We start from the raw sequence: 72089 nt of genomic DNA, 5'->3' as shown, positions 1-72089 counted from the left end.
TGATAAGAGCCCAAAATTGTAGTTTTCACCCCTTAATAATATTACATTTAGACTAATTATGTGTATAATAAATAAGAGTTAGTATTGTTTACGTGTTTTTGTGTATTTCAGGTATTGGAGTCAAATATGTGAAGAAATATGTCACTTTTGCAAGAGAAAGGAGCAAAGGTTGGTTGCTAAGAAGTTCAATGATTAAAGGTCAAGATTCAAGGAGAAAAAACATATTTAAAGCCCAGTCAAAGCTGAAAAGTCAAAGTCAACGCGGGCAGAAATAGAGCATAAAAGTCAACATAACTTCCGCAGGCCGTATCTTTGGACTCAGACCTCGGAATTGGGCCTATTATATGTCAAAACGATTGACTCGGAAAGAGATTTCTAACGGTCCAGGCCTTGATCCAATCAGAGGAGTAAAAGTGGATGAAAGGGTTGTTACAGTAATTTTTAGCAGAGAAACCCTTTTTGGACTTAAGTAATTAGGTTTTGGGCTTGATTTAATGGCCCAAAACATAGCTCCAAATCCCATGCATGAAATTGTAAACCTAGCCCTCTCCTATATAAAGAGGACTAAGGAATAACTCTCTATTACTTAGTTAATAAATTAGATAATAATTAGTTTTTCTTCTTAAGTCAAAACCCTAGTTATTGTTTTATTAGTCTAATCACCATTAATAAAGCCAAGTTATTTATATTATTTCAATTATGTCTTATTCTTATTCTCATTCTTCTATTGATGATAGTCTAATGAATCTTAACTAAACCTCCATTAGAGGGGTTTGATGAAGCTTTGATGAAGACTTGATGTGTTAGTGTAGAATAAGTTGTAGTAATCTATTTCACTCTAGAAGGTAGTTAATTCGCCATGAGAATGGGTTTAAATTGCCTCACATGCTAATTATTAGTTGGTAGAGATTGCCATGAATAATTATGGATTAAAAAGACCCAACCTTCATGTGAAAATATAAATATTAGGATTACAACAAATCTATGCTGGCTTATTAAGGTGGAATCAAATCCCCCTAATACCTTTCTTCTCATTCACATCTTATAATAAAATTGCCATAGTATAAATTAGTATATCGTAATTAGCTATTTTCACCATATTAGTTTAATTCAATTATTGCTCTCGTTGATATTATAGAATTGTTTAAATTAGTGAAATTGTTACGTCTAAGAAACTAGGAGTGGAACGAATTCTTTACTCCACCATATCACAAGATAATCGAGAGTAAAAAATTTGATCTAGAGTAAATCCACAAGCTTTTACTTATTCCTAGCATAATTAGTTAAGAGTAGGTAAAACGTTTGTTTTTACATTTATCAGCGAGCTTCATTGGTCGTTGTTGAACTGGTTTGGTTGGATTTACATTCAATTTGTGGCAAACAACTTTGGGATCAATCCCTGGCATATCGATGTAAGACCAAGCAAAGACATTTTTATTCAATGACAAAAAGTTTACAAGTTATTCCTTCAAGTTGGGGTCTAAATCAACCCCAACATACACAAATTTAGGATTTTTCTCAATTCCTAAATTAACTTTTTCCCCGGTCTGGCTCTGTCTTTGAGGTCGTTGTTGTAGTCAGGTCGTTTACTGCAAAGACATCTTTATTCAATGACAAAAAGTTTATAAGTTGTTCCTTCAAGTTGCCGTCTAAATCAGCCCCAACATACACAAATTTAGGATTTTCCTCAGTTCTTAAATTAACTTTTTCCCCTGGCTTCATCTTTGGGGTCATTGTTTTAGTCAGGTCGTTGACTGCAGACTGAGGAACATTATGCACTTCTGGTTTGGAAGAGCTTGCAATAGCTGGCACTGGCACGTCTTTGGTGGGTATCTTTGAAGAGTTGGTCTCCTTTTGATTGGATTCATCCTTCAGCATGTTACATTTGTGGGACTCCAACTGATTGCTCCTGAGCTCCATAATTCCTCTTGGTCCTGGGAAGTGGATGAGTTGGTGTAGCGTTGATAGTACTGCACACATCTTGTGTATCCAACGACGACCTAAGATTGATGTGTAAAAGGATTTGACATTTACCATGTTGAACCTAGTTAAAACCTTGACTTTGACATCCTTTTCTCCAATGGATACAAGTAATATCACATCTCCAGTGGCATCAAAATGTTGTCCATTGAAACCAAACACGTGGTGCTCGGGCATCAATTAGGACAATGTCAAGTAGGTACATATCTTTATATGTCTGGTAAAAGAATACGTCGCAAGAGCTTCCAGGGTCTATTAGTACACGCTTGACAGTTCAACCGTTGATTTTGATATGTATGACTAATGCATCATTATTAGGCAAGCAAACTTTCTTTAGGTCTTCCTCTGAAAATACAATGTCTCCAACAGATCGGGTGGTGTCAGATGATACAAATCTAGCTCGATGAGATCGGTTGTATATTTGTTGCAAAGACCCTACGATGCTTTTCTCTATTTGATGTTTCATCATTTGAATTATTATTAGTTATCATGTTGATGACTCTGTTTTCTTCTAGATCAGAAGAGTGATGACGTCTTTGGTGTCGAGATCTATTGGGAAATTTGGAACGCTGGTGGGAGCGACCTCGAGTGTGAGTATTACGAGTTCGTTCGTGACTTCGACTTCAACTGCGATCTCACCTAGCCTTGAGATTATGGCGTAGGTCGCCATGTTGTAGGTCGAGGAAGTGTTTGAGGTGTCCCTCTTTAACTAAATCCTACAAATAATGCTTAGGCACCAACATGCGTCGGTGTCATGGCATCGTACGTCATGAAATGCACAATATGGCTTCCCAAGTGTGTCTAGGAGTTTGTTGACATATGGTTTGAAGTATGAAGCCTTTCTAATTTTATCCAAGATGTAGCTTTGAGGCTTATCGAAGTGAGCAAATGTCCTTTTGGTGTATGGCTTTGACTTTAACTTTGATGCAATGAATTAAACAAATATGAATTTTCGAAAAAAATTTGTGAAAAGTAAGAGAAAATATGCGAATACATCAATAAATAAACAAATATGGCGTAGTAAGTAGTAACTACACCAAAAATGACCAAAATAAGCAACTCACTTTCCCAAAATTAACAATCCTCTCAAATAGACATATATGATATATCTCAATAATCAAATGAGCTCCTATAAAAATATAAAAACTAAAAATTAAAAGGGAAAAGCAACAAGGATGGCAAGGTGAGAAAGATTGTTTGAGAAAGATTAGGTCTTTAATGTTTAGTAACATTTTTTTTTTTCGATAACCCTTTAATGTTTAGTAACTAGTAAATACTAAATCCTAAATGTTAAATTGACAAAAATAATTTAACCACTATTTAAATTATTTATTACATTTGTCCCATTTGAAATTTTTGGTAAATTTTGTGAAAAACTGCATATTTTACAAAATGAACGAAATCGAAAAAATGGTCGAAAATTTCGTGAAATTACTTTGAAAACTTGCAAACAGAAAATGTAGGGTTCGAAATGTTTCTATGCCCACTGAAAAGGAAAACTTTCGTGATAATTTTGCAAAAATTTCCTAAATTTAGTTCCTTGCTTTGACGACAAAGAGTCGTTATATGAATTTCCTGGGAGCTTCTTGGATTAAGATGGTTCGGAAACTGCATCAATGACCTCTTTCTGGTTTCGGTGCTCTAGAGCTTCTTCAAGTTTGATGTTTTAGAATAGTTGTATGTAAACAACAACTATAGTAGAACAGAAGGAACATTAGACAAGGACAGCAGTAACAGGGAACCACTAAGGCTCGTATTAGACTGTCCTTAAGGAAAGATTTCACCCCTTCCAGTGGTGCAGAAAGGTAGCAGTGGCGTCTTCCTCGCAGGATTCAATGGTGTACAGCATTTTGACTTTGCACTAGAACAAACTACTCTCTAGAACATCAATATAACTCTCTCTGGCAGCTACAGGAAGAAGAGAAGAAAAATAGGGCAGGTTGCGAGTTCTATTTCTCTGGATGGATTTTGTTCTGTTGAAGTCCATTCCCTCTATGGACTCACAGTCCTATTTATAGAGGTTAGGTTGGTCTCCTAAATGGATAAGGAAGAGAGACCAACTCCTAATAGAACACCAAAAGTTGTTGCTAAAAAAAAAACAAAACAAGTTTAGGCAATTGGTCAAACCACTGTTGGAGTTTATACCAATACCAATCAATTCCCTCACTACACAGATAACTTGTATTTAAACTCAATTCAACTCTAGACAAATTCTAAATATCAACTACAACCTATACTAACATGCCCAACTCGCTAAACAACTATTAACAACAGATAATAATGTAAAGCAGAATTAGAGACGTACCACAACACAAAGATATACCGTGGTTCGGCCAATGGTACCTACTTCCACAAGAGCTAGTTCTTTATAAAGTGGAAAGGAAGATTACAATCACTCCTTGCAGTCTCTCACCTTACTAGATCACTCTTATCTCTTTACAGGGTTGTCTCTCTGTAAAGGTTATCTCTCAATCTTGATAGCTCTCAAGATTGGGTTTTCTCTGACTTTTGTGTTGCCTCTCGTGTGTTTTATGGGTGTTAGGTTTTGCCAAAAACTCTAACTCTTATTGCAAACTCGTAGTCCACAATTTCTTCTGAAAATAGACTTGGGCACGGGTCGCGCCTCAGGCAAGACCAAGTCGAGCGCAGGTCGGGCTGAAGGTACTTGGAGGTCGAATCGAGGCATGGCATGGTCGCGGCGGGGCAAGGCCTATTCTGAGTGCAGGTCACGCTCAGACTTCTCCAAGCAGAAATCAACTCCTTTTCTCTCCTCATGTGAGGGATAACGCCAACAATCTCCCCCTCCCGAACAGTGAGGGGGGATTCCTCCATGCAATTTCCAAATCAACAGGAAGAGTGTGCTGCCATTCCGGCAATAGCACAACAAACATCAAACTTACTTTTCGGTAAGACTTTGGTCATCATATCCGACCCGTTCTTATCAGTATGGATCTTCTCAATACACAAATGCTTGTCTTCGAGTACTTCTCTAATCCAATGATAACGCACATGTATGTGCTTGGATCTAGAATGAAAACTCGGATTCTTGCTCAAATGGATGGCGCTCTGACTGTCACATAGAACTACAAACTGTTTCTGCTTTAGCCCTAGTTCGTCGAAGAACCTCTTTATCCATAGCATCTCTTTGCAACACTCAATGGCTGCAATATACTCGGCTTCTGTAGTGGAGAGGGCAACACACTTTCGCAACTTTGATTGCCAAGAAACTGCTCCCCCTGCAAAAGTAACCAGATAACCGGAGGTGGACTTCATCGAGTCAACATCACTTGCCATGTCTGCATCAGTGTAACATTCAAGTAAGGGCTTACTTCCACCAAAGCACAAACACGATTTGGAAGTGCCCTTGAGATATCTCAATATCCACTTAACACCTTCCCAATGTGCCTTCCCCGGATTTGATAGAAATCGGCTTACAACACCAACGGCGAAAGTAATATTCAGTCTTGTACACACCATTGTGTACATCAAATTGCCCACTGTAGATGCACAAGGAATCTTTTCTATCTAACTCTGCTCATGCTCACCCTTTGGACACATCTCTTTGGTCATGCAGAACTGGCCACCAAGCAGACAACTGACTGGCTTTGCTTGATTCATGTTGAATCTCTTCAACACCTTCTCAATATAGCTTTCTTGAGAAAGCCACAACTTCCCACTCCTTCTGTCATGAGTGATCCGTATCCCAAGTATCTGCTTTGCTTGACCCAAATCCTTCATCTTAAAGGACTTACTCTAGTCTTTCTTCAGCTTGGATATCTTGTTGATGTTTGGGCCAACTATCAACATATCATCCACATACAGTAATAGCACTATGAAATCCCCATCTGGAAATCTCTGAACAAACACACAATGATCGGAAGCAGACTTCTTGTATCCTTGCTTCGCCATAAAGGAATCAAACTTTATGTACCACTGTCTTGATGCTTGCTTCAACCCATACAAGCTTTTTATCAGCTTGCATACTAGGTGTTCCTTGCCTTTGACCTCAAACCCCCTCTGGCTGGTCCTTGTAGACATCTTCTTCAAGGTCTCCATGAAAAAATGTTATCTTAACATCTAGCAGCTCAACCTCTAGGTTCATACTTGCGGTCATATCCAATACCACCCGGATAGAAGTCATCTTCACTACAGGAGAGAAAATCTCATCAAAGTCAATCCCTTTTCTTTGACCAAATCCCTTCACAACAAGGCGAGCTTTGTGCCTTGGGTGAGGATTGTTCTCCTCATACTTGACTTTGTATATCCACTTATTCTTGAAAAAATTTTGTCCTTGCGGTTTCTCAACTAACTCATAAGTGTGATTCTTATGCAAAGAATCCATCTCGTCATGCATGGCGTTCAACCACTTTTCTTTGTCTGTACCTTCAAGTGCCTCTTGATAGTATATAGGTTCTCCACCATCTGATATTAGCACGTACGTATGTGGTGGATACCTGGTTGAAGCTAGTCTCTCTCTGTTTGACCTCCTTGCCCCATCTGCTGGTGCCTCGGGAGGATGCACTTCTGCTTGCTCTGGTGGTGGTTCATGCATCTCATCTGCATCTTCTATACCAATAGGTTATATCCCATCATGAGCAATAGGATCCTCATCATGAGCTTCAAGCCCATGGTTCTCTGCATTCTCAATGCCTTTTGAACGTTCCACAGTAGGAACTTCTGGTTCTGAATCAACAAGATCATTGGTGAAAGCCTGTAGCTTCTCACCCTCCTCAAAGTCTGCTATGGTTTGGTCTTCCAGGAACACAACATCTTGACTTCGGATTACCTTCTTGTTAATCGGATCATAGAGTTTGTAACCAAACTTTTCATCTCCATAACCCAGAAAAATGCACTGCTTGGCTTTGTCATCAAGCTTGGATCTCTCATCCTTCGGAATATGTACAAATGCCCTGTACCCAAATACCCTCAAGTATCCATAATCAACATCTCTGCCTAACAAAGCTTGAATGCAATCATTCCTTAGTTACGCAATCATTCCTCAATGGGGACCTTATGTGAGCGAACGGGAGTAACTTAAGCTTAAACAACCTCCTAATCCTGTGCACTTTTTCTTACTCTTTTTAGCTAATATTAGTTGGTGAGACCATCTTATCACTTCATTTCCCTCCACTTTTTACCTTTTATGGTATAGAATTCAAAACAAACCATAGGAAGTTGACGAAGAAAGGTCTGTGAGAATGGCAAATCATCCAGGAACCTCAACCAATACTCGAGGTGAGGCACCTATGAGCTGGAGCTCCCTTTTTACAAATCAAGGTAATAATGTTGTAGATGATACTTTAGAATGGATAGAGACCGCTGAAGAAGAAGGAGTTGTTGAAGTTCCAAACTCAATAATTCAAGAGGGTTGTAATATCTGGTACGATTATGTGGTGTGGTTTTTCATTGATAAAATATTACCTTTTCCTCTAGTGAAAAGGATTTTGGAGAAAACCTGGAAAACAACAACATCATATGAGATCTCAACAGATGATGACCTTTTTTAATTCAAGTTCTCAAATGATGAAGACAGGAAGAGAGTGCTTGAAAGGGGACCAGTCTTTGTGGCGGGCAGAATTTTCATGATCAAACAATGGTCTGAAGAATTGGAATATCAAAGAAGCCTCATTAATACTATCCCTATATGGGTTAAATTCTTTGCAGTACCTAAGCAATTGTGGACACGTCGAGGAATTAGTATGATTACGAGCAAAATTGGGAAACCTTTGAGCTGGGATGCAACAACTACGAATAGGCAAAGACTCAACTTTGAGAGAGTATGCGTTGAGGTAAGTGTTCAATGTAAGTACCCCAAATCCTTACGATTTAAGCTTGGTGGAGATAGAATTGCTACTGTAGGAGTTGAGTATCCTTGGACACCTCCCACATGTACAGTATGCAAGAGATTTGGGCATAACACCAACAAATGCCCAAATAGAGTAAACTCTGTGTGGATTCCATGAAATACAACCACCCAAACAGATGTGGCAGGAACTAGTTGTATGAGAAATGTGGATGGAGCAGCAGTACTACAAGAGAAGGAAAATAATGTTGAGCAATCAGTGGCTGAGCTAGATGGGGAAAACAGTAATGGGGTCATAAACTTGGACTACTACCCTGAGAGTAATGTAGTGGTGAACAATCCATTCTCGGTGTTAGATGAGTAGGAAAATCAGGAAACTGAAAACAACCTTTCGGATAATGTTTCAGAAGATGATATAAGGGAGGAGCAGGACATTCGTGCAATGAGTACAAGTACAGAACTGGTTCCCTATGTAGAACCAAATTCGTGCTTCTTTGATGCTCTTGAAAATCCATCGAAACAAGTGAATTCTTTTGTCGAGGAATGTGCAGTTTACAAGGACATGGAACCAGTTCCAGCAGAAGAACTCAACAATGCTTCTAAGCAAGTATTCAATGATCACATTGCGAAAAAGCATACAGAACCACCTATAGCTATAACATCAGCCCCTGTTACTAGAAACTAATAGAAACAGCAAGCATAAAAGGCATCAGTTTCAGGACAAAAGGGTAAGCAGAGTGAGCAGCAACTCCTTCAAAGTTTAACAAGGGGTAGGGGGAGAGGGAAATCAAAAGGCCCTGGAAGGAAGTAACCTCTCTTTTACAAGGGGTTGAGGGGAAATAAATATGTTTTTATTAACAATGTCAAAATTAGGAATATGGAATATTAGAGGCATCAATGATATAGCAAAAGCAAGGGAAATTAATAAAGTTAGGCTTGAGAATAAGTTGTGTATGATGGGGTTACTGGAGACAAAAGTCAGAGCTGACAAATATGACAGTATTAGAGGTACTTGCTACCCCTTTCGGTCTTCTCTGAACAACTATAATAAGGATCCTGCTGGAAGGATTTGGTTTTGCTGGGATCCAGGATTCATACAAGTGACTCCCATTAAAGAATCATCCCAGATGATCCATTGTGAGGTTACAATTCTCCCTACAAATCATAGTTTTCTTTTGACTATGGTATATGCCAGCAATTCTTCTAGGGAAAGACAGACTCTCTGGTATGATTTAATCTCTCTGAGTAACAGTATTAGTACTCCATGGAGTGTGAGTGGAGATTTCAATAGCATCTTATTTTCACATGAAAGAATTGGAAGTGAACTAGCGCATCCTAGAGAACTGAGGGACTTCTCTGAGTGTGTAAACTCCATTGGGCTAGTGGACATGACTTTTACAGGGAGCTTTTTCACTTGGACAAATAATTCGGAGGGAACAGGAAGGAAATGCCCAAAGATCGATAGATGCTTAGTAAATGTGCATTGGGGATCATTGTTTCCTGCATCTGAATATGAGTTCTTGCCTCAAGGAGTGTCAGACCACACTCCCATGATAGTGACATGGTACACTCCAGTTAGGTATGCCCATCCATTTAGATTTTGCAATGCTTGGGTTCTACATCCAACTTTTACTGATACAGTGAAAGCAGCTTGGGATATTCTGATAGCGGGCAACCCTCTTTACATCTTATCCCAGAAGATAAAGAACTTAAAAGGGACTTTGAAGAGTTGGTCTAAGCAGAACTTCTCCGATATTGGTCAAAGAACAGAGATGGCAAGAATCAAACTCTTTGCAATACAAAGAGATTTGAATGCAAATCAAGGGGACTCAAATCTGTTTACACAAGAAAAACAAGCAAGAAAGGAATATTCAGATCTGTTAAGGATGGAGTATGAGGACATAAAGTAAAGAGCAAGTTGCCAATGGGCTTTACAAGCAGACAGATGCACAGCGTTCTTTCATAACATCATAAAGGAAAGAAGAATGAAGAATAAGATATGGTCCATTAATGATAGCAATGGAGATAAAATCACTGGTGCAAAAGTGGTGGAGTTCATCGTTACTCATTACAAAAAGCAGCTGGGACAGAGGGCTGATGTAAACATACACATCTTTGAGGAGGTGCAAGTCAGAGAAACACTAGAAACAGACAATGCAACTCTTTTGGATGTTGATGTCACCACAGAAGAAATCAAAGAAGCCTTGTTCGCCATGGACAACTTGAAAGCCCCGGGACCAGATGGGTTTAACCCATTCTTCTATAAGTCATGCTGGTCGATAGTTGGGGAAGATTTTGTAAAGGCGATAAGTCATGTGTTCTCCACAAACACTTTACCACCCGGATTCAACTCCACCTTTATCTGTTTGATCCCCAAAATCCAAAATCCGTCAAAGATTTCAGACTTCCGCCCTATAGCTTTGTGTAACACCACTTACAAGTGTGTTGCTAAGATCATCTCGAATAGACTACAGCCTATCATGCCATCTCTAGTGGACATAAACCAATCTGCTTTCATTAAAGGAAGGTCTATTCAAGATAATCTCCTCTTGTCACATGAACTTCTCAGATGCTATAATAGGAAGTATATTTCTCCTAGGTGTACCCTAAAGGTGGATATAAGTAAAGCTTATGATACCGTCAGTTGGATGGCATTGGAAGCTATGCTGAGCAAACTGAATTTTCCTCCGAAGATACACAGATGGATTAAGCTATGTTACTCAAATACTCTCTTCTCTATTCTGATAAATGGAAAGCCTGAAAGTTACTTTCATGCTCAAAGGGGCCTTAGGCAAGGGGACCCCCTATCGCCATACTTGTTTGTCCTGGTCATGGAAGCCTTGAGTTGTCTGTTCAGAAAGGAATTGAATAACAACACCATCAAAGCTCATCCAAAGTGCAAGAAATCTGAAGTTATCAATCTATGTTTTGCTGATGACCTTATGCTCTTCTTCAGAGGTGAAATTCAATCAACCATAGAGATCATGAAGGTCCTAGACAAGTTCACTGAAGGTACTGGGCTGAAGATCAATACTCAAAACTCTACCCTCATTACAGGAGGACTGAGTGAAGATGAAAGTACTCTTATAGCAAATACATTAGAGGTTCAACTGGCTACACTTCCTATAATCTATTTGGGACTGCCACTTACGTCCACAAGACTTGGGATTAGAGATTGCCAACCTCTAATAGAAAAAATCACTGCAAGGATTCAGAATTGGAAAAATATATGCTTGTCACATGCAGGAAGGCTACAGCTCATCCATTCAGTCTATCTTCTTTTCATGTATACTGGGCTAGAACTTTTGTGCTTCCACTCACTGTGTTGGAACAAGTTACAAAAATATGTAACAAATTCCTTTGGAATGGTTCAGACATGGGAAATAAAATGCATCATGCTAGTAGGGGTCGCACTGCACTTCTCAAGCAAGAGGGAGGACTGGGAATCTTGAATCTAAAGCTTTGGAACCAAGCATCATATTATGGCCTAGTGTACAAGATTGTTTCAAGAGAAAACAGCCTGTGGGTAAAGTGGGTTTGGAATCATCACATCAAGGACAAGTATTTATGGGTTATGACTACTCCAAAAGACTACTCGTGGGTGTGGAGAAATTTATTGGATGCAAGGAAAACAGCAAGGAGGTTTATCCGATACATTATTGCTACAGGAGCTGACACCTTTTTATGGTATGATCTGTGGTGTGGCGAGATGCCTCTAATAGAAGACAGGTTTGCGAAAGCTACTCTCCAGCTACCTCTCACCGCAAAGGTTAGTGCCTTGATCACTAATGGTGAATGGAACCACACGTGCGTGATCTACCCACATCTCCACTGAAAAGTGTTATCCTTCAAACTGAGATCAATTGTACGTTACTTACCAAAAGATGATGTGGTCTGGACACCTGATCCCTCTGGCGCATTTACTTCCAAGACAGCTTATGATGTCCTCAGAGTTCCACGAGAAAGGGTCAGATGGTATAGCCTGGTTTGGGGGAAGTATGTGTTACCCAAACACTCTTTCACAACTTGGCAATTATTGTCCAACAATCTACCAACGCAAGATAGGTTGGTTCAGAAGAAGGTGCTTCAACACTCCTCATGCTGCCTCTGCAACAGCTCTAGAGAATATTCATTGTATTTGTTCTTTGAATGCTCGTACAGTCAAGCAATCTGAAAAAACGTGAAACAGGTTTTGGGACTACACACAAGCTCATCGGATTCGAATAGTGAATGGTTGGAACTCATGAGGATGTGTAGAAACAAATCATTGACAGCAGAGATCATTAAAGTTTTCCTTTGTGCATCAGTGAGTTATATATGGCAGGAAAGGAACAATCGAAGATTTAAAAACACCACACAGCCTTGGGAAAATGTGAAGAACAGATTGATCAATGAAGTAAAAGTATTTCTACAGGGGCAAATCAGCGAAGTACATGCAGAGATTCAAGATAGAGTCTAGCTTGGTGGACAGACTTGGTTTGGAAGTCAAATACAAGAGGAAGAAGAGAATTCAGTGCATTTGGGCAAAACCTGAAAGAGGAGTTTTTATATTGAATACTGATGGAGCAGTATCAGAGTTAAGATGGGGAACTGGAGGAGTGGCTCGAGATGCATATGGAGAAGTGATTTTTGGATTCTCAGGATCTGGAGGTTTGAAATTAGTCCTTTTCCAGGAAATGACGGCGATCTTATAAGGTTTAGAAAGCTGCCGAGATGCACAGATTGACAGGGTCATAGTAGCTTGCAGACTCTCTGAGTGCTATACAGATTTTACAAGGAAAAGATAGAGCACCTTGGTACTGTAGGAACGTGGCAAATTCTATCCTTCACCTATCTACTAGTTTTACTAGTGTCGACTTCTCTCATGTGTTTCGGGAAACTAATAGTGTAGCATACCATCTAGCAGGTTTGGAATCTTGTAATGGATGTTATTATTTTGTACCTCCTTTGAGTTAAGTACTATCATGTTATGTTGAGGAGGACAAAATAGGAAAAGTGTATTTTCGATCTTAATATAGGTTAAGGTCAGCCAAAACCCAAAAAAAACTTTATTCAAAAAAAAAAAAAAAAACATCTCTACCTGACCATACTCTCTCTGTATAGTCACTATTCAGAGGATTCAACGGCAATAGGTTGATCACATGCACGGCTGTACGCATTGCTTCTATCTAGTAGGTTCTAGGTAGCTTAGAGTGAGACAACATACATCTCATCATCTCTACAATGGTATGGTTCATTCTCTCTGCTATTCCATTTTGTTGCGATGTCTTGGGAACGGTACGTCTGCTCATGACAAATCCCATGATTCTGGCAATACTCTTCAAACGGCCCAATGTACTCACCCCTATTATCTAAGCGAATACACTTCAACAACTTCCCAGTCTCTCTTTCCACCATGTTGTGGAATTTCTCAAACACGCCAAGTACTTCATCCTTGGTCTTCAAACTATAGACCCATATCTTTCTTGACGCATCATCAATGAAGGTCACGAAATATGAAGCTCCCCCATGGGACTTTACTTTTATAGGACCACATAAGTCTGTGTGCACTAGTTCAAGGACATTGTCCTTTCTGTGAGACGGTAATCTTTGGAAAGACACCCTGTGTTGCTTTCTACCAAACAGTGAGTATATATATTTAAATGTGTACCTTTAATGTCTGGCAAAGCCTTTTGCTTAGCAAGAACTTCCATCCCTTTTCTACCTATATGACACAGTCTCTTGTGCCACAGTTCGGAGGAAGCTTCTTCTTCTGCTTTACACAAACTAGCCTGTGTTTTGTAAAGAGAGCAAGTTTTCTTCCCTCTAGCTGCTACAATGGAACCTCTGCTCAGTTTCCATACCCCATTACCAAACGAGTTTACAAACCCATCGTCATCTAACTTCCCAGCCGAAATTGGGCTTAGCCGAATGTTAGGGACATGCCTTACATCCTTGAGTGTCAAGGTGTAGCCGACATTGGTTTCTACATGAACATCTCCAATGCCTATAATCTTCGAGACTCCACTATTGCCCATCTTCACCTCACCAAAATCACCAGATTTGTAGGTAGTGAAGAAACTCTTATGGGATGTGACGTGGTAAGAAGCACCTGTATCTACCACCCACTCTGTACCCTGGCCTGAAGTGCTCAAGCATAACTCGTCATCGTCTGACACAATTCCTACTTCACCTTCTGAAGTGATATATGTGGCGTCTCTACCGGTGGTGCTTTCTTTTACCTCTAACTTATCTTCATGTATGGTACTAGTCTTCTCATCCCTCTTCAATTCTATGCATTCATACTTGAAGTGGCCATGGATACCGCAATGATTGCATGGCAAGTCTTTCTTAGGAGGTCTGCTTGCGCTCCTAGATTTTCTTTTGTTATCACCTCTAGAATGAGGTGGTTTTCTGCTTTTGCCTCTCTCTTGCTTTTCTGTAACAAGGATCTCTGAGTAACAGGAGCTATTATGTGCGTCCTTTCTTGTCTTCTCATAGAGGTCTTCTAAAGTCTTCCACAGGCTGAAATCTGTGGTCTCTTGGGATACAAAGTGGATTACATTGTTGTCAATCCATTGTCTAATGCACCCAATCGCTTTTTCATCAAGCGTATCCCAATCGGCATCGGATACTGTATCTGGTTTTACTCCCCCATTCTCAATGGGTTGTGTCAGGTCCTCGCAATAGAGCAAGTCTTCCATCCTGGCTTTCCACATGGTGTAGTTACCTCTATTCAGATTTGTCATTCGAGTGTTCACGGAATGGTCCATTTCTACAAGTTATTTAAACTCAAATCTTCTCTCAGGAATTTTGTCAAACACCTTCCGACCAAGATTTGGATAACACCCTAGGCTAATCTAACCTGGGCTCTGATACTACTTGTTGGGGTTTATACCAATACCAATCGATTCCCCCACTACACAGATAACTTGTATTTGAACTCAATTCAACTCCAGACAAATTCTAAATTTCAACTACAACCTATACTAACATGCCCAACTCGCTAAACAACTATTAACAACAGATAATAATGTAAAGCAGAATTAAACGCATACCACAACACAAAGATATACCGTGGTTCGGCCAATAGTGCCTACTTCCACAAGAACTAGTTCTTTATAAAGTGGAAAGGAAGATTACAAAGGCGGTAGATAATTCTTATCTTCTCTAACCCTCATGTTCTATTCCATTTCTGGTAAAATTCTCCACTGCTAATAGTGTTGAGTTTAGAAATGGAATTACTCCTTCTCTTCTCCTATCTTCATGTTATGTTCTCTTTCCGGTTAAATCCTCCACTGATAACAGTGTTGAGTTCGGAAAAGAAACTAATACTTATTTTTTATCCTCCTCCTTCATTTTTTTGTTTCCACTATTGGTAAAATCCTTCACTGTCTACAGTGAGAGTTCTTTAGTGTAATCAAATCCTCCGACAATGGTGGTGGTACTTGAAAAAGAAGTTGGAAACAAAGCTTTTTGCTCATGGGCATTCTTAGGTGGGTAACCGTCAACCTCCCAAGTGATTGTTGTGGATAGAGGAACATCCACCATTATTGATGCTCGAGCTCAGACGCAGGCCCCTAGTGCTGCTCGAGGTATGTCTTATGCTTCGGTAACAAAACCTCAATATGGTCGTAATGTTGATGTAGCTTCTCTATCAATTCCTAGCAATCAAGGTGGGTTTCCCTCTTTGATTGAGGAAGAAGTCAACAAAGGCATCGCTATTTGTTTTAGGTCTCTGGTAGGAAGACTGGACTTAACAAAGATTGAACTAAACAAGGTTCAAACTTTAGTGATCGAGAAATGGTGCCCGAAAGGGAACTGGCAAATTACGCTTCTAGGAAGGGGCTATCTAATGTTTAGGTTCGATTATAAGGATGAATATGACCAAATTTGGAATCAAGGATCATGGGTTTTTTATTCTCAAGTGCTTAGATTACAAAAATGGACCCCCAATTTTTCAACAGAAAAGGAAGTTTAATCTCATGCAGCTATTTGGGTACGATTCCCAAGCCCTAACTTGGAGTACTGGGAAGTCAGAAATCTATTGGCAATGGGTCGTGCAATGGGTAGACCAATTCATGTTGATGAAACCACTGCTAAGAGGGAATTGGGTTACTTTGCTAGTGTTTTTGTGGATATTGATCTGTCTAAATCTATTCCTGGTAAGCTTTGGATTAAATCAAAGAAACATGGGATTGGTTTTTGGTAGAAGGTAGTGCTAGGAAAGATTCCTAATTTTTGCAATCATTGCAAGTCAGTTGGTCATCTGGTAGGGAGCTGCAGATCTTTGAAGAAGGATTTGGCTAAAAACAAAGATACTAAAGTTGTTGTTGTTGTCCCTGACAAGGAAGTTATGGTTCGAACTGTTACTGGTTCAACTGCAGCTGAGAAACCTATGTCTAAGAGCCAAAAAAAGAAGTGGAGAAAGAAGTATAATAAGAGTAACGAGGGCTTCTGGCGCCAAAGATTCTCAAGGATGTGAGACGCTTCAAGTAACACCCCCTGGCCCTACAATATCACCGCTAGTCCCTGATGGTAGTACAGTAGTTGAACTACAAGCTCTTCCTACTGCGGTAAATGAAGAAGTTTTAAATCCAGTGATTGTTGTTAGTGGGGAAGGCTGTATTTCAACGGCTGACGAGGTAGTAACAACTCAGAGCTCACCAACAGTGGCAAACAACTCAAGGATGATCAAGTGTTCGATTGATAGGAATGCAAGCATTGTTAATCATCATAGTTCTCCTGGTGATGACAATAATGCTACTCATTATTCACCTCAAATAATGATTGATGGGGGTGATTTCTTCATTGATCTCCATGGTGCTAACGCAGATGCCCCGGTTCTTCAATCTGAGCATGTCTTAGGGGTGAATGGAAATGGTGAGGAGTCAGCCACTCTGGAAGAACTACTCAGTGTGGTAGTGTCGGATAGCTTTGAAACCCAAGAAGTGGTGCTAGTTGTTCAAACTCTTACTACTTCAATTTCTATGGAAGTTGCCGCACCCCAAGGTTAAGTTGTCTCTGAAGCAGGGTAGGTCTTCACAAGGTGGGCTGACATGGCTGAAGGTCAAGATGATGGCTTCATCCCAATTTCACATAAAAATCCTAAGAAAGGTGTTAAGAACAAAGTCATTGCTCCACCACCGACAACTAGGTCAAGGCAACAAGTTACTCCTCTTCCAACTAGTCTTTAATGAAGATTGTTTATTGAAATATTAGAGGTACTATTAAAAATAATGTCGTAGCTAGATTGAAAGACATTTTAAGTCACTTCAATGCTGATTTTGTGTGTCTTGCTAAGCTTATGGTTAAAGTTAGCAGTATATCATTATTCTTCTTGGGTTTAACTGATTATGATTGTCAGTTTCTTCATAACGAGGATAATGAGAATAAAGGAAATCTCTAGCTCCTTTGGAGGAGAGGTATGAATGTGACTTTTGCTGCTAAATCCTCTCAACATATTTATGTTTGGTATGAAGGTAGCTTCCTCTCTTTTGTCCATGCTAGAAGTAATTTAGTGTTGAGAAGGGACCTGTGGACTTACCTTCAGGCCTTGTACACGGATAACCCATGGCTTTTGATTGGAGATTTTAATGCTATATTGAAGTCTTCTGAGAAAAGAGGTAGACCACCACCTAGTAACGCTGCCATGAATGAATTTATTTCAACAGTAAATTCTTGTCATCTATCGGAATGTGGCTATAGTGGAGTTAAATTCACTTGGTGTAATAACCAACATGGTACAAATAGAGTTTTATGCAAGCTGGATAGAGCTCTATGCAATGAAGGTTGGTTGGATAAATTCCCTGGATGGCGGTATAAAGTCCTCTGTAGGTTGGGATCAGATCATTCTCCATTGCTTGGTAGTAATGTGGTGGTACCTAAACCAAGTAATATACCTTTCAGATTTGTGAAAGCATGGACCCACCATGAAGCGTTCCTCGGGTTTGTTAAGAGTAACTGGGAGAAACAATTGGTGGCAACCCCAATTCTGACACTTGTCAAGAAGCTCAAAAGCTTAAAGATTGCTCTTAAAGAATGGAACTGGGACGTTTTTAGAAACTTGGATAGTAACATAGCGAAGGCCCAGGTGGATTTCACTGAAGCTCAAGTTATCTTTGACGAGGATCTTGAGAACATGAGTTTGAGTCTTGAAGTCCAAGGAAAAGAGCTCCATCTAGGGCAAGCTTACCTGAATAAAGAATCTTTCTTGCGCCAAAAAAGCACTGTTCAATGGGTAAATGAGGGGGCAAGAAACTCGGCCTTTTTCCATGCTACATGTAAAATGAGAACTGCAAGATCTCTTATTGCCGAGCTTACTATAGAAGATGGCACCAATCTCATCACCCAAACAGACATCCAGAATCATATGGTTGACTATTTCCATAATAAGTTTGCATATGAAGAAGTGGAGATTGATCATTCTCTTCTTAATCTCATTCCCTTTCTGGTAACAGTTGAAGATAATCTGATGCTTAAGGTGATACCCTCCTTTGCTGAAGTACAAGATGTGGTTTTTAGAATGAAAGTTGATAGCTCACCTAGGCTGGACGGTTTTCAAGGGCACTTTTATCACAAATGTTGGCCGATAATCAAAAATGAAGTGTATTGGGCAGTTAAGTCTTTCTTCTTGGAGGGGCACATGCCCAATGGAGTGAATACCAATTTCTTAGTTCTTGTGCCGAAAGATAAGAACGCTACCAAAGCCTTGCAGTTTAGGCCTATATGCATGTCTAATTTCTTTGTAAAGATCCTTTCCAAAGTCTTACAATTAAGGTTAGAAGTGATTATTGGGAAACTTATCTCAAAAGAACAGTATGGGTTCATAAGAAGCAAGTGTATACAGTCAAGCATCGGGTTAGCATCCGAAATGGTGAATGAAATGTGCAAGAAAAGATACGGTGGATCAGTGGGCCTCAAAATCGATATCACTCAGGCATACGACACTATTAGTTGGGACTTTCTTCATCAAGTTATGCTCAAGTTTGGGTTTTGTGACTGGTGGTGCAGTAGAATCTTTGCGATTATTAAAAGTGCAAAGATATCCATTTTAATAAATGGTGGTCCTTGTGGCTTCTTGAATGTTGGAAGGGATTTGAGACAAGGAGACCCAATCTCTCCCCTTCTCTTTGCTTTGGCTGAGGATACTTTGAGCAGAGGGCTAAACTCATTGAGAACTCTAGGCATTTCTAAGCCTCTTGTCACTGTTAAAGGGTTTCCTGCTCCAATGCATATCCTTTTCGCAGATGATATCTTTGTTTTCCTCAAAGGGGAGCTGAAGGGCATTAAAGCAATTGCCTAAACTGTTGGAGTCGTATCAGAAGTCTTCGGATCAATACATGAACAGAAACAAAAGCAAGATGTTATCGGGGCATAGTAGTGCTACAAGGCTACAAAGAATCAAAGATGTTATGGGGATTCAAGTGGGAGTATTACCTGATAGATACCTGGGTGTTCCATTAATTCAAGGTCGGGCAACCAAAGCACACCTTTCTTGCATCATCGATAAGATTAAACACAGGCTTGCCAGCTGGAGGGGTAGATTGTTGTCCTTTCAAGGTAGAACAGTGTTGATCAAATCGGTTCTTGGCAGTATTCCGGTCTACAATATGAGTGTTTTCAAATGGCCTATGGGAATAATAAAAGAATGTGAAACTTTAATGAGAAACTTTCTCTGGTCGGGAAATCCTATGGAGAGTAAGAAAATCACAATTGCTTGGGAAAAAGTCTGCAAACCTTATGATGAGGGAGGGCTAGGAATTAGAAGGCTGAGAGAGGTGAATTTGTCACTCTTAATGAAGCTTGCTTGGCAAGTCCTCACAGGCAAAAGTACTTCAGTCGTGCTGGTGACTTTATAAGGTATCATACCAACACTACTATTGGAGGTGGAATTAAATGGGCCTTGGGTGAGGTACTGGAGAGAACCGAATGGATCCTTGGCGATGGGAGATCGGTCAGTTTGTGGCGGGACAAATGGTTGGGCACCCACTCACTGCAACATCAGTTATACCTACCTCCTGGGGCTTTGAAAGGCCTCAAAGTAAAGCTTGGTGATCTCATCGTAAATGGCCAATGGTCTATTCCACAATCAGTGCATAATATTTTTATGCAGGCGGGGATGCATGAGATCCAACTACCAACTCTAAACTTGCAAAGAGTAGATTATAGAATTTGGAAACCCGACCTCAAGGGAGAATTCTCAATTTCGTCTGCCTTTGATGAGATAAGATGGAAAATGCCTAAGGTTGGTTGGTACAAAGCTATTTGGAACAAATTCATTCACCCTAGGACCTCGGCTATTGGTTGGAAACTAGTTCAGAAATGTGTTGCTACTGATGACATAGCTCAAAAAAAGGGGGTTAAGCTTGTTTCTAGGTGTTATGTCTGTCGCTCGCATGGTGAGGACCTGGAACATCTTCTCTGGCATTGTATTTTTGCAAAAAAATTATGGAAATGGGTGGTTGGGCATTTCTCCTTCAGTTGCAATTTTCGGAATATGCAAGAGGCAGTAGACCGGGGAAAGTGATGTAGTTCTTATGTTAAGCATCTTTGGTTGTCCGCAGTAATTGGAGGCATGGTTACTCTATGGAAGCATAAGAACCTAATTGTTTTTTAGGACAAGAAGAACAACTTCAGGTGGTGTCAGAAACAAATCATAAATTCAGTGCAACAATCTAGTTTTTTATCAAAAGGTACGATGAAGAACTCTATTCGAGACCTTGTAGTGATTAAAAACTGGAATGTTCCTTGTAAGCCCAATAATGCTCCGTTGATCAAAGAATGCAAATGGTGCCTTCCCCCTCCCCTGGTTATATGAAAGCAAATTGTGACGAAAGCAAAAAAGGCAATCCCGGTCCCTTTGGGATAGGTGCAACCTTTAGAGATGATGAGAGGAGAATTCGATTAGTCATGGAAAAAAAAATTGGTGTGAATACCAATTATTTGGCGGAAGTGCTTGCAATTTTGGAAGCTTTGGAAGTAGCCTTGGAGCGTGAATGGGTAAATATCTTAATAGAGTCTGATTCCTCTGCTGCAATTAAGGTTTTTGGGACTGGTAAGCTGCCTTGGTGGCTAACACAAAGTTGGGAGAACATTAAGGGAAAGGTAGTTAATTGTATCTTCACCACCACATGGAGAGAAGCCAATTTCTCGACTGATCTTGCAGCAAACAAAGCGACTACAATGCCGTCTACCCAGACCTATCTATTTGAAGGAAGGCCAGCTTGGATATTCAAGTGGGAATCTCCTCACTTAGCATATTTTTGATTTGTGAACTAGAGGTAGTGCACATGATTGGTAATGGTATGGAGGATCCACCTAGAAGAGAAGTCATATCCATTACAATGATGCAGTCCCCTCTATATAGGTTTTTCTCTTTTATGTTGTTTCTCTCATCTTACTTTCTCCTTCACTTACCATGTAACTTTTCTCTTTCTTATTAATAAAATTTCAAGCTCACTTAGCAAAAAAAAGGGAAGTAAGATTACAATCACTCCTTGCAGTTTCTCACCATACTAGATCACTCTTATCTCTTTACAGGGTTGTCTCTCTGTAAAGATTATCTCTCAATCTTGATAGCTCTCAAGATTGGGTTTTCTCTGACTTTTGTGCTGCCTCTCATGTGTTTTCTGGGTATTAGGTGTTACCAAAAATTCTAACTCTTATTGCAAACTCGCGGTCCACAATTTCTTCTGAAAATAGACTTGGCGGGTCGCGCCTCAGGCAAGACCAAGTCGAGAGCGGGTCGCACTGAAAGTACTGGAGGTCGACCAAGGCATGAGCGCGGGTCCCGCTCAGACTTCTCCAAGCAGAAATCAACTCCTTTTCTCTGCTCATGTGAGGGATAACGCCAACAACCACTACCCACAACAGTAAGCCCAACCTCAAGCCCGAACCCGACCTGATGTGGTGGATAACAAACTATCTACTATGCACTAAAATGGAGAGAACACCCTTTGTTCTTCTCCTCCACTTTGCAGTATTTAGAAATACACAAGAGATTCCAACATGATGTATTTGTCAATTTTGTTGTACAGATCGTCGAGTCAGTCTGGACGGTTCTTTAATAGCGATCTATATAGATCGCTATCTGACTGGAGCGAATTCGCGAATGCAAAGGTTGCAAAAGATTCTTCAAGTTCACTTTCCATGGACAAGAGCTCCTTTTTGAAGCGGCCTAAGGTTCGGATGGTTTCTCCCCTGAGTTGCTTCAACTGAAAAAGAGAGTCATGATCTGCCTTTTTCTTGCGGTTGTGAACATATTTTGTTGCGAACTGGTAAGTCAGTTTTTCGAAATTATCAATTGATTCTGGCTCTAGGTAGTATAACCAATCCACATTGCAGATAGTCAAATTCTAAGCTGCTATAGAGTGCTAGGGGTTGTAAATACCTTGCTATGTGATGTCCCGGGCATGTACTACCATCGTACATCATCGGGAACTTAGGTTGGATGAAGCCTGGGGGTGATGGTTTCTCTCTGATTGTTGCTGTGAATGGTGAGGCTCTATAGGTTTTGAGCATATTCTGGGCAATTTGGGAGGCGTCCTTTTTGGGATTAGACCCGTCTAGTTGCTGAGCTAGTTCGTTAATCCGTTCATTGGTTTGCTGGACTTGTTCACGAAATGCTTGATTTTCTTTTTCTAATGTTTTGATTTGTTGCTGCAGACCTCTGACTTGGGTGATTAAGCTTTGGAGTTGGCTTTCGAGTGTTGACATGCTTCGTGGGCTTGGCATAGAGAAGTAAGGAGGTTTTGGACTTTTGGTATATTTGACTGCACTCCGATGATTTTGGAGCTGCCTACGTATGAAGTCTCCTCTTTTGGGGTGGACTTGAATCAAGTCATTCCTAGTTCCGCACCTTCCTTTTATAAGCGTCCCTTCTGTCCTTTGATCTCCTTCTTTAATGTCTTGATCAATTATCCCATAACTCACGTCTTTTGACTGTCCAAGCTTTGGACATTTTGTATTCATAATTAAAACCTTCTCTCCTTTCGTAACTGTCGTTCCCAATCCCTTTGCTATTCCTGAGAATAACGCTTCAGCGATGACACGACTTATCATGTTGACCTGGTCTTACATGATGTTTAGATCGCTTGTCGTACGTTCTGCGAAGATCGTTCATCTGTTATCTCGACGTGCGACCTAAACATGAGTCATCGTTCTGTGATCAGTATATGGATATGAATGAATGGGACACGTGGCGAATATTCGTTCGCTAGGAATATTAGGTATTGACAGGATACATTTACTGTGTGACCCTAGACACTCTGTCTCAACAAGAGGCAACATAATAGTTCTGTGCATCAATGCATGCATGGCTGCATGCATCACAATGTAATAATATATCAAACTCGTGATAAATTGAGGCAAGGAGAAAGATGGATAACTCCTCGATAACCATAGCTTGTTCTAGATTAGGATTATCTTCCGGATGAATAATTGTAATCTGGTTAAGTTGTTACTAAACCAGATACTATCCTTGTCGTTACTCTTATATAAATAGAGAAAGACTCACTTGATGAGTACACACTCTGTGCCTCTCACCGATATTTGTGTGAGCTGGTATTCTACTGAATCTTGTAAGCATCGTTCGTGAGTACTTGGTTTAGTACATGAAAATATATTTATAAGAAAAACTTCACACAAGTACACACAACCCTCATAAACCACAGTACATTTAATTCATATCATCAACTTAAAGCATCTTCTTTCAGAACACTTAAACCCATTAACAAAACGAGGAGGGGATTGAAGTGGCGAAGATAACTTTAATTCTGGGTCAAAAACTTCATTGTGGCCGGGTTTAAAAAATTAGTCCCGAATACATCGATTTTGCCGTGTGCAGCAACTAATGTAGCGCCACAGTACACCTCTTGGCAAGTAATTGAGTGTCCTCCTTTTGCCATTGAAAAATGACATTGTCATTGCATTTAGTAGTATCAAAGGAGAACACATATCAGAAGAACCTTCACAATTAGGATCTCTAAAACTTCCACGGCATATGCCACCCATCATAAAGATCTTGGACCCTAGAGAGGCAGAAGCATTACATCTACGGATTTCAGGGTAAGGAATTGTGCAAACCGGAGTCAAAAGAGTGCTGCACTTTCTACTACTACTGCTAGGATCGATCCTGGATGTACCAATAAACTGTGGGATCTGTGCACGCGTCATTACAATTCATGAACAAATTCTTCACAGGTTTGGATTCCAAGTTGGAGCAGCGTTGAACAGACGATGCACGTACACCGTAAGGACCTCACCTTCAAATCAGAAAGTTGTGTTATGCCTCTCTCAAATCTTTCTCTTCTTCTCTAAATCAACCAAAAAGCTCGTGACAATACTGGAAATGGGTCTGAGCCCCTAGGTTCCAATTCCATTTATGGTCTAGACCAGGGCAAGTTTGAAATTGATGGGCTTAGAATCATAAGGTAGCTGTCCAGAAACCGCATCAACCGTCGGTTTTGCGGTTATGTGTAAATCTCTAAGCACTAAATATATTTTTTTTTTTTTTTTTTTTTTTTTTTTTCGGCTAGCTAGGACCGACTCAAACGTGTCTCCCAAGATTTATGACCGGCCTACCTCCTCTATATTTAAACTTTTTCCCATGTAAACATCCTTTGTCAAATTCCTGTCCCAAACAAAAGATTCCAGAACACTAGTGCATACCTATAAATGTATTATACATTTATACTTGGTATGGAAGAGTTTCTCTCGCAACCCAAAACCAGCATGGATATGATGTTATATTGCAAATATTTAATATTCACATACAACATTAAGAGCATGACCGGCCTTTTTTTTTACCATAAAAAAAAGAAAGGCACTCTGTTCACATACAAGACTTGATACATACAACAGAATCTAGAGTGTACACCACAAGCAAGAAAATACTACAACTGGGTGAAACGACGACAGACCTAGCTAGCCCTCTATATATGATGGACTACCAAGTTCCACATTATTTTAAAGAAGCACACTTAATCACATCATCTGCTTCTCCCAATTGCCTTAAGGAAAACGTCCACCTGGTCGTTTATCAGTCGGAAAAGAACGGTGGGATGATGTGGAAGAAGTCTCGTTACAATTACTAAAATTGTCATTTTTGGTGTCATCATCTTTGTTGATATTGATTCTGCTCGCAGTGTTTTCACTTTTGCTTTCTTCTACTGGCAAGTTGCCAACTGCAAATTTTGCGCCGGTAACAACCATCTTTTCGGAAGGATCATTTGCCTTTGCAACGTTGGTACCTATAGGATATTTAAATTTACGTGCAGTCATGTACCCTTGCTTTGTCGAAGTAAACTTGGAAGTAGCCTCAGTTTTTCCATCAGCTGCTTGTATAGCTACAAAGATCATGAACGCAATGGTTGCCAGGAGTAAGGACTTCATGATAAATCTGTAAGCAGAAAACAGAGAAATAAGTCTCAATATATAAATGTACCAACCTTATAAGCAAATTAAATTAGTTATATATTTGAATTATATTGAAACACAACTATTTTAACTGTACCAAATATAAATATGGCATAGGTTTTACCAGATGTACCAGATGATCGAGTTTCCAAACTTAAATATGTAGTAGGAAAATGGAGTTATATGGCCGGCTTCAAATGGCTAGTATTTATAGACAAGCTTCTTGCATTATCGTTGATAAAAAAGGTGAACTATAGGAACTAAGGCCACAAAAACAACTGGGGTATCACTACATCCATACAATCGATATTGGGATAGTTGACTTTCTAGGTAGCTTCTGATCAATGAATATCGACTTATATTAGTAATTGAGATTTGTTATGATGAAGATAACATTTCTGATAACTTATTTAAATTAGATTGTGTTTCCATATAGGTTAACTAATGAGTAGTTATGTGACAAAGTTAATGCTAAACCTCACCAGAGTACATAAACAGTTTGAATCACTAATGGATTGTCTGGAAGGCTGAGAAATAATTGGTGTTGTCAAAAATTTACCACTGCATTACTTAAAAGTTTAGCATTTGTTTATTTGATCGTGATGAAAACAAAGTCAAGGCTTCATCATATACGTTTAGGCAAAGCCGTCCGCGCCTGGAAACTGCCGCACGGTAGAGCTAGACGCCCCTAGAGATGTAGTCGAAAGTCACTCTTAAGTTTCAATGGCTGCATTTATGGTTGCTTCGAATTTTTTTATCAGAAATTTTCTAAGCCGTAGTTAAGGAAATAAAAGATGGCAGTATGGTACATTATTGAAGTCAATAGCATGTCTTTGAAATCGATCTATTCTCAATTTCTCATGAGCCTCAACTGAGTATGTTCAAGATGGGGCTTTACACTGTCTACTTAGGGCATCTCTAGTCAATTTACCTCCACCATTTGGAATTTCTCCAAAATCCAACTCTAAGTGCAAGCAAACATGGAGGCATCAAGTGTTAGGCCGCATTCATGGAGGCAAATTTACTATTTTGTTTGCGGTGCGACACTCCCACTGTTGCTCGACAATGAAGTGTCACACACACACACATATATATATACGAGCCGGCTAGGTAGACAGCAAAATTTCATACAGCATCCAAACAGCAAAATTTCAGCCGTTGGATCATCCTAAATCTAAATCTGATCAAAACACTAAATATCAAAATCAAACACCAACATATATCCATAAATTTACGAAGGTTTTCTCTCTCTCCTATTCCTCTCTCCAATTTTCTCCGAATCCAAACCCAACACCTCCAGATTCAACACCTCCAACACAAAATCAAAGTGGTCTACTGGCTTGTGCTCTTCTTGTCAAGTTGTAAACGATGACGTGGGAAGTATTCGAACTGTTGGTTCCTTCTTTGCAATCAAATTGTTTCTGTTGTACCCGAATAAAGAAAACAATAAGAGACAAGGACAGAAGTAACAGGTAATAACCAAGGCGCGGATTAGGCTGTCCTTAAGGAAAGATTTTTCCCCTTCTAATAGTGCAGAAAGGCAGCAGTAACGTCTTCCTCACAGGATTCAATGGTTAACAGCAGTTTGACTTTGCACTAGAACAAACTACCGTCTAGAACGGCAATATAACTCTCTGGCGGCCGACGGAAGAAGAAGAAGAGAAAGAATAGGATGGGGTCGAAGTTACGTTTCTCACGAAGGTGTGAGTTGTTGTTTTCTGAGGATACTCTATATGGACGCAAGGTCCTGTATTTATAGAGGTAAGGTGGTCGGTTCCAAATAGGATAAGGACTCACACTTCCACTCTAAGTCGGTTTCAAACTCTAAGAGATAAAGATTTATCCTCAAACTCTAAGTCGGTTTCACCAAATAAGAAGAAACCAACTAGACACCAAAACTAGTATTTAGAAATACTCCTAGATATTCCAACAATCCCCTACTATTTCAAAATACTAATAGTCCCCAACTATTTTGGAATAGGATATTACAAAAGAAATGGGTTAACGAAATGCCAGAGATAATCGAAAAAACAATGCATAAGATATTGGTACTTTACGGGCTTGAACCAGTCATAGGGTAACATGTCTTATAATACGTGAAAGTGGTGGATTAAAAAATCTTTGAACCAACATTCCCTTATAGTAAAATAGATCACATGCACCCACATTGCTCTTTCATTATATGCCTATTCTACGGTGTTGCGCTTTTTGGCCCCTGCGCTGCCTATGTTCCATGAATGCTCTAGAGTACTTGCCTGAATACTCATAAGAACCGACCCAGTTCTATATTCACGTAGGTGGATATCCATCAAGCGTACATTGCAGTTAAAATACACTATCTCATAAACAAATGGACTATGGATTCCAATAAAAGTAAAATAACTCATCATTTTCTCATTGCAATTCAAGTTATACAAAGTATACAAAAAATACTATCTAGTCATATGGTGGGACGTCTCAAAGAAAGACAATAGCATACCAGAGCGACGAGGTGACTTGTTTTTCTCTTTGAACCTACTTCATGGGATCTCCAATCACATAGGTGGGGTTGCCGTCGATTGTAAGCCCCTCTATCTAATGCAAAAGTCCCATCCCCTCGACGCGTTTCAACCACTTGTCTCCTGTTAAGCGGTTTTCCGAGGAGGATCGCCAAATTTAACTCTAACCTCACATAATCTAGAGCCACAACTCCATATTCCAAATTTTGCTTTATAGATCGTAGTCTCGGACGGATATGCTTGCTTTTTCCCATTATACAATTTGCTCTTTTGCCTTTGCTATTGCGGCATACCGATCCACAATGCATATGCAATTTGGAGGCGGTTTTGTACCAATAGGAAGATCGCCAAGAGGTTTCTAAGCCACTCGACCTCAAAGACTTGCTTTATCTAAAGCAATAAGCTCGGAGTCCATGGTTGAACGAGCTATCAAGGTCTGCTTAGAAGATTTTCAAGCGACTGCACCTCCACCAAGGGTGAAAATATAACCACTAGTAAACTTGATATCATGAGAATCAGATATCCAGTTTGCATCACAATAACCCTCTATCACAGGTGGAGTTTGTCTAAAATGTATGTCGTAATTCATTGTTCCTCTCAAGTACTTAGCTAGTCTCTCTAACGCACTCCAATGTTCCTGGCTAGGACAATGAGTGTATATGCTTAACCTGCTAACTGCATAAGCAATGTCAGGTCTAGTGTCACACCCCGAATTTCGACAGAATTCGGAAAAACATTATTTGTTCCCGACTCTTCGATCTCCGAGGTGTGATGCACTCTCAACTCCCAAAAACCCATAAACAGTTTAAATATGCGGATAATTAAAAACCAATAAAAATTTTAACTTAAACAAAAGTCCTATTCATTACAAAAATTTACAAATGAAAATGCAAATAACCTTATCTCAACTGAAAATCTATATCACCTCAAAGGAAAACAAAGCCTATCTTGAAAGGTATTAACTTAACCAAAACCACAAGCAAAGAACCAATCTTCTTCAACACTAAACTGTCAAGACTTATCAACTATGTTCATTTAATGAACACACCCGATAAGCAAACATGCAAATCGGGAGATTGATTATTAAAAAATCTTTGGTGTGAGTAGCTCTAAAATACAACATATATTTATACATATACATACACATTCCATAAGGCAGTTAGTTCCTCCATCGAGGCGCCTTAACTCCCAACAACTAATACGAAATTCTTAACTACAATAAGTAAGGCAGGTAGTTCCTCTACTGAGGCGCCTTAACTTCCCACTAACCACACAACAAACCATATGCATAATAAAAGGCATTTAGTTCCTCCACGAGGTGCCTTAGGTTCTAACTAAACTATAACCAGTCAAGCATATTATATACTTACCTCGTTCCATGCTCAATTACAGAGTGGGTCATCTCTGCACAAGTAAGTAGTTTGACCCACCCTTCTGCAAAACCATATACAATCATCCATCTAAAGATATATCATTAACCAACATATTACCATAATTATATTAATTAATGCTTTCTTTGCGTGTTCCTAAAATCACGTCGTATCTATGTCTTACCTAGTTTCCCTGGCTACCACAATCGCTTCCCAACACCGAACATGTACATCCACATGCCTCCCCTTACATAATGAACCACTCCGTGCGTAACTACCCTGAGCGGGATGCCGCACACCAAGTAACCCTCACACGGAAGCCATTATGTAAGTACTGCCACTATTCGGCATAAAATATCGCGCATCTCGTTCTATTTTGCGAATGGAATAATCAAGCCACTATTCGGCTACGATTGCCTAACACATGGGTCAATCAACATCTCATATATATACACCCTACACAAGGGCCAATCATATCACATACGCCCACACAGGGCAAATCACATGAGTTGTGGTAGTCAGGTTCTAGGATTTTCGTTACGTAATTTATTCAGGTGTCATACATAACTATCTCATAATCATTTCACTATATCACGTGCATGTCAAATACATTATTGCACTAAGCCAAATATATTTAGAATTATCTCAATACATCTCATAACAACTTTTATTCTTTCACGTGCCAATATATTATTGCACTACGCCACACTCCCGTAGGAAATATCCACAAATACTATACTACCTCATAGTAGCATCTCACATGTAAAATAATGGAGCGTTTATACATTTATTTCTCCAAAACTATTGCATTTAATATATATATTCCAACATATTATATAATGTCACAATATCAACGTCAAATCTTAATTAGATAATGACAGCCAAATTTATACAAGCTCCCACAGCATTTTAGCATTTGATTTGTCCATACAATTTAATATATAAAAACGTAACACAATTAAATAGTCAACAGTCCACAATCAAAGTCCATGAATCTAAGTCCGTATATAATTTAATTCTCGTAAAAATGTATATATCTAAGTCTTATAAAAATTCCCCGCTTGTTACGTGCCAATATATTATAGGTTTTACACACTACTCACGTCAAATCTTAATTAGATAATGACAAACGAGGTTATACAATGTTTGACAATATTTTATTATTGCAAATGTCCATAAAATCAAATCTGTGAAAATCTGGAAAAAAGTCAATATTCCATGGTCAACGGTCAAAGTCAAAGTCCAAGTCAAAGTCAACACATCATTGTCAAAGTCAAGCTATCGTTTCCATGTTCGACTGATTCAGGGTCATAGCCATGGTTCATGGCTAAGGGCAATGTGCATGACTCATGGGCTCATGACCAAGGTGATGGTTCAGACCCAACTAGTCAAGCCCAAACCTTAAAACCCGGCCCCAAAAGTTTAAACATTTAAAGACCCAATTAGATATATTTTCAGTTATATGACCCGCCCAAAAACCAAAATTAGAAACTGTCTCAAAACACCAATGGGTTCGGCCCGGAGAATTTAACTAAAATCGGCCCAACACTTAAACTAAAACTGGTCCACAACTTAAACTAAATTGGTCCGAAGCAAAGGATTAATCCGGCCCAATAACTAACTAGTGTTTAGGCCCAAAAACTTTAAACTGAACTGGCCCAAAACAACTTAAAATGAAATGGGCCCAACACAACTTAAAATGAAAGGCCCCAAACACTTAAACTAGCTAAGGCCCAACCACTTAAAAACAAAACCGGGCCCAACAACTTAAAATTAGATTTCGGCCCAGCAAGAAATAGAACCGGCCCAACATAAAATAAGGTGTTTGGCCCAACCAATTAGGCCCAAGCCCAAACCCACCTAGTGTTCATCTTCTCCAACAGTTCTCTCCTCCACCACCACCAAAATTGACCACCACAATCTCTCCTCCTCCTCCACTTTCGTCACATCGGTTTGACTCATAAACAAAAACCTTATAACTTTAATTAAGGCATAAACCTCAATTCCTTAGATCCAACTTCACCAAAACTAGATCTGGAAATCCCTCGACCTCCATTAATGGCTTCTCTCCGAGCTTTGACAGCCCCCATCAACCCTCCACAACCAATAACCAACCAATAACCAACCAATAACCAAAATAGTTCCAACAATTCAATAGGATTTCGTTCATGGCTGGGCGATTCTCTGGCCGCCATTAACGCTTCTTCTCCGAGCTTCAGCAGCACCTTACCACCCATCGAAAACACCACTAACAACGGCTTCAACAAAAAGTATTGACACCCCCCTATCACAGTATTTCATAGGAGAAGGTTCGCACCTCCATTACCGCACCTTCAAGTGTTAACAACCTCACCCAAACAACAATAATACAACATCAACCTGTAACCCCCGACATCAATCCACAAATTTCCAAGCCACATTCCAAGCCACAGTAAAGAAAATGAGCTCAAACAGATAAACAAAGAAAAGTGACGATTTCTATATATTGGGCTTTAACTGCCCTTAACCGGCCATAAAGCGTCGATAGCTAATTCCGAGTTTCGAATGTAACGATTTTTCAACACAACAAGAGGAAAAATTATCGACAGTAAGCGTTCATAAAAAAAATACGTTTAATGGAAGCAAAACTCTAACAGCAGTAAAGCTTCGTCCCATAGATTTGGCGAAATAGATAAAAAGTAGTTACTCACCTTAATAAAAATCTCTATGAATCTTTATCGTCCAATTCGTTGCGCTCCCACGCTCGAGCAAACAAGCTGCCTCCATTTTTTATTATATTTTTCTCTATGAACCCTATTTTCTAGAACAATGTGATTATATATTTGGGTTTGAAACCCAAGCCCAATACAGACTCGGGCCCAAAAACCAGGCCCACGTATCCCAAATCCAATCCGATCCAATTTTAAATAAATAAATAATTAATTAATTAATAAATAAATATGTATTTTAAATATGGGAGTTACATCTAGTGCAATTCATCTAGTACATGAGACTACCAATAATTTGGGCATATCTAGACTGAAGGACACTATGTTAATCATTTTTCTGAAGTTCACTAGTTGCCTCATTAGGTGTCGACACAGGCTTACTATCATAAAAGTTAAACTTCTTCAAAAACTTCTCAACATAATGCTCTTGTGAAAAGCGTATAGCCATCACTATTTCTGATAATTTTGATTCCAAGAATCACATCAGCTTCTCCCAAATCCTTCATTTCAAATTGGGAGGATAAGAACATCTTGGTGTTTCTCACAACATCAAGGCTAGGATTCATGATTAACATGTCATCCACATATAGACAGATAATCACATATGTATTCACATCAAAAGATTTAAAGTAAATACATTTATCAGCATCATTTATGTGATATCCATTAGACATCATGACACTGTCAAACTTTTCATGTCATTGTTTTGGCGCTTGTTTCAACCCATATAAAGACTTAACCAATTTGCATACTTTTTGCTCATTCCCTGGAACTATAGTACCCTCAGGCTGCATCATATATATTTCTTCATCAAGATCACCATTCAAAAATGCAATTTTTACATCCATTTGATGAATAAATAAATTATGAATAGCAGCGATAGCCATTAGAACTCTTATAGAAGAAATCCTAGTTACAAGAGCATAAGTATCAAAATAGTCAATGCCTTTTTTCTGGGAGAATCCCTTGACTACTAGTCTAGCCTTGTATTTCTCAATGGAACCATCTAGCTTCAGTTTCTTTTTGAAGATCCACTTGCAACGTATAGGTTTCGCCCCAGGAGGTAGATCAACTATCTCCCATGTGTGATTAGCTATAATCGAATCTAGTTCTGAGTTTATAGCATCCTTCCAAAAAGGTGCATCTCGAGAACTGATTGCCTCATTATACGTCCACGGGATCATCATCAAGAAGAAACGTGTAAAAGTCATCACCAAAATTGGTGGATTTTCTATCTCTTTTACTCTTCCGAATTTCTTGTTCAGAAATTTCAGGATCTGTTAATTGTTGTTCACTAGGAGAAACCAACCTCTCAATGCCAATTTTCAAAGGAAACAAATTCTCAAAGAAATCAGTATTTTTACTCTCTATAATAGTGTTAGCATCGACAAGGTTATTATCAGATTTTACTACTAAAAATCTATATGAGGCACTATTATGAGCATAACCAATGAACATACAATCAACAGTTCTAGGTCCCAATTTTCTCTTTTTAGGTTTGTTCACTAGAACCTTTGCAAGACACCCCCACATTTTAAAGTATTTCAGGTTAGGTACATAACATTTCCATAATTCATATGGTGTCTTATTCTCTGTTTTCTTGTTGGGTATCCTATTCTGTATATGGCAAGCAGATAGAATTGCTTCCCCCCACAAGTTCAGGGAAGCTCCAGAACTTACAAACATAGCATTCATCATCTCTTTTAGTGTTCTGTTTTTCCGTTCGACTACTCCATTTGACTCAGGAGAGTATGGTGGAGTAGTCTCATGAATAATGTCATTCTTGTCACAAAAGTCCTGGAAGGGATTAGACTCATATTCTCCACCCCTATCAGACCGAAGTCTTTTAATCTTACAGTTAAATTTGGTTTTCAACTTGACTTTGTACTTGAGAAACATCTCACCTGCCTCATGCTTGTTTCTAAGTAAATATACCATGGTGTACCTAGAGAAGTCATCTATGAATGTAATATAATAAAACTTCCCCCCCTAGACATGGTACTTACGAATTCACCCAAATCCATTATGAATAAGAGTTAGCAATCCGGTTTTATATCTAGAAACAGTTCGCAAAGGTTTTCTTTGTGGTTTTAATCTCAAAGACATATCTCACATTTATCATTAGAAAAATCAGAAATATCAGACAATAAACCACATTCTTTCATTCTTTTCATATACTGAACATTCACATGTCCTAATCTACCATGTCATATATTAAAAGAGTCAAGCAAGTAAGCAGAAGCAGATTCATCTTTATTAATAATAATGTTGTCAAGTACATTCAACATGAAAAAACCACTATTATTACAATAACCTTTCCCAACAAAACCCTCATTCTTCGTCAGAACGAACTTGTCACTCTCAAAAGTCACCTTGACCCCAGCTTTTCCTAGTAAGGACACAGAAATCAGATTCTGACGAATCTCAGGAACATGCAGTACATTACTAAGTGAAAGGGTTTTCCCTGAAGTTAACTTCAAAAGAATCTTGCATGTTCCCTCAACAGGAACAGACCTTGAGTCACCCATATAGACCTTTTCATCTTTCACTAGTATGTAGTCTGAGAAGGCTTCAACATCACCACAAACGTGGCGGGTGGCACCAGAATCTAGTACCCAGTTCTTCTTCCCAGTGGCCATGAACACTTGTGACACCACAGCAGCAATAATATCATCTCCCTCAACCATATTAGCATTGGGAGGATCATCAGTGTCTTTCTTTGTGCCTCAAGACCGAAAAGCCCTATGTCCAGGTTTACCACAAACATAACAATTTCCATTGCCAAGAACCACTCCTTTTAAAAGAAGTGTCTTTGACCTTGAAATTCTTATTTTTTGTTATACTTCTGCTTTTTAGAGGTTTTGTTAGATTTGCTGGGATTACCTTCAATGATGTTGGCTTTAGAATGGAATTCCTTAGACAACACATCATCCCGAAGTCTTGTTCTTTTCCTCTATGTGAATGTGTATGATCACATCCTCAAGAGTCATCGGCATGGCTTTTATGCTTCATACTATTTTTATAGTGTTTCCAAGACTCGGGGAGTTTCTCAATCAAACATCCAAAGAACAAAGGTTTGAGGGTAAATCAATACCTTCGGTTTTCAAATCATTAATCAAAGACATGAAAATCATGGATTTGAGGCGTGACATCTCTATCCTCTCTCATATGGAACTTTAGAAAAGTCCCAATAGCATATTTCGAAAGTACCAAAGATCCTCTATTATGTATTTTTGTTCAAACTCTCCCATATATCATGTGCATTCTTATTTGAACAATAAATATCAAAAATTTCATTGGACAAGGTACTCAAAAATAGCATGACGACATACCTTATTCCCATTGAGCCAAGCGGCTTGATTTCTTTTCGAAATCATTAGAACCTCCACGGGTCTTTGATCGATGAGATATTTTGCATAGTTGAAGTACATCTAGTGGTGAATGAATACCCTTTCTCTCCATCGCTTGAAGTGTGAACCGTTGAAGGATTCAATCTTTGACACATTGGGTAAGTTGCGAGCATTCAATAGAGGTGCAACATCTCTCATAGTTGAAGTAACTTCCATGACTCCAGAATTGGTTTCTTTGATCGTCGTGGTGTCAACAGGTGTAGACATCTAAATCTTTCCTTAAGATTGTTGTACCCGAATAAAGAAAACAATAAGAGACAAGGACAGAAGTAACATGTAATAACCAAGGCGCAGATTAGGCTGTCATTAAGGAAAGATTTCGCCCCTTCCAATGGTGGAGAAAGGCAGCAGTAGTGTCTTCCTCACAGGATTCAATAGTTAACAGCAGTTTGACTTTGCACTAGAACAAACTACCCTCTAAAACGGCAGTATAACTCTCTCTGGCGGCTGACAGTAAGAAGAGAAGAAGAATAGAATGGGGTCGAGTTCTGTTTCTTTGAAGGTGTGAGTTGCTGTTTTCTGGGGATACTCTATATGGACGCAAGGTCATGTATTTATAGAGGTAAGGTAAAGACTCATCCTCAAACTCTAAAACTAGACACCGAAACTAGTATTTAGAAATACTCCTAGAGATTCCAACAATTTCTCTATCAAATCAAATTTCAACACATTAAAATGTGGTTATAAATCGAGATTCGACCCAAGTACCTTTGGAGTTTTTTTTTTCTCCAGATTTGTTTCTCATGGTGATGTTTTACAGATTCTGGTAAGTGGGTGCAAAAATTATGCAATTTTTATATTTTTCAAATGTGAAATATTTTGATTCTCACCGATGCATTTCGTATACCTTCTTTTTTTTTTTTTTTGTACATTAATTTTCATTTCGTCTCATTTGATCTTTTTTAATTACAGGAAGTCAGCTGGAAATTAATAAAAAGGCTATGTCTTTCAAATCATCTACTATTTCATCTAATATTGTAGATTTTCGCTTTAAGGGTTTATTTAGAATTTTAGTTACGTGATATCCTATATTGTGTACCAAGTCGGTAAGTCTTACAAAGTAATGCTTTCATTCCTTATTCTCTTCTTTTTCTTGTTGTGAAATATAGTGTGGGCATTTGTTTGTCATTTCCTCTTATTTTAGTTAAGTGATTTGTGTGTTTTGGGGTGGGGGTGAGGAGTTGAAACGAGAATATCTGCTTGCTAACCATCTGTTGATATCTTTTTTCTTAAGAACTTATTGTTAAATTGTCAAAAAAGTTAAATTTGATATAACTGGAACCAAAACATCATTTTTGGTGACAGTATTTAACAATGTATTGCTCTTTAGCTATTATAAGATCTACAAGTAATAAGTTTTCAGTAAAGATTGTGAACTATGCATGTGCAGCATTAAGTATATCCACTGGCTCTGGGAATAGGGTCATTTGACCTTTCGGTGGTGATTGAGTGTTTGCCATTAATGTCTCAGCTTGACCTTTGCCTTTGCATGTTCAATATGCTGGAGTACTTATCCTACACTATTACACTGTATAGAGGTCCAAATTTGTTTATTTGTTTGTTTTTTTTTTTTTTTTTTTTTTTTTTTTTTTTGTTTTTTTTTTTTTGGATTCGTAGTTGTGCTTTCAGTTATTGATAACTTAGCTGCGTGTTTTAGGGTGAGAAGCTATTGCGAAGTCTTGATGGTATGTTTTCTAAAACATGGAAGCCTAAAAAGAAAGCAATTAAAGGGCCAAGGTAATTATCAGATCACATTCAATCTTTGGACTTTACTAACAGGAAAAGTTTCTCTTTGCTTACCTGAATACCTATTTTGGGTTGCAGATGCGATTCATTTAAAAGAAGGGGAAATCACTTGGAGCAAAGGAAGAAGTTGGGACTGGCACCAGCTCTTAAGGGAAGATTGAACCCTCGAAAACCGGTATCTAAACCCACAACTGCACTACAGAACCGATGATGCCTATTTGTATGTGAAATGTGAAGGTCTTGGCGAGAAGGAATTGTTTCAGCTGGGGAGGAATTCAATCAAGTATATCTTTGCCGACGATATGGTGAAGAAGTCTCTGACACAGATGTTTGATGCTTAATGCTTGTTGAGGGTCAAGAAATAGTTCAGCAGTTCTGACAGTAGCTTGTTGAAGGTCTTAAAGCTCTTGGCAGAAGAGCCTGATGTAGTTCGGCAGTTCTATGATTGTATGCAGTTTATTGACGTTACCTTGAGGTTAAATGTAACCTTTGTGGAAATAGATTAATATTGATATACCAAGAGAGATTATAATGAATGAATTTGTCCAGATTCCAAATTAACAAGGGATTTTTAGTTTCTAACTATATGTTTCACAGAACATGATTGACGCTTCACTCTTGTCATTGATTTCATTTTTTTATGTGTTGGCCCCCAAGCCTACTTGCACTGAGAGCTTAACATGGACAATTTGTTCTCATGATCTCATCTTGCATATTTTGAGGATCATATTTAAAAGGCCATTTGTTCCTAGACCATTTCAAATGCTACATGGGCATTATTTGTTAGATGGCAATTTTGCTAAATTTGCATATGCAAAACGAAGTCCAAATCCGAAAATGATGGCATGCTGCGCATGACATAACAATGAACTCCCTCATCCTTTTGATGTCTTCAATTTTTCAGTCTGGCTCTGTGTTTCTCTGGGTGAAGTTCCCATGTGGTGGTATTGGTGTTTGTGATATGAACATCAGGCAGCTCAATTCTTATTAAATAGATTAAGAGGTAGTGCAGCTCGTTTACATGTTTACATGAAGACAAGCCAAAAGAGTGAAAATAACTAAATAAGCCACTTATAGCTTTATATTGAAAGGCACAGTTGATATATGAAATTTCGTTATATGAAATTCATAATATATGAAATTTCGTTTACTCACTCCTGAGTATAAATAAGTACAGCCACAAGACAAATACAGGAAAAACTTCAGCTCATCAACCTTATTTATAATCAAGCACAATTGGAATTTGAGCACAATTTTTCCATGTTCACCCAGTTTAGTTTTCCTCCGCATCGTCTTCATAATCTACTTCTTCTTCAACAACCGCATCTTGATATTGTTGATACTCTGAGACAAGATCATTTATGTTACTTTCAGCCTCAGTAAATTCCATCTCATCCATTCCTTCGCCAGTATACCAATGCAAGAAGGCCTTCCTACAAAACATAACTGTAAATTGCTCTGAAACTCTGCGAAACATCTCCTGGATTGAAGTAGAATGAAAGTCGATGACGTTGAAAATCCAGTAGGTGGAATATCGCATACACTTGACTTGACATTATTTGGAATCCACTCAACAAAATATGACGAGTTCTTGTTCTGTACATTGATCATTTGCTCATCAACTTCCTTTGTACTCATTTTGCCACGGAACATAGCCGATGCAGTGAGCTCTGCCATGACGTGGGTCAGCAGCGCACATCAAGAACTGGAACAGAGAGAATGGCAAGACATCTTGAGCATGCATCTCCACTAGATTTGAGTTGATCAGACAAATTTGTGTAAACATCCTCCAGAAGATCCTTATAACGAACTGAGTAGACATTGTAACTTGGTTAGAAGGGTGTTACTGATCTGAATATTATTAAGTACAAAGTTAAAGGTCCCTCGACGTTCTTGAGGGATTAAACTCAGATCATTTTCAAGGTATCTCCTAAAAGACAAGATACCAGGTCAACTACCCTAGTAGCATTGAAAAGTTTTGCAGCAAAAAAGTGAAAACTCAAAGATTGTTGTAGTGCATCATTTAGTAGTAATAGTACCCAATAATATGTTCATCTAAATCAAAGTACTCATGTCTCATGATATCTAAAAGTTTTTTTCCCATATGCAAAACAATCACATGCTCGACATATCGTGGGCTAAATAAAATAAGCAAGCAAAAGTATTCAACAAATCATTCACAAACTTTTTTAGGATATACAAAGTCAAACCCAATCAGTCAAATAACACATGAACGAGCTTAAGGGTTCAGCTATACCAATTTTGTTCTGAACTCCATTGTCTAACTTTACTGCCTTCTTCTCCACCTCACAAGCTCAAGTTACTAAGCAATTGAGTACAGTGGCATGTTTAGAAAACTTCAGTGGACACATTACTAGTTGGAATCCTCTGACGTTTTGCTACATAATATAATCTGATGGAAACCATCCAGCTTTACATTTGCATTCCCCTTCAGACCATCCCGATGGAGCCACCTAAAAAAGATCAAGTTTCATGACATTAAACAAGAATCCTAGACCTCGATTCGCACTATGCATACAAAGAGAGCACATAACAAGAGAAATGGCCACTATTAATCTCCTGGCGTTATAAACTATGATAGAAGCTACGAGTCTATGACTTTCATGAATGAATATACAGACATCGAAAAGTAGAACAAACCTTATCTTTCTCTCCTGAGACTCAGTGGTAGGATTTCCATAGCGTCCATATTCCAAACTTGCATAACTTACCATCGTTCTGGTAAAGTTCCATTGTTCTTTGCTCTACCAAGAAGGAACCAACTGTTCGAATACTACCCACGGCATCGTTTGCAACTTGACAGGAAGAGCACAAGCCAGTAGACCACTTTGATTTTGTGTTGGAGGTGTTGAGTCTGGAGGTATTGGGTTTGGATGTGGAGAAAATTGGAGAAAGAAATAGGAGAGAGAAAACCCTTCGTAAGTTTATGGATATATGTTGGTGTTTGATTTCGATATTTAGTGTTCGGCTGAAATTTTTCTGTTTGGTTGCTGTCTGAAATTTTTCTGTCTACCTAGCCGGCCCGATATATACGTCGACATACTATTCTAACATACTATCTTGACATACCCAGCTGACCCTCAGATCAAACAAAATGTAATAGCCAGATCTACTTCTAGAAAACCAAACAAATAAAAGAAAATGGACTACAAATAACGGGGGCGAAAATGTCATTTTCTTTTAGAGAAAAAAGAAAAACCCTTTCTTCTTTTTCATTCACGTTGCTTTTTCACAAAAACCACTAGGTCTTCTTTTTCCGTTGGATTGACCCACACCTAAGGATCAAAATATAGATACGTGCAAATTAAAGTGATTCCTTTAATGTTTAGGTTTCAAAACAATGTTGATCTCTTTGCTATGAAATTCTGATTTCACACTCAATCATGTCCCTAGGAAGTCTCCCTTGTTATCATCATCACTGTAGTTTTCGTTTAAATTGCAGAGCAAAATGAATAATGCGAACAATATCTGGGAGTTCGTTTAGATAGAAGTATCCACATTTTTACCAAGCATTAAAATGTGTAGTGAACAGTTGATGATGATGATATCTTGACCTTTTTAATTCTCTATAAGTGCAACTAATAGAAAAATCTTACGTATACCGATAATTTTGTGATAGCGAGGGACTAATGTTGGAGCACACGGAAAGGCTGCAATCTCTATATTTTAATTTAGATACAACTCTTCCTTCCTTGAGCGTCATCACCGCAATAAATTTTGTTCAATTACAACTCCTTTCTTTCTTGTGAAAGATCTTTCCAATAAGGAGATTACAGAACTACAACAACAAAAGCGTATTGAGATCGACTTGTATTGCTCGAATGTCCAAAAACAGGATTTTAACTTCTTTTGTAATTAAACAAATGCAGACCAAAGGATCGTGGCATGCTCGATGATCCCTATATTGTTTTTTCACCTGCCATGTTGGTCTTAGTCGACCGACAATCTGAGTTTTGTGATGTCTAAGAACACGTTCTTACTTATGCTCTAAGATCACACAACAAAATAAATGAAGGAAACAGAATCAAAGAAGATGAATTGAATACTTGTTTTATTAAAATGGCGATAACAGTTTACAATTTCTCTCTTTTCTTCCTCTCTCTTTCTCTCTCCTCTTTTCAATGATTTTTTGGATAATGAATGAATCAATGAATCCTTTTTCTGATGCCCTTCCAGTCTTTATATAGTGTCCTGATTTGGCTTGGACCCAATCAATCTTTGACACGTGTCCCTTGCCTTTCTTCCTTTTTCCCGTTTTCTACATGCAACACAATGAGATTTACCGAGATATTGGCCTTTATCTCGAGTTTTAAAATATCAAAACGAACATGTTTATAGGTACGATATTTACCCACTACAAGTTTCAGTGCAACGTTTCACAAAAAATACCCTTACAGCACTGGATTAAGAAAAATGTGAAATCACCACCAAGCTGCCATAGCATTTTGAGTGGTTGAAATCTGCCTTTCACTAGAGTTTGAAGCTTATACTGACTCACTACACTGTAGCCGTATAAAAATATGCGGAATATAAATACTCAAAGAAGTGTTTTAAAAGATGGAGTAGTCTTCGCATCATGTACACTTTTACAAAATAGGAACACGCATATTCCAATCAAAAGCAGTTTATTTTTCTGCTCCTTTAAGTGCAGCCTGTTGAGAACAACCTTTACTTGAACAAAAAATACTTGATAGAAAAAGAGACAATCTCTATAAACCATTAATTGCATTATGTACAAAGCCAAATCCTTCAATATTCATTTTCAAACACATCCTATGTTCAAACTAAAAAGTATAGCATCAATCTATAACACCATATATCACCAAAAGTCTATAACTACTTGCAAACTAAGAGCATCTCTAGGTGGACGCATTCGTGGTCGCATTCTTCAAATTTGAAGAAATGCATCGGAATTTTTCGGAATTCCAACTCTAGGTGGTCGCATTCGTGGTCGCATCACCTGCTTGTTCGCATTCTTGTTCGCAAATTTGGCAATTTGGATGCGGATGCGGAGAGACAATAGTAATGTCGCGCGCCAGTACTAATGTCGCGCCAATTTTTACTTTGACCACAACAAAGCCTCGCCATTACCACTGTCGCGCGCCACTCCTACTGTCGCGTGCTCCAACGGGCAAAAAACGGCCGGATTTCTACCTCCTATATCTACACTCATCTCCTTCTTCATTTTCACACACAACACTCTCAACCATTTTACACACAACACTCTCAACCATTTCACACATAACACTCTCAATGTCACAACCAAAACAAGGAAGGGGTCCAAGTTGGACAAATGAAGAAAATATTGATCTTACTAGAGCGTGGATTGAGATTGGAGAAGATCCTATAGTAGGGAATGATCAATCGGGTCAAGTTTATTAGGAACGAATTATGGCTAGAATGAATCAAATTCAAGGTTTTGACCGCAACCGTAAGTGGAAGGGAGTCTCACAACGTTGGTCGATTATTTTACCGTTCTTCAACAAATATCATGATATACTAAGAAAGCTTGAAGAACAACTTCCAAGCGGGTGGGGACGTGAAGACATTGTAAGATTCGTTTATATTTCGTTTAATTTATACTTCGTTTTATATACTACTTGATATTGATTTTTTTTTTTTTAATAAACGTAGCTTTCAGACGCAGCAACAACTTATGCGGCTACTACTGGAAAACCATGGATATGGCAAGATTGTTATAATCTAGTCAAAAATACGCCAAAGTGGCAAAAGAACTCGATTCACAATGAATGAAACGCTTGCTCCAAGACCAAAGAAGAAAGCAAGATCCGGAGATGTTGAAGGTTTCGATTCTTCACCCTCAACCCCAACCCCTTCAATGCCTTACTCTACCCCTTCACCTTCACTGTACTCGGAGTACGATCCTAGCAGTACCGAAGGTTTTTTGGAGAGGTCAGTCGGTAGAAAGCAGAGCAAAGAAATTGAGAAGAACAAGAAAGTTGTTTCTACTGTTGAGGGTAATGTTGCATCCACTGCTAAAAATATGGATGATTTTCTTGAAGCTTTTAAAGAAAGTCGAAGAAATAAAGAAGAGATTCAAAATGAGCAATTTCAAAGTATGATGAAATTGAAACAAGAGAAGACACAAAAAAAGTTATTTTTGAAGCAAGAAAAACTCCGTGTTAGAGAGGAGGAAAATGAGACTAGGTTGTTGGCAATGTCACTCGACAATGTCAATCTTCGTTTGCGAAGGGTTTTAGAGCTAAAACAAGATGCAATTGTAGCTAAATATGAAAAAAAGGCTGGAGCAAGTAGTACAAATGAAGCTTCCAACAATGAAGAAGCCAATGATGAAGAAAATGATGACTGGCTTGATAATTAGAGTAACTCTAGTAGTATGTAATAAGGGTGATATGTAATAGTTATCTTTTATTTATTTATTTTTATTTTATGTTTTTGTAATCATGTATTAGTTGTCGTTCTATTAATAAAAATTGTAATTCATTTGCTAAATCAAAAGAAGTAAATTCTAAATCACACAACATAATAATAATCACACAACATATCAAAATGATCAAATGAACAATTCTAAATCACACAACATAATAATAATAATCGTCATACAACAACCTCCTAGACTATCCTACATACGCCTCCTCTGCCGTGAACTCCTCCTCGACTGTCCTTGTGCTGAACTCTCCGTCTGTCCATACTGTGATGAACTCACCCTTGTGCGATCAATCTGAGCCTGTAACTCATCAATCTGGCGTTGCAAATCGTCATAATCCATATGAGCACTGGGAAAGAAGTCTCTCTCTCTCAACACCGAAGAAGAATACCGAGGAGCGCAAGCCATCATTTACACGTAATGCTTGTCTCATATCTCATGCGTAGGTCATCCCGAAATAATTATTCATTAATAATTTATGACATTTTCATAATAAACCAAAATAATAAAACAAAACCAATAAAAATAATTACGGAGATAGATGTCCAAGGGGGCTCTAACCATGCGGCGAAAGTGGCATCAATAGAAGAAATGGGCTAATAAATCGCCGGCCACTCGGATCGCTCAAACCGAAAACCCAAGGCCACTCGACCGTGAGGGGATCCGTCTTTGGAACAAATGTGTACAGTCCAAACTGAACGCGTCGGCCGTGGACGGTGGCCAATCTGAATTCACGCCCGACACCCAAATTGCTAATCGTATGAATGTTGCCATGACGACCTACATACCTGGGAGCAAATGACCAATAGACACCCTAAACCAAGAACGGTAGTCTTGCTCATAAGTCTGCAATGTAACTAGGTCGGAAGCCTCAGTAGCCTAAGTCCAATGCACGCTACTACTCGATGACTTGCTCTAAGGTTATGTCCTTAGCCTCTGATACATGGGTAGGCGGATCAGGAGGGATACCAAAGCATGGTGTGAGCTGTCTGTAACATCTATCCCCTAAATACCACTCCATATCACTCCCACAAGTGAATACCATCCTCCTATGAGAAATGAACAATGCATATCTCATTAATTCATTCGTGACCGATGTGCACAGATGTCCTCTAAGGCCTCCAAAAAATAGAAGCATGTGTGCTAAGCTCGATCTGGGTTCGGACAGAAGTTATGTTATGACTGATCTCACTGGTCAGACGAGCTCGACAAGGTCTGTGCCAAGCCTTGAGCCTAGCCCTCTCATCGGTATACTCTGTGAGGATAGGATTTGCAGCACGGAAATACTCATAAAACCATACCTCTAAGAGAATGACAAACCCTCCCATCTGGGGACTACTGACAACACCAGTCTGTCGAGAAGCCCTATCTAAACAACACAACAAATGACAGTATATGGCTCCACCAAAATCAATACCGCCCAACTCATGCAAGTGCTCAAAGTTAGCTAGATATCCCAAGTTAATCGTGGAATGGCCAGAAGGAAAAAAGAAGACACCCATAAAATACATACAGAAAGCTCTTACATACTCATCAACATGTGCTTGACCATCATCGGAATCAAGTGACAAATAATCTATCAAAAACTGCAATCCTGAATCAGTAGTCAACGGTGTAATGTATGCAGCCTTGATACCAGAAATCCTAACACCAGCACTGTCATATGACTCCTCGGTCAAACAAGGGAAGAAAGTCATCATTTGGGCACAACTCTGGAATTCAGTGCTACATCTTAACGGATTACCTAATCCTATACTCAAACCAGATATCATGCAAAAATCTAATGGAGTGAAGCCCAACTCGATCTCCCTGAGGGAAGTGAAAAATATGTGTACTATCCCACCATCTCTCAACTAAACCATTAATAACTCCCTGAATGTCAATCTTATTGTAAGGGATGTCAACTAGATGAGCAAAGGGAGTCGCTAAAATTGCATCTCTAACATGGTCAAGTGCACCGACTTTCTTAATATCATCCCACCATGTCTTAAGCGCACGTGGAGTGCACCGAACCCGATACATAACACATCTCTGATGTACGCAAAATGAAACTAAAATTAAAAAAATAAAAATAAAAATATACGTATTGAACTACTAAAATTAATTACTACTACTACTAATTTATGAAATTAAAATACATACCGTTGTTCAAGAACAACTCTTGAGACATGCCTATCATGAAACCTCTTAGACACCTACCTAAAGATGGGTTGAAATCAATAGCCTCCGCAGAAATTCAAAATCGACTTTGGCGATATTGAAGCAAAGAATGGATCGTCGGTGATAAGAGCCCAAAACTGTAGTTTTAACCTCAGAATGATCATACTTTTAGACCAATTATGTGAGTAATAATTAAGAGTTAACACGATGATTCGTGTTTTTATGCATTTCAGGCTTCAAAGTCCATTATGTGCAGAAATGTGCCACTTTAGCGAGATAAAGGAGCAAAGGTCGGTTACTAAGGAGTTCCGTGATTAAAGGCCAAGATTCAAGAAGACAAAGCTTTTCTAAGGCCCGGTCAAAACTGAAAAGTCAAAGTCCACGCAGGCAGAAACAGTGCACAAAGTCAACAGAACTTCCGAAGACCATATCTTTGGACTCAGACCTCAAAATTGGGCCTACCTTATGTCAAAATGACCGGCTCGGAAAGGGCTTTCCAAGGGTCCAAGCCTTGACCCAATCAGAGGAGCAGAAGTGGACAAAAAGTTTGTTGAAGCAAACAGCAGCTGAAGAGGCCTTTTTTGATTTGAAAAAGAATTGGGTTTTGGGCGATTCTCGGCCCAAAACATGGCTCCAAGCCCATGCACGATTTTTGGATCTGAGAGTATAAAAACCAAAGCTTCACTCTTTGTTAATGGTAGATAGTTAGACCTAGATTAGTTAGCCTCCATTAATTAGTTTTAGAACTTAGTTTAATTAGTTTCAATTCATTGTATTAGATTAAACCTTTGAATCTTGTTCTTCATTTGATTAGATCAATTAAGTAGTATTTTTATCAATTTCGATTTTTGTCATTTCCATTTCTAGATCTAATTTCAATTCTTGTTCTTATTTCATTTTAGTCATTAAATTAGATGTCATTATTGTTTGATTAAGTAAATTTCAATTCTTTACATTATGTTTAGTTTAGATTCAATAGGAAATGTTAGTTTGATGAATCAAGGCTAAAACCTCCATTAGAGGGGTTGATGAAGCCTTGATGAAAACTTAGTTGTTAGTGTAGAATTGTTTGTAAATTCTATTCCACTCTAGAAGGTCGTGTTTCGCCATGAGAATGGGTGGACGACCTCACATGCTAGTTAGTATTTGGTAGAAATGCCACGAACACTAGGGATTAGAACTCGAAATTCTTGCCGTAAGAACGTAAGAATCGAGATACAACAATTTATGCTAAGTTATTAAGTTGGATTCGAGGTGGATTCAATTCCCCTCTAATCCTTTATCTAGATTCAAAAACAATCATATTTCCATAGCATTCGTAGTTTAAATTAAAATAATCAATTTCATATTGCATCGTAGTATAATTCCCCTCGTTAAAACTCTCATAGACTTAAGACCGATTAGTTAACTAGAAAACATCCCATGCTAGAGAACTAGGAGTGGAACGAATTTGTTACTCCACTCTATTTCGATAGAATTGAGAGTAGGAAACTTTGATAAAATATAGCATCATAAATAGTTTTAGTTTTACTTGCGTTTTGAGTTCATCGTTCATTTCGTAGGTAAGACTATTCAATCTACCTTTATCAAATGGCGCCGCTGCCATCTTAGTTGCACTTTAGCATTGTTTTCATAGTAGAATTAGTCATTTTTAAGTCCCATTAAACCCACCCACCCTTGTTTGATTCATCTTTGTGGTTATTCGTTTCAAGCGTTGAAAAATTCGGAGAGACGAATTACCGCGGAAGCGATCGCGCCTATATAAGGGCCGCTGCGCTATATAGTCACGGACTTCGTGAGCGACCCTCCCTCATGGACCGAAAGCGACCCGCCACTTATCGGACCTCGGAGTGACCAGCTTCACTTACTAGACTAGAGGCTGACCGCTCTATGCAAAATTTTGTGGATTTCTACAGGTTTGTTTCGAATTTCAATTTTTAAGTTTTTTTTTTCAGTGTTCTAACTTGTTATTTACACTGAACACGCGTAAACAAGACGCTATTCATAAGCAAAGCAAGGACGCTTATCGTATTCCTTTCTTCCATACCTCGATCTCGGTTAGAGGTTCATACTAATATATCAAGATTGTTTGGATTGTTTTCGTGTTTAGACTTAGACTTGCATGAGATTAAGGTCTAGTCGGAGAAAACACCGAGCGTAATTAACCGTCAACAAACAAACATATCGAAAGTATACCAATCACAACACCTCTAACTACTATCCCACCAACCATACCCGACATAATGGGTGAAGAAAGAGAGACTCCTCTCTCCGACTTCTACAAAGCTTTTGGCGATAGCCCTAAATCTTGCATCGTTCTAGCGGACCAATTGGGGATTTTGAATCCCCAAACATATTTAATTTGTTACCCGTTTTTCCATGGTTTAGGCCATGAAAAACCTTACCAACACATCGCGTAGGATTGAACAAGTCCTTACAACATTCCATCATCCTACGGTTGGTGCGGAACAAATTAAACCGAGGGTATTTCCCTTCACCTTAGCCGATAAAGGCGTCTTGGTTAGCGCCAAAGCGCCTAACTGTGGACTCGTGGGCTAAACTTGTTCAGCTATTTATGGAACATTTTTACCCACCCCTAAAGACGGATGAAATGCTTTCCAAGATTCATTTCTTCCTACGTAACCCTCATGAATCATTTTCTCGAGGCTTGGAATCATTTCACCGACCGCTAATAGAGTGTCCACATCATAACCTAGCAAAAGACACGTTAGTTCGTGCCTTTTTCAAAGGACTTCAACATCACCATAAAGAAGTCCTTGACATAATGAATGGGGGTAGTTTCCTAAGTAAAGGAGCCTCGAGGCTTACAAATTTTAGAAGAACAAACTAAACGCATAATAACAATTGGGGAGTGATGATATCCCCGCTCGCTAGTTCCTCTTCTTGATTAAGGCCGGTATATTTGAGATGAAACCCGATCCGAACTTAAAAATTTAATCGAATCTCTAACTAAAAAGTAGAGGCTATTTCTATTCAACAAAAGCCTATTCCGTCATGAATGTCAACTCCAACCCATGTAATTTCTGTTTGAGTCCCGAAAGCAACCCGACTCTATTGTCCTCTAAGCCTATGAACAACAACAATTAGAGCAAGATAATGTTTGCTCCATTAATAACTATCCTATTCCTAATGCCCCATGGAGACAACATCCCAACTTTAGTTGGCTTAAACAATCAACAAGTTACAACCTGTGGTTTAATAACCAAAATGTTAGGCAAACAAACAACTATAATCAAGATCCACCTAGGCAAGGTCGGGAAATTATAATAATTATAACAACCAAGCGCGCCAACCACCGACAAGGTGTAGCACAAGGTCGAGAATAATTATAATAATTATAATACCAATAGAGGTATCGTTCGGTTAATAATAGTAACTATCAAAACCCACCCATAAATAATCAACATGAGATAGTTCCGGTCGCACCACTGTGACTACTACACCTACACAACCGGACCGTATCGACGCCTTTATACAAAGTTACCCAACAACTTTTCCAATCAATGACTCAATCAAACCAACGGATATTTACAATCCATAAATCGGGGCATACAACGGTTAGCCCAAGAGAAAGCCCAACCAAAAGGCGTGTTTCCGGACAAAGCGATACCAAACCCTAAAACAACAAACAAACGACCTTTGAGGTAAACGGTAATACTAGTGCGGAAAACGACAATAGTAGGTGACCTAAATGCCATCACCACTCTCCGCCTCGGAAAAGTGGTTGATAACAAAGTAACTATGTCTATAGTTACCCCATGATACTCCTACACCGGATATCGAACTAGATCTTTGAAATAGAAACCGAAGAACCTACCTTTGTAGAGGTACCCGGTTAAACCACAACCTAAGAAACAGAAAGCCAAGTTTACGAGATCAAGTCGAGCCATACGCTTAAATATAGAGCTTAAACCACCGTTCCTCTAAATTAGCCATGCTAACCGGGGATACTAACTTTGAGGAGATTAGGGAACGCGTTTTCAAAAATCTAACGATAAACCTTCCTTTTCTCGAAGATATAAAAGCTACCTAACCACGCTAAGTTTCTTAAGGAGTTGTGCACTACTAGGCGTAAGACCAACATACCTAAAGGCGCCTTTCTGGCCAAGCAGTTCCCAACTTTATCCGAAAATAATGGAATTGTTAAGTACAAGGACTTTGGTCGCCCCATTGCATAATGCACCTTAGGAGATTCTCACACGACGACCCGCTTACTAGACACGGGGGCTAGTGTTAACTTACTCCCGTTTTATTTGTATAAACAAATAGGTCTAGAGGAGATGCAACCTACTAAAATGACATTGCAATTAGTCGATCGGTCTATTAAGTATCCTAAGGGTGTGGTTGAAAACGTCTTTGGTTAAAGTCCAAAAATTTTACTACCGGCCGACTTCGTTATCCCTCGACACAAAAGTCACTAACGACTCTGTACCTATCATTTTAGGGCGTCCCTTCTTGGTTACTCGCCAACGCTCATAAACCGCCGCGATGGTTCGATGTCCTTGTCCTTTGGCCATCTTTTCATTGAGGTAAATGTTTTCAAAACGAGGACACAAGATCCCGATTCATCTACAAATGGAGAGGTTAGCATGATCGAGAGCTTAGCTCAAGATTACTTCAAAACATGTTTCCGGAGAAACAGATTAACAAATTCCTTTCCTTCGAAATTCCAACTTTAACAATGACTCCACGGTAGTAGAATCTAAATCGAAGAAGAATTCGCAAGAACTTTGCACCGCTTCTTTACCACTTCATGCGAGTCCCCTTGCCAACAACCATTCATCCCTTGATGCTATGACGGAAGATGAATTTTTCAATCTCTATCCCGTGTGATCCTTTTGACCCACCTATTGAGGAATGTCTTGCATATATCAAGATTTTCGATGATATGGACTTGAGAGCTCTAGCTGAGAATCATTCACCTTCCCTCACCAATATTCCCCACCTTCCACCTTTTCAAAGGAACCTCGAGTTTGCACTCGATCCTTTAGTTTCTCCCTGTGCTTCATGATTTTTAAATCCACCTAGTAAACAAATACTTCCCAAGGATAAACCACTTGACACCCGTCATTTTCGACTTGAGGCATCCCCTAACTACACCATGAATGAGTTTTGTGCTAAACCCACATCCTCATTTTTTCCATGCTTTTTCTCTAAAACTTATCCCAATCCACCATATCTTCCACAACCATTCACTTTTTCCACACTTATTCACTAGGACACCCTCTCGTTCAAAGATGAAACATAAGGTGCATGCTCGGTTATGTTATAGGTCTATTCGACTTCGCTTTCATTCCACTAGGCTGCGTCAGAGGAAATCTTGGTGCTTGATTGTGTTTGGATATGTTTTTCTGTGATATTTATTTATGGAGCGATCCACAACTATTTCAGTTATTGATATATGATAAACCGCATATTCATACATATATTTAGATAAAGTCTCGAAAGTATCGACTATAAACAACTCAAATTTTGTGTTTGGTGCATTTCCTTTCATTTCCATATATTGGTGAATGCACCATTCAGGTAACGGGCCCTCCCTATGGAGTGTGTGGCTGTAAGTACGGATCCTAAGTCCACGGTTCACATAATTCACGTTTTCCACTCTTGCATGTTTTTCTTGGTTTTTGAGTCATGTTTCTCTATGGTGTGAATTATGTCTTTACTGCTTATTGTTTTCCTTTATATTAAACCTAATTCATAAAAAGTAAAAAAAAAAAAAAAAAAAAAAAGTTCAAAGCTATAAAAATAGTAATCTAGCAAGTCTCGGGAATCTGACTTTAAAAGACCCACGTTTTAAAACAAATTTTTACAAACCTGTTTTCAAAAATTTGTTTGGGGGTGGGGTGTTTGGTTTTTCCATGCTTGATCACTAAACTTCCTATTCTTACCCCCACCTCGCTCCCTTGAAAAAAAAAATACAAACCCAGAGGAGCGCACTCGCGCCCAAGGTGAGCGCGACTCGCGCTCAAACACTGGAATCCCAAAATCATCAGAGCGTGACCCGCGCTCAAGTTGAGCGGACCCGCGCCCTGCCTTCTGTGAACACGGAAAATTCCCATTTTCTGCAGGTTGTTCCCGGGTGATTTGCAGCTGTTCCAGAGTGTATTTTGAGATGACATCTCCTACATTAATACCGGAACAGTCTTTCGAAGATTTGTTTCAAAGCACTACTTATGGTGCTTGGTTTCACGAGGTGATCACACACGTAGGCTGGGAATCGCTTATGGTTCTTGCTAGCAATTGTTCTTGGACTTGCCATGCCCGCTGAAATACAAGACCCATGATGCTATTGGGTAGATAATATGCATGTCCGGGAGATAAGGTAAGTTTTAATTCTAGTTAGTGTCTGCTTATGTCCCAAGCAATTTGATTCTTGTTAACCCCATAATGGGTGGAACTCTTATAGAGTTGCGTCAGTTTTTTATTTCCTATATTAGTACGTTCTAACCTTGTTTTGCAGATGTTCCTGAATTTCACGCGCTTCAATGGTATTTTTCCTACCCTCTTTATTTAAATGCTTTGAGGACAAAGCATGATTCTTGTTTGGGGGATTGAAACACGTGTAATTAAGGCATCTGTTAGGATATAGATATGTATAATATGCATTTGTTTTCTAGTTAAAATTTCAAAAATTCAAAAATATAAATAAATAAGTTATGCTATACACTTAGGAATATTGGTATTGTTTTCTTTCTCTATGCTCTTAACAATCTAGAAGTCTCACGTAGCTTTTGCATTAGAATAATTTTTAGAAACTTAGGTTAATATGTAGGTAATAATCTTTGCATCTATCTATAAATATATTACATGAGTATCTATGATTGTTAGCAGTAAGTTTTTAAAATCTAGGCTAGAGTACTTATTCTACAAATCCTGTGAGAATATAGCCTAAAGCCTTATATGAGTGAAACATTTGAGAAATGACACAAGGGAGAAGTATATTCCGAATAGAGAAATCACACGTCCACTTGCTTGACCACTATACCATGTCCTAAGAGAGAATTTAGGCCCTTTTTGGATCGATATAGCTAGAAATTCGACCTAAGTATATTTTCCGCTAGTAAGCCTAATCGAGCCTTTCTTTAGCCTTTCATAAACCACAAATCTTTTACCCTTACAAAAAATTAAAAAATAAAAAAAAATAAAAAAAAAATAAAAAATAAAAATAAAAACAACCTACCCAATTTAGAATAAGTCCGAGAATAGAATGAGGAAGAAAGAAGAAGAGAAAACCCGTGTAAACAAAAATTAGTTAGTTGCTTGAGGAAAATAAAGAAAAGAAGTTTCCATCCAAAGAAAATAAAAATAAAAATAGAAATAAAATAAAACTCAAAAAAAATAGAATAAAAGAAGTCAAAAAGCCAAAGAAAAAAAAAAAAATATGGCTAAGGATGGAAACAAAGTGTAGAAGCAAAAAGTAAATAACAAGGTTTTCTAGTTACATAATATGAAGACTCTTTTATCTCGGACTTCTCCTTTTTGAATATCCATTTCCTTCCTTCTTAAACCATCTCCTAATCCCTCAAACACCTAATAAAGACCTCTAGCTCAATTAGGAATAGGTTAGTGTGATAGTAAGTGGCAGATGTGTTTGATCGACTCCGGCTTCCTTGTGTGTCATTGAGATTGTAAGGTAAAGTGTGCCCATGCAAGACTAGAGTAAATAAAACTTGAGTGGAAAAATCGAGTGTTGTATCTTGACTATTATTGTGAGAACCTACTTAAGGGCGTTATTCCGAAGTTTCGAAACGGACTGCTATTGCATTTCATAGTATTACTCATTGTATATATGTTTATTGTAGATGATTGATTATTATGCATATATTAGCTTAGGGTTTCGACTTGATTACTCTATATGCATTGCTAGTGAGAGGTATAGTTAATTTAGAGCATGAATAAGGAAACAATAGTTTTATTTCTTAGTCGTTGTAGTATAGATGAAGTTTGTGAGTACCTTCACTGAAAACTCTCACGAGGCTATAACTCGTCCCACTAGGGAATTCCTAGTGGTTTAAGGCCTTGTTGCGATATGGTCAATGCAATCGCGACTCAAATAAACGAGAGTAGATAGAACTCCATTTTTGGTCACTTATTCTAATTTCTCATCTTTGCTTGAGGACAAGCAAAAAATACTGTTTGGGGGTGGTTTGATAAGAGCCCAAAACTGTAGTTTTAACCCTGTGAATGATCATACTTTTAGACCAATTATGTGAGTAATAATTAAGAGTTAACACCGACACGTGTTTTTGCATTTCGAGCTTCAAAGTCCATTATGTGCAGAAATGTGCCACTTTAGTGAGATAAAGGAGCAAAGGTCGGTTACTAAGGAGTTCCGTGATTAAAGGCCAAGATTCAAGAAGACAAAGCCTTTCTAAAGCTCGGTCAAAGCTGAAAAGTCAAAGTCCACGCAAAAGCGTAAACTTGATGCACAAAGTCAATAGAATTTCCGAAGACCATATCTTTGGACTCAGACCTCGGAATTGGGCCTACCTTATGTCAAAACGACCGGCTCGGAAAGAGATTTCCAATGGTCCAAGCCTTGACCCAATCAGAGGAGCAGAAGTAGACGAAAAGTCTGTTGAAGCAAACTGCAGCTGAAGAGGCCTTTTTGGACTGAAAGAATTGGGTTTTGGGCCTGATTCTCTGGCCCAAAACATGGCTCCAAGCCCATGCACGATTTTTGGATCTAAGAGTATAAAAACCAAAGCTTCACTCTTTGTTAATGGTAGATAGTTAGACCTAGATTAGTTAGCCTCCATTAATTAGTTTTAGAACTTAGTTTAATTAGTTTCAATTCATTGTATTAGATTAAACCTTTGAATCTTGTTCTTCGTTTGATTAGATCAATTAAGTAGTATTTTTATCAATTTCTATTTTTGTCATTTCCATTTCTAGATCTAATTTCAATTCTTGTTCTTATTTCATTTTAGTCATTAAATTAGATGTCATTATTGTTTGATTAAGTAAATTTCAATTCTTTACATTATGTTTAGTTTAGATTCAATAGGAAATGTTAGTTTGATGAATCAAGGCTAAAACCTCCATTAGAGGGGTTGATGAAGCCTTGATGAAAACTCAGTTGTTAGTGTAGAATTGTTTGTAGATTCTATTCCATTCTAGAAGGTCGTGTTTCGCCATGAGAATGGGTGGACGACCTCACATGCTAGTTAGTATTTGGTAGAAATGCCACGAACACTAGGGATTAGAACTCGAAATTCTTGCCGTAAGAACGTAAGAATCGAGATACAACAATCTATGTTAGGTTATTAAGTTGGATTCGAGGTGGATTCAATTCCCCTCTAATCCTTTATCTAGATTCAAAAACAATCATATTTCCATAGCATTCGTAGTTTAAATTAAAATAATCAATTTCATATTGCATCGTAGTATAATTCCTACCAAAAACTCATAGAGACTTAAGACCGATTAGTTAACTAGAAAACATCCCATGCTAGAGAACTAGGAGTGGAACGAATTTGTTACTCCACTCTATTTCGATAGAATTGAGAGTAGGAAACTTTGATAACATAGCAACATAAATAGTTTAGTTTACTTACGTTTTGATTTCATCGTTCATTTCGTAGGTAAGCTATTAATTTTATCATTTATCATCAGCCTCAGCTCCTTGATTTCCAGCTCCGGAAGTGGTTGGTTCATCATCTAGATCACCACTGGGATTATCCCAAACGTATGCACTATTTTCTTCTTCCTCACCGATACCACTCCATCGTGTTTGGTTATTATAGACGGATTCGTCGTCGGAACTCATTTTTTTCCTATTAACTAGAGTGACTGAGTTGAAAAAAATTTGTAAAATGACAAAAGTCCGACTGTCGCGCGACATTAGTACTGGCGCGCGCCAGTACTAATGTCGCACAGGGTGGGTCTATAATGAATTTTGCGACCACCTAGAGTTGGTCGAAATTTGCTACCAGATTCTGTGGTCGCATTCTTCAAATTTGAAGAGTATGCTACCACCACCTAGAGATGCTCTAATGAAAGTAAATTTATTTACAGTCCAGCTGCAGATTCAGAAAATGTGTCATTACCACTCCCTTGTTATGATTCTTCATCTTCAGTTGTCTCTGCCAAAACATCCAACGCCTTCATCAATTCGTTGTTGTTACCACCGAAGAATCCCCCTCTTCAGCTTTCTTCAACTAAGTGATTCTCTTTCTCCATACGAGACTGCTTTGTCGTGTCATAAGATGCATGGAGACCAAAGAAGAAATAATACAACAAGAGTATTATTGTCCATCAAAAAGACCTTCTGCAACAACACTTTTGAGGGATCGATTCTTTAAGAATCACAAGTCTAGTTGCGTACGAGCACTTGTGGAGAAGATTCCTTCTACTCTTGGGAAGAGCCCGAAAACAGTGAAGGAGAACGTAGAACATATGCAAGCACCTAGTAATATTCTGGATGTGCAAAAGAAGGAGATATCGCATAATCAGTATGTAAGGGGAGTAAGCAACTGAAGGAACAGGCAGCCCTTATTGAGGACAAGGAGGAAAGTTTTTCTACTTAAGCATCTTCAGAAAATGGCGACGAGGGAGGCAAAAATATTAATGGCCGAAATCTCCAGCAAAAAGGGCGAGATCAACGTGATATCAGAAAAACGTGAATAAAGAAGACCCAATCGTTTTTGTGAATAAACAACGTGAATGAAGAAGAAGAGAGGGTTTTCTTTTTTTTCTAAAAGAAAATGACATTTTTGCCCCCGTTATTTGTGGCCCATTTTCTTTTATTTGCTTGGTTTTCTAGAAGTAGATTTAGCTATTAGATTTTGTTTGATCTGAGGGTCGGCTGGATATGTCAAGATAGTATGTTAGAATAGTATGTCGACGTAGCCAGCCTGTATATATATATATAGCCCGCTCTTAGACGAACGTTGATAAATGATAAAATTGAATAGCTTACCTACAAAATGAACGATGAAACTCAAAACGTAAGTAAACTAAAACTAATTATGATCCTGTATGCTTATCAAAGATTTCTACTCTCAATCCTATGAGATATAGTGGAGTAGAGTGATTCGTTCCACTCCTAGTCCTTCCGCATGCTGTGTTATCACGTGTAATTACTCTACTTAAGGTCTAATGAGAGATTTACGAAAAGGCAACTAGACTACGATGCAACTACCCACAAGATGCAACTAGTCGGTTATCAAAATAACTAAGGGAATGCTACGTTGATTCTATGATAAGGAGTTAGAGGGGGATTGATTCCACCTCAACTCGACTTAATCCTATTAACGACGAATCGTCGTAATTCGAATTGAACTATTTCGCAGAACAATTGGTTCTTCCTAATCCCTAATTACACATGGCATTCCTACCAATTCATAACTAGCATGTGAACGATTAACCCATTCTCATGGTGAACTAATCGTTTCTAGAGTGGAAAGGAAATTACGATGATTCTACGATAGTCGGAATCAAGCTTTCATCAAGGCTTCTCAACCCCCTCTAATGGAGGTTTAGCCGAGAATCATTACGTAATCATTTCCGATTAAATTTAAACTAAACATGATATAAAGAATTGAAATTTACTAATCTAAATTAAACAATAATTAAAATCTAATTAATAACTAAGAATTGAATAACAAGTAATAAATGAATCAGATCTAACACAAATGTAAATGACAAGAATGAAATTTAACAACTAGCTATTTTTTAATTAAGTAATGATTCTAATAGTTTAATTAAAACAAGAATTGGATTTAAAATTAACTTAATTAAAACAATTAAATCTAGATGGCTATTCTAATTTACTTTCTATTCTAAGCTATCTACCATTAACTATCTACTATTAACAAAGAGCTAAGCTTTTGTTTTTATACTTTCAGATCCAAAAATCTTGCATGGGCTTGGAGCCATGTTTTGGGCCGAGAATCGGCCCCAAAACCCAATTCTTTCAAATTCAAAAGGCCTCTTGTTTGTAGTTGGCTTCAACAGACTTTTTGTCTACTTCTGCTCCTCTGATTGGATCACGGCTTAGACCATTGGAAAGCTCTTTCTGATCCGGTCGTTTTGACATAAGGTAGGCCCCATTCCGAGGTCTGAGTCCAAAGATATGGCCTTCGGAAGTTTTATCGACTTTGTGTGTGTTTGTTTACGCCACGCGTCGACTTTTCAGCTTTTGGACAGGGCTTTAGAAAGGCTTTGTCTTCTTGAATCTTGGCCTTTAATCATGGAACTCCTTAGTAACCGACCTTTGCTCCTTTATCTCGCTAAAGTGGCACATTTCTGCACATAATGGACTTTGAAGCCTGAAATGCATAAAACACGTGAATCGGTGTTAACTCTTAATTATTACTCACATAATGGTGGTAAAAAAGTATGTCATTCTGAGTGGTTAAAACTACAATTTTGGGCTCTTATCAAACCACCCCCAAACAGCATTTTGCTTGTCCTCAAGCAAAGATGAGAAATTAGAATAAGTGACCAAAAATGGAGTTCTAACTACTCTCGTTTCGCTGAGTGCGATTGCATTGACCATATGCAACAAGCCATTAAACCACTAGGAATTCCCTAGTGGACGAGTTATAGCCTCGTGAGAGTTTTCCAGTGAAGGTACTCACAAACTTCATCTATACTACAACGACTAAGAAATAAAACTATTGTTTCCTTATTCATGCTCTAAATTATCTATACATACCTCATTAGCAATGCATATAGAGTAATCAAGTCGAAAACCTAAGCTAATATATGCATAATAATCAATCATCTACAATAAGCATATATACAATGAGTAATACTATGAAATGCCTAGCAGTGTTCGTTTCTGAAACTTCGAATAGCGCCCTTAAGTAGGTTCTCACAATAATAGTCAAGATACAACACTCGATTTTTCCACTCAAGTTTTATTTACTCTAGTGCAAGAAATGGGCACACTTTACCTTACAATCTTCAATGACACACAAAGGAAGCCGGAGTCGATCAAACACATCTGCCACTTACTATCACACTAACCTATTCCTAATTGAGCTAGAGGTCTTTATTAGGTGTTCATGGGATTAGGAGATGGTTTAAGAAGGAAGGAAATGGATATTCAAAAAGGACAAGTCCGAGATAATAGAGTCTTCATATTATGTAACTTAGAGAAAACCTTGTTATTTTCTTTTGCTTCTATACTTTGTTTTCATCCTTAGCCATATTTTTTTTTTTTTTCTTTTTCTTTACTTTGGCTTTTGACTCCCTTTTATTCTATTTTTTTGGAGTTTTTATTTTATTTCTTTTTTTATTTTTCTTTTCTTTGGATGGAAACTTCTTTTCTTTATTTTCTCAAGCAATTAACTAACTTTTGTTTACATGTGTTTTTTCTTCTTCTTTCTTTCTCATTCTATTCTCAGACTTATCTTAATTGGGTAGGTTGAATATTATTATTATTATTATTTTTTGTTTTATTTGTAACAGGGTAAAAAGGATTTGTGGTTTATGAAAGGCTAAAGAAAGGCTCGAGGGGCTTACTAGCGGAAAATAATTCATAGGTTTGAATTTTCGGCTATATCGATCCCAAGAGGGCCTAAATTCTCGCTTAGGATATGGTTTAGTGATCAAGCAAGTGGACGTGTGATATCTCTATCCGGATTTTACTTCTCCCTTGTGTCATTTCTCAAATGTTTCGGCTTCATATAAGGCTTTAGGCTATATTCTCACAGATTTGTAGAATAAGTACTCTAGCCTAGATTTTAAACTTATCGCTAACAATCATCGATACTCATGTAATATATTTATAAATAGATGTAAAGATTATTACCTACATATTAACCTATGTTTCTAAAAATTATTCGATGCAAAAGCTACATTGAGATTTCTAGATTGTTAAGAGCATGAGAAGGAAAACAATACCATTATTCCTAAGTATATAACATGAACTTATTTATTTATATTTTTGAATTTTTTAAAATTTTAACTAGCAAACAAATGCATATTAACTCTATCTATATCCTAACAGATGTTTTAATTACGCGTGTTTCTATGCCCCCAAACAAGAAGCATGTGTTGTCCTCAAAGCATTTAAATAAAGAGGGTAGGAAAAATACCATTGAAACTGGCGGAAATTCATGGATATCCGCAAAACAAAGTTAGAACGCACTAATATAGGAAATAAAATCGACGCGAACTCTATAACGAAGTTCTACCCATTATGGGGTTAACAAGAATAAAATTGCTTGGGACATAAGCGGACACTAACTAGAATGAAAACTTACCTTATCTCCCTCGATTACTCATCATTTTACTCATCCTCTTCTTCCATAAAGAAGTGAGGTTCCTTTTGCGCCCCGCCATGCCATGATAATTTGCCGGGCTTCCCGCCATTTATCATCTATTATTGCTAACCTATTAAGAGCCACTTGGTCCGATGGGGTGTAGGGTGCAACCCGATGACGTTTGTATCTTCCACCCTTGCCAAGTCATTGCGGCGGAAGGATCGAATAATACTATTGGTGGGTCGCACTGCGGTCGACCGTAATCCAATCCGTGAAACGCGTGTACAAAAAATAGGAAAGAAACATAGCATGATACGGAAACTAGAACGGGCATAAGAAGGAACTTATGCCTCATGCTATGGGATCGAAGCTAAACTAGACATCAAGGTTCGGGAAGGTCATGACACATACGCCCGTGGCTAAAGCAAGGAAAACGCTGCAAGTGGCATCATTCACGTAAGAAAACGTCATTCCCCTAAAATGTTTAGCATGATCCAAAACATAACAGTTCCTATGTTCATGGACGGGCTACCAAAAGCGGCGTTATAGTCCCCTTGGTCCTCGATACGGAAAATGCCCTACCGCACGACTCATGCAAGAACTTCGTAAGTGTAGACATACATATTATCTACCCAATAGCACCATGGGTCTTGTATTTCAGCGGGCATAGCAAGTCCAAGAACAAATGCTAGCAAGAACACGGTAATTTCCATTGGTTCGTTATCAATGTTGATGGAGAACACTTGTTCTCCATCCGGTCTTTCAAAGAAAATGCAGTTATCGTAAAAATAAGATGCTAGTGTTGGAGAATAAAGTGCATCGTCTTACCATAAGCGGCTCCAGCCTAACGTATGTGATCGCCTCACAAAACCAAGCACCATAAGTAGTGCTTTGGAACAAATCTTCGAAAGACTGTTCCGGTATCAGTGTTGGAGATGTCATCTCAAAATTACACTCTGGAATAACTGCGAATGATCCGGATACTACCCGCAGAAAACTGGAAATTTTCTGGTTCATGGAAGTCGGCGCCGAGCGCTCTCGATAGAAGCCAGAAAAGCGCCTCGAGTATTTGGAATTTCAGTGTTTGAGCGTGGTCGCTTCGGCTTGAAGCGAAAGCCGCTCGACAAAAAATGTGAAAAATATATCACGAGAGCGCTTGAGTCGCGCCGGAGTTGATGAAACTCGGAAAATGAGCCGACACGTGGAAATCGTGGGAGTGAAAGGTGAGTGATGGAGTTTAGGTGTAGTGTGAGTTGTGAGTGTAGAATGTATGAAGTTTATATAGGTTTTAAGTTGCTAAAACGGATCGGGAAGTTGCCAAAAGTATTTCTGGCGGTTTAGGAAATTCTAAAATTTCCAAACCCGAAAACGGAAACAACTCATTTTCTTGATTCTAATTCAAACCTAGTATCTTTAAGGTTGATTTTATGATAGAGTGTACCTATTTAATCGAGATTTCATCCTACCATGATACTTATTCATATATATGCCTAAACGGCCATATTTTTACCTTGACTTCGCAATAAATTCTAACACGAGGGTTATATAAAAATCATGCTGGAATAGGTAAAACCATCCCCCAAACAAGTTGGGAAGGTGGGATCAATATTAAACAACCACGCATAATGAAAATAACCCATTATATTAAAATTTTCATTCGAAGTACATTTCACTACAAAAAATTCAAATTACGGATATAAAACTTACATTAAAATAAATAACAATAATGAAACTACAATTAAATATAAAAACATCAACCGATGTTATCCCTAACTACTCCGGAACTGGTAGCGGAGGGCACATGGTCCGGAGACTGCTCCTGAGCTCCCGATGGACCAAAGACCATTCGCTTTTCGGGCGACGACGCCGCGTGCCTCGATGGTATGTCCTCGAAGGAGAGTCCCCGTGAGGTGGGAATCGTGTAAGCATCTCCCCGAAGGGGGCGCCGAAGCTTCTAGCTCGCCCTCATCCGTTCCCACCTCTCGCCCCTCTCTGGGTACGGACCTCGGTTATGATGCATCGCCGTTCGCCGAGTCCGGAGGTCTTCGCGAGATAGTGTTGAGCTTAACGCGATGCCACAATGAATCACAGCCATGCGTTCTCGTGATCCGTCCAAAGACCTCTCCAAGGCATCCACATCAAAACACGTCAAATCCTCCTCATCCTCCAAGGCATTCTGATTTCCCCCAGCCTCCTCAGCATTCTCCTCTCCACCAGCCTCTTCTTCTTCTTCTCTATCCTCAGCCAACCTCCAAACCCGTTGGACACACTCCTTATAGATGCGAGGGTTACGGTGTAGGGTGATGTACGTCCTATTAGTCGCCTGAGATGCTCTCAACTTCAGCATGATCTTTGTTATCAACACAGGGAGAGGTGCAACAGACTTCCCTACTCCCCTAATCATGCTAAGTAAAAACTCCAAGATGCAGAACTCATACTTCCGCTCCTGGAGTATCCATAAGATGTGGAGGCAGTTCAGGCCGATGTCACTGACCTTCTCCTTCCCCAGGACGTTCCGACCAATCCACTGAGCTGCAGCCAGCTGGTTGGTCCTAAGGGAAGCCTGTCGAACACAATGTGATCTTGCATTGTAGTCCCCTCCAATAACTATCTCGTTCATCAATGGCTCTACCCCATTATGTTGGGACTCCTGCAGGGTGACATCCAGATGGATTATAGGCGGGATGCCTAGAATCTCAGCCAACAACCCAGTCGTCACTTCCTTCCTCCTCTTCGCCACCACAACAAAAATCCTAGTCCCTTCCAACTCCCTCGTATTGTAGAACCGTCTGACTAAGTCCTCGTGGTAATAGGCTTCGGTCGAAAGTACCACAAGCTATTCTGATCTCGACCGATCATTTCTTTCACCAAAAAACAGTGGTGGTGGGTAAAAGCTTGCTCTCGTAAAAATTCGGGCGTTGTTGAGCCATTGGAAGTTTGGAATGTAGTGGGGGTTTAAATGGGATGTGGTGGTGGGATTTAAATCGACCGACTGAAGTAACAGTGGTGGTGGTGGAGTGGTGGCGCGGCAGCACCAAAATTTGGAATTTCCGGTGGTTTTTGCTTATTTAATTTGGTGGAGGTGGTGGTAGGGCGCGTTTGGAGTCGATTTGGGTTGGGTATTGATTGGGGGCGTGGGTTAATTTAGCTTTTCTTTTTATTTTATTTTTTTTTTTGTTTGTTTGAAGCTTTTGGGCGTTAATGGCGGATTTTGAAGATGATCGCGACTGTTGGTGAAGGTAAGGGTGCGGGTGCGCTGTCGGTGGGCGCGGGTTGGGCCCAAGCCCAAATCGAAATTTGTGATTTTTTTCAATTTTTCGCGAAACTTCAAATCAAAATTGCCGCTTCGTTACCGGTCCGATTTTTTCAAATGAGTTATGGAAATAATCAGGAGAGAATTTCCAATCCAATGATCCATAAAACACTATATTCCGACCGTGGATGACATATAAGATAGTGGAAAACGCCTTGAAGTGCGTGCATGACGTACGTTATGCGAACAATTGGACTCTAAAATCATGGATTATATCAACCCGAATCGTAATATAAACGGCCTAAGCAACTGTAATGGGACATAAACATTCTAGGATGGAAACACGAACACCCCACCCCCAAACAAATTTTTTACAACGGAGCTTAGAAAATTTGTTTTTAGCGATGGTCTTTTAAAGTCGATTCGAGACTTCCTATATTACTATGTTTATTCTTTAATATATATATATATATATATTTTAATTTTAAAAAGAAAACAATAAACAAGAAGGACATAATTCACCCCATAGAGAAACATGACTCAAAAATCCGAGAAAACATGCAAGAGTGGAAAACGTGAATTATGTTTAAACGTGGACTTAAGATCCGGTACTTACAGCCACACACTCCGTAGGGAGGGCCCAGTTACCTTAATGGTGCACTCACCAATATATGGAAATGAAAGGAAATGCACCAAACACAAAAGTTGAGTCGTTTATAGTCAGATACTCGAGACTTATCTAAACATATGTATGAACATGCAGTTTACCATATATCAACAACCGAAATAGTTGTGGATCATTCCATAAATAAATATCACAGAAAACATATCTAAATACAATCAAGCACCAAGATTTCCTATGACGCAACCTAGTAAAATGAAAGCGAAGTCGGATAACCCTATTACTTAACCTAGCATGCACCTTTTTTTCATTTTTGAACGAGAGGCTGTCCTAGTGAATAAGTGTGGAAGAGTGAATGGTTGTGGAGAATATGGTGGATATGGGTAAGTTGTAGAAGGAAAGCATGGAAAAAATGAAGATGTGGGTTTAGCACAAAACTCATTCATAGTGTAGGTAGGGACTGTCTCAAGTCTGAAAATGAAGGTGTCAAATGGTTTGTCCTTCTGAAGTATTTATTTACTAGGTGGATTTAAAAAATTATGGAGCACAGGAGAAACAAAAGGATCGAGTGCAAACTCGAGATTCGTTTCAAAGGGTGGAAGGAGGGAAGTCGAGGTGGATGTTGTGCAAAGTAGTTCTTGATAGGGTGAACTATCACCTGCTCTAAGAAACTCATCAAATTGCTCATCTAGATTGGTCATATCCTCGTTACTATGATAGTCCTCTACATCTTTAAGAAAGTCATCTATCTCATCCTCATCCGTAATATGTGTATCGACTAGTGTAGGGATGGAAATGTTAGAATCTGAACTTCCAAAGGAAAGAAATTTGGGCATATGATTATCCGGGAACGTGTTAGTGAAATAATCTCGAGCAAAGCTCTCGATCATGCTAACCTCTCCATCCATAGACGAATCGGGTAACTGTGTCTTTGTTTTAAAAACATTGACTTCAACAGCAAGATGGCCAAAAGACATGGACATTAAACCATCGCTGCAATTAATGAGCGCATTGGCGGTTGCCAGGAAAGGACGCCCTAAGATGATCGGGACCAGTGGATTAACGACTTCGTCGTCGAGAATGACAAAATCAGCGGATAGTAAAAATCCGAACTTTTACCGAGAACATTTTCGACGACACCCTTAGGATACTTAATAAACCGATCCGCTAATTGCAACGCGTCATTTTAGTGGGTTGCATCTCGTCTAGACCTATTTGTCTATACAAATAAAACGGGGAGTAAGTTAACGCTAGCCCCAAGTCTAATAACGCTGATGGTCGTCAGATAAGAATCTCCTAAGGTGCATTAGACAAATAGGATGACCGTGGTCCTTGTACTTAACAATTCTATTATGTTCGGATAGAGTTGGGAATTGTTCGTTAAAAGCGTCTTTTGGTATATTGGTCTTCGCCTAGTAGTACACAATTCCTTAAGAAACTTAGCATGGTGTGGTAGCTTTTTATAGCTTCGAGGAAGGGAAGGTTTATAGTTAGATTCTTGAAAACGCCCCTAATCTCCTCATAATTAGTATCCCTAGTTAACACGGCTAATTTTTTTGTGGAAGCGGTGGTTTCGCTTTTATATTTAGCAATGGTATCACCTGGATGTTTAACCGTGGGCTTTCGTTTCTTAGGTTGTGTTGTAATGGCGGCACCTCTACTACGGTGGTAGGCTCTTGAGTTTCTATTTTGGTATCTAGTAAAATAGCGGGTGTAGGGCGATCGGGTAGGGTAACTATAGGCATAGTTACTTTGTTATCAACCACTCTGCTTAAGCGGAGAGTGGTGATGGCCTTTAGCTCACCTACATTTTCATATTCATTACTAGTATTATCGGTTACCTCAAAGGCTGTATTTGTTGTTTTAGTATTAGGTATTGCGTGACACGGAAACACACCTTTGGATTGGGCTTTATCTTGAGCCAACTGTTGGGTTAAATTATTAACGGATTGTAGAAATTTGTTGGTTAGATTGAGCCATGGTTTGGAAAAGTTTTGGCTCACTTGTATGAAGGTGTCAAGACGATCGGTTGTGTGGGTGTAGTAGTCACGGATGGTGTGGATCGAACTATTTCACGTGAATTATTTATGGGTGGATTTTGATAGTTATTATTTACCAGAACGATACCTCTATTAGCATTATAATTATTATAATTACCTTGACTTTGTGCTTGACCTTGTCGAGGTTGCACTTGGTTGTTAAAATTATTGAAATTCCCCTAACCCTGTCCTTGTCGTAGTGGGGCTTGGTTAAAGCTGTGCGTAGGCCTAACATATTGATTATTGTACCCTTGAGGTGTGACATGTTGGTTATTTCTCCAACCGAAGTTGGGATTTTGTCTCCAAGGGGCGTTAGGTTCACTATTAATAGAACAAGCATGTTCATAGGCTATAGGGGCCGTGGGAGTCGGGATGCTTTCGGGGCTCCAAATGAAACTACATGGATTTGAATTTACATTCATGACGGGGATAGGCTTTTGTTGAACAGAAATGGCCTCTACCTTTTTAGTGAGTGATTCGATTAGAGTTTTAAGCTCGAATCGTGTTTAATTTCAAACATACGGTGGCCTTAATCGTATTTGATGAACTAGCGGGCGGTGGATATCATCACTACCCCCAGTTGTTATTTCGCTTAGTTTGATCCTCTAAAATTTATAAGCCTCGAGGCTCCTTTGTAAGAAACTACCCCATTCATTATGTCTAGGACTTCTTTATGGTGGTGTAGAAGTCCTTTGAAAAAAGGCACGAACTAACGTGTCTTCGCTAAGTTATGATGTGGACACTCTATAAGGAGATCGGTGAAACGATTCCAAGCCTCTCGAAAATGATTCATGAGGATTTTGTCGAAATAAATGAATCTTGGAAAGCATCTCATCCGTCTTTAGGGGTGGGTAAAATGTTCCATAAACAACTGAACAAGTTTAGCCCACGAGTCCACGAATTAGGCGTTTGGGCGAGTTAACCAAGACGCCTTTATCGGCTAAGGTGAAAGGGAATACCCACGAGTTTAATTTGTTCGCACCAACCGTAGGATGGTGGAATGTTGTTAGGACTTGTTCAATCCTACGACGTAGCCGATAAGGTTTTTCATGGTCTAATCCATGAAAACGGGTAACAAATTAAAATATTGGGGGATTCGAAATCCCCAATCGGGTCCGCTAGAACGATGCAAGATTTGGAGCTATCGCTCAAGGCTTTGTAGAAGTCGAGATAGGAGTCTCTTCTTCGCCGGGCATTGGTCGTGATGTGTGTGAAATAGTAGCTAGAGGTGTAGTGGGTGGTATACTAGATAGACTTGTTTGTTGACGCGTTGTTGTGTAATTACGTTCGGTTTTTTTGTTCGCCGGACCTTCATCTCATACAAGGCTAAAACCAAACTTAGCTAAACACATCAACACTCCAAACAATTCGATATACTAGTATAAACCTCTAACAAGAGATGTGAGGTGTGGAAGAAAGGAATACCTGATTCGTCCTTGCTTGCTTATGAATAGCGTCTTGTTTAGCGTGTTGATTCGTGTGTATAACAAGTTAGAACACGAAAAATATGAAAAATCAAAGTTCGAATCAAAACCGCCGAAATCCGGAAAAATTTTGCTAAGGGCAGGTCGCGCAAGACGATAGCGCTGGCGCGCTTCCGTGGAACTTTGTATTCCGAGTTTAAAGAGGGTCGCTCCACATGGGGGGGTCGCACTCTTTGCTCCAGCTATGCTATAGCAGCGCTCGCTAGAAGCATGATCGCTCGGTGTTATTTTGTCGAGAACTTTCCAACGTTGAATCGGATAATAACCATTATGAATCAAACACGGGTGGGTGGGTGAAATGGGACTTTAAGAAAAGTACTAACACTACGAAAAAATAATCGAAAAGTGAAACTAAGATGGCGTGGCGCCATTTGATAAATGATAAAATTGAATAGCTTACCTACTGAAATGAGCGATGAAACTCAAAACGTAAGTAAACTAAAACTAATTATGATCATGTATGCTTATCAAAGATTTCTACTCTCAATCCTATGAGATATAGTGGAGTAGAGTGATTCGCTCCACTCCTAGTCCTTCCATCTTTGTGTTATCACGCGTGTAATTACTCTACTTAAGGTCTAATGAGAGATTTACGAAAAGGCAACTAGACTACGATGCAACTACCCACAAGATGCAACTAGTCGGTTATCAAAATAACTAAGGGGAATGCTATGTTGATTCTATGATAAGGAGTTAGAGGGGATTGATTCCACCTCAACTCGACTTAATCCTATTAACGATTTAATCGTCAGTAATCGAATTGAGCGCAGCTTGAGAACAATTTGGTTATTCCTAATCCCTAATTACACATGGCATTCCTACCAATTCATAACTAGCATGTGAGCGATTAACCCATTCTCATGGTGAACTAATCGTTTCTAGAGTGGAAAGGAAATTACGACGATTCTAACGATAGTGGGAATCAAGCTTTCATCAAGGCTTCTCAACCCCCTCTAATGGAGGTTTAGCGAGAATCATTACGCAATCATTTCCGATTAAAGTTAAACTAAACATGATATAAAGAATTGAAATTTACTAATTTAAATTAAACAATAATTAAAATCTAATTAATAACTGAGAATTGAATAACAAGTAGTAAATGAATCAGATCTAACACAAATGTAAATGACAAGAATCGAAATTTAACAACTAGCTATTTTATTAATCAAACTAATTAAGAGTAATGATTCTAATAGTTTAATCTAAAACAAGAATTGGATTTGAAATTAAACTTAATTAAAACAATTAAAGATAGTGGTGAGTATTCCCGCCTGTCACGCGGGTGACCCGGGTTCGATCCCCGGCAACGGCGCCATTTGATAAATGATAAAATTGAATAGCTTACCTACGAAATGAACGATGAAACTCAAAACGTAAGTAAACTAAAACTAATTATGATCATGTATGCTTATCAAAGATTTCTACTCTCAATCCTATGAGATATAGTGGAGTAGAGTGATTCGTTCCACTCCTAGTCCTTCCGCATGCTGTGTTATCACGTGTAATTACTCTACTTAAGGTCTAATGAGAGATTTACGAAAAGGCAACTAGACTACGATGCAACTACCCACAAGATGCAACTAGTCGGTTATCAAAATAACTAAGGGAATGCTACGTTGATTCTATGATAAGGAGTTAGAGGGGGATTGATTCCACCTCAACTCGACTTAATCCTATTAACGACGAATCATCGTAATCCGAATTGAACTGTTTCGCAGAACAATTGGTTCTTCCTAATCCCTAATTACACATGGCATTCCTACCAATTCATAACTAGCATGTGAACGATTAAACTCATTCTCATGGTGAACTAATCGTTTCTAGAGTGGAAAGGAAATTACGATGATTCTACGATAGTCGGAATCAAGCTTTCATCAAGGCTTCTCAACCCCCTCTAATGGAGGTTTAGCCGAGAATCATTACGTAATCATTTCCGATTAAATTTAAACTAAACATGATATAAAGAATTGAAATTTACTAATCTAAATTAAACAATAATTAAAATCTAATTAATAACTGAGAATTGAATAACAAGTAATAAATGAATCAGATCTAACACAAATGTAAATGACAAGAATCGAAATTTAACAACTAGCTATTTTATTAATCAAACTAATTAAGAGTAATGATTCTAATAGTTTAATCTAAAACAAGAATTGGATTTGAAATTAACTTAATTAAAACAATTAAATCTAGATCTAGAAGCTATTCTAATGGCTACTTTCTATTCTAAGCTATCTACCATTAACTATCTACCATTAACAAAGAGCTAAGCTTTTGTTTTTATACTTTCAGATCCAAAAATCGTGCATGGGCTTGGAGCCATGTTTTGGGCTAGAGAATCAGGCCCAAAACCCAATTCTTTCAGTCCAAAAAGGCCTCTTCAGCTGCAGTTGGCTTCAACAGACTTTTTGTTCACTTCTGCTCCTCTGATTGGATCACGGCTTAGACCATTGGAAATTGCTTTCCGAGCCGGTCGTTTTGACATAAGGTAGGCCCCATTCGAGGTCCGAGTCCAAAGATATGGCCTTCGGAAGTTCTCACGACTTTTGTGTCTTGTTTTACGCCCGCGTCGACTTTTCAGCTTTTGACCGGGCTTTAGAAAGGCTTTGTCTTCTTGAATCTTGGCCTTTAATCACGGAACTCCTTAGTAACCGACCTTTGCTCCTTTATTTCGCTAAAGTGGCACATTTTCGCACATAATGGACTTTGAAGCCCGAAATGCATAAAACACGTGTCGGTGTTAACTCTTAATTATTACTCACATAATTGGTCTAAAAGTATGTCTGTTACAGGGTTAAAACTACAGTTTTGGGCTCTTATCAGACGTCTGTTTACGGACTTTACTTAAAAATCAAAATTTCAAAATATAATCTCACGAAGGGTTTTGAAGCCGGATCCTCAAAACTCTCTCACTCACTCTCTCTCTCCTATTCTCTCTCCAAACATAAACATAGAGTGACATGTCTCCCTCTCTGTACTCTCTCCCTCTCAGGGTTCTTCTTTTCTCTATTTTTCATCCTAAAATTCTGATTAAAAACGAGATTGCAAATTCACGTGTGAAGAATGGTGGAGAGTTTGAAGAGAAACAAAAAGAAAGTCATGTGGAGAAGGAGAAAAACAGATGATTGTTTCAGAATTTATCTCCTAGTTTTTGGTTGCTTTCGACGATTACTGCAGATTCATATAATTTATCCCCAAAGAATGCTCCTTCGCAAATGAAGTAACCTCAAAAACTGTTTCTTACAACCATTTTGTCTTTAGGTTTGACTTCCAAGATTGGAAGGTACAGTTATTTCATGGTAATTAATTTCGTTATTGTTTAATACTATGCAAGACCTGATATTTTTCTATTTACAGTTAATGAAGGATTATGTTGTAGTTGGAGAGGAGCTAATGCCTCATAGGGGAGATGCAAGCTAATGCCTCATAATTGTATTATTTCTGATGGTATAAACTTGTAGAAGGGTTTATTTATTTTTTGGGGGGTAAAGAGAAGTCCTTGATTGAGTTTGGCATTAAACTGGATGGTGTTAGATATCTTATATATGTATTATCTTGTTGGTCTTTGTTAGTAGCTCATGTAACTGGGATGTGTGTTTTTTAGTCTTAGAAAAGAAAATGGAAGCAGTAAGGTAGTCCATCAGATTTTGGACTCTTAGCTACTGGCCGTGTCACACCCCGAATTTCGACAGAATTCGGAAAAACATTATTTGTCCCCGACTCTTCGATTTCCGAGGTGTGACGACTCTCCACTCCCAAAACCCATAAACAGCAGTTTTAAAATATGCGGATAATTAAAACCAATAAAAATTTTAACTTAAACAACGGTCATCTTCATTACCAAAAACAATTTACAAATGAAAATGCAAATAACCTTATCTCAACTGAAAATCTATATCACCTCGAGGAAAACAAAACTTATCACGAGATGCAATGCTAACGAAAACCACAAGCAAAGAACCAATCTTCTTCATCACTAAACCTGTCAAGACTTATCAACTATGTTCATTTAATGAACACACCCGATAAGCAAACATGAAAATCGGGTTGACATTATAAACAATCTTTGGTGTGAGTAGCCCTAAAAAAACAACATATACTTATACAAATATAAACACAATCCACAAGGCGTTAGTTCCTCCACCGAGGCACCTTAACTTTCAACGACAAATACAACATCCTTAAGAATAATAATTAAAGGCGGTAGTTCCTCCACCGAGGCCTTAACTTCCCACTAACCACACAACAAACTATACACATAATAAATAAGGCATGTAGTTCCTCCATCGAGGTTTTAGGTTCAACTAAACAAATAACCAAACAAACATATTATATAATGCACCTCATTTCATGCTCAATCACAGAGTGGGTCGTCTCGCCCAAGTAATTAGTTTGACCCACCCTTCGCAAAACCATATATAATCATCTATCTACATATACATCATTAACAAACATATTACCATAATTATATTAATTAAGGTTTTCTTTGCGTGTCCCTAAAATCACGTCAGATCTATCTCTTTACCTAGTTTCCCCGGCTACCACAATCGCTACCCAACGCCCGAACATGTACATCCACATGCCTCCCCTTACATAATAATGAGCCCTTCGTGCGTAACTACCCTGGCGGGATGCCGCACACCGTAAATCCTCACACGGAAGCCAAATCTATGTAAGCACCGCCACTATTCGGCATAAAATATTATGCATCATCGTTCTATTTTGCTTAAGCGAAATAATCAAACCACTATTCGGCTCGCCAGGGAGGCCATTCAAATTTTAAGCGAACGCCGAGGAAGGGCACCCAAGGCCATTCAGATTAAGCGAAACGCCCGGAAGGGCCAATCACATGAGTTGTGGTAGTTAGGTTCTAGGATTTTCGTTACGTAATTTATTTAAGTGTCATACATTAATGACTCATAATAAATCCACTATATCACGTGCAG

The 72089-nt window shown here is 38.7% G+C and overlaps 1 protein-coding gene, 2 long non-coding RNA genes and 1 pseudogene across 5 annotated transcripts; 3 read left to right on the top strand and 1 right to left on the bottom strand.

The window, feature by feature from the left end:
* Positions 1–8643: 8643 nt before the first annotated feature.
* On the top strand, positions 8644–9693 carry LOC147482307 (uncharacterized). Its single transcript, XM_086579277.1, has one exon. The coding sequence runs from the start codon at positions 8644–8646 to the stop codon at positions 9691–9693; it is 1050 nt and encodes a 349-aa protein (XP_086435403.1).
* Positions 9694–24499: 14806 nt separating this feature from the next.
* On the bottom strand, positions 24500–25491 carry LOC147482306 (uncharacterized). Its single transcript, XR_015204975.1, has 2 exons — positions 25305–25491; positions 24500–25163 (listed from the first exon to the last, which is right to left on the bottom strand). It is a non-coding gene; the product is annotated as an uncharacterized LOC147482306 (long non-coding RNA).
* Positions 25492–35739: 10248 nt separating this feature from the next.
* On the top strand, positions 35740–37476 carry LOC147482305 (uncharacterized). Of its 2 annotated transcripts, none has more exons than XR_015204916.1 (4): positions 35740–35932; positions 36079–36212; positions 36824–36903; positions 36991–37476. It is a non-coding gene; the product is annotated as an uncharacterized LOC147482305 (long non-coding RNA). The 2 variants fall into 2 exon arrangements; XR_015204915.1 differs by having other exon boundaries at positions 36079–36704.
* A 491-nt stretch (positions 37477–37967) lies between these two features.
* LOC147482304 (uncharacterized) lies at positions 37968–38734 on the top strand (annotated as a pseudogene). Its single transcript, XR_015204531.1, has one exon. The product of XR_015204531.1 is annotated as an uncharacterized LOC147482304 (transcript).
* The last annotated feature ends 33355 nt before the right edge of the window (positions 38735–72089 follow it).

This window comes from Coptis chinensis, chromosome 8 (assembly GCF_015680905.1).
Source record: "Coptis chinensis isolate HL-2020 chromosome 8, ASM1568090v1, whole genome shotgun sequence".
Taxonomy (NCBI): Eukaryota; Viridiplantae; Streptophyta; class Magnoliopsida; order Ranunculales; family Ranunculaceae; genus Coptis; species Coptis chinensis.
The sequence above is the reverse complement of the archived record's forward strand: the minus strand, read 5'-3'. Positions and strand labels throughout refer to the sequence as shown.

What these genes read in the sequence shown, in the direction of transcription:
- LOC147482307 (XM_086579277.1), top strand. Translation starts at nt 8,644, where the DNA reads ATGTCAAAATTAGGAATATGGAATATTAGAGGCATCAATGATATAGCA.